Raw genomic sequence first — 72,089 nt, 5'->3', positions numbered from 1 at the left:
CAGGAACATGCAGTAGTAGCTAGTGGGTTACATATCAATGGGGCAGGTGATCTGGTGTGATATTAATCTAAAAATTATCACAATGTTGATTAAAATCAATGTCCCATAGACATGTAAAGGCACCTGTCTCACAATAGGAAGTTTCAGGTAAGGATATATATTCTCCAATTTTTGTCACTTGTGTTATTTCTCTCTGCAAACCCCTTCCAAGTATGAGTCCTACATAATATACATGGGCCTTTATAGAATCTTGTTGAATCTGAGCAGTGAAGTCCCATAAAGTCCCACTTCCCTTGGATAAAATCATTGGGTGATGAGTTTTATCAACCCCCCCCCCCCCCCCCAGGCCCATATCTATCTTCTCTTTTATGATACATCAGGTTAGCTAATTTCTGGAAACGGCACTCATCAGAATGAAGTCTGTCATGGTGGAAAGCCTGCCAATGTTCATAAATTACATGTATGTGATATATCCTAAAAAGGATAATTTCCTCACGTCCTAGAGAAATTCTGAAATTCCACTTCTGTGGTGTATCCTAAAAAGGATAATTTCCTCACTCGCTAGAGTTATTTACTCCCCTTGAAAGGATGATTCCCTAGCTTTTGATTGTCATTTGAGGCTCAAGTTAGTCTTGTTACTTTTGACCAGATTTATCTGGTTCATTAGCTCTGACCATTCTTAGGAAGAGATAGCCTGGTCACAGAATTTGCCTCCAAGTTGGTTTACAGTGAAGGATTTCATATTGAGTTGAAAGTGAACATGGTCCAGGAGATTTAGATAATGTGAAGACTAACATTGTAATTGATAGATGGAGATAAATGTTCAATCATTATTTCAAGGTATCAAGGCTTACAATGTTTAAACCAATCCAATACCATACCAATACCAATAGCATTCCTTTCAAACCTTAGAGGTGCAAATGCTGATTTTTTTTTAGAGAAATGTTAAAATATTTTTCTAAGACTATTCCTTTGCTATAACCCATTGTTTTTCCTCTAGTTTTCCTTGCTTTTGATTCCTTTTTTTTTGGGGGGGGGGGGATTGTTATTTCAATACTATGTTGTGATTTAAATAGTAGTGTTATACCAGTAATGTTTAACGAGAAGATGCAATTTTCTAATATAATAATTCTTTCCTTATCTCTATTCCCGAAGATCACGTATGGCTCTGCTCCACTAATGGATAACAAAAAGGAAGCTGCTTTCTTTCACCACATGTTCCCAAATGAGAACCATCAATACACTGGGATTCTCGACTTAATGTTGCATTTCCAGTGGACGTGGATTGGAGTGATTTATCTAGATAATGAAATAGGACAAAGATTTGTATATGTAGTAATCCCCATGTTCGTGCAAAAAGGTATCTGCTTTGACTTCATAAAAGCCGCATCCCACCTATATTTTATCAATGAAATGGAAACTATTTCGGAGAAGCTTATTGAAACATCATACCTCATTGGGAGAAGTACTGCCAATATAGTGATCCTAAATGGAGAAGTTCATACAATTCTAGTTTTGAGAATATGGTTAGAAATTCCATTTTTCAATGATTTACCAAGAATAAATAAAGTCTGGATTTTGACAGCTGAAATAGATTTTTCATTGCTCCCAATTCAAAGAGACTGGAGCTTGAACTTCATCCATGGGGCTTTATCTGTTTCACTTCTCCCAAAAAAGGTTTCAGGATTCCATGAATTTCTGCAGAACAGAAAACTAGACACAGATGGAGAAGATGGCTTTATTGGGGACTTCTGGCAACAAGCATTTGTGTGTTCATTTCCTGGGCACAATTTAGACGAGTCCCTTGGAAATATCTGCACGGAGGAGGACAAGCTGGAGACTCTTCCTATGTCTGTTTTTGAAATGAGCATGAACAGTCACAGCTATAGCATCTACAACGCTGTCTATGCTGTTGCACATGCTCTGCATGACATGGATTCGTCAAAGTTCAAACACTGGACAACTGGGATCAGAGATCTTCAAAAAATGCAGTCATGGCAGGTAATGGTTGGAGCACAATATAACAGAAGAATCCAGCTTATTTGCATGTGCAGTCCCCAAATTTTCTGGCAAAGGTTGATGTCTGTTGTCTAGTTACTAGGACTGAGTCACCCTCCTTTTACTGTGACTTCATAGCTGATTCTGTGCATATGAAACCGGCAATATATTTAATTCATTTTGTAACTTTGTATGATAGAATCATAAAATAATAGAGTTGGAAGAGACCACATGGGCCATCATGTCCAACCCCCTGCCATGCAGAAAAAGTGCAATCAAACTATCCCTGGCAGATTGCCATGCCGTTCTTTAAGACGCTCCTCATAGGGACACTATACTGCTTTTGATGCTCAAAATCCCATTACTGTGTACAAACCCACACAATCTCTTCGATCATCTGGAGAGGCCCTGCTCACGCTCCCACCTCCTTCGCAGGCGCGATTGGTGGGAACGAGGGAGAGGGCCTTCTCGGTGGTAGCCCTCGACTCTGGAATTTACTCCCTAAGGACATCAGACATGCCCCAATGCTGGCAGTCTTTAGGAGGAGCCTGAAAACGTGGTTGTTCCAGTGTGCCTTCCCAGACTAAGGAAAACTCTTAGCAGTATGTCCTCAAATGCACTTTAATATTGATTTAGCATTGTCTGTGCGCCCTCATCTTTCTCTGAAAACCCTATCCTAGTTTATCGCCTTGTTCATGTCCAGCATTTTAAATTTGAATTATTACATTTGGCTCGGCCATAGGTTTTTAAATGCTGTATGTTATTATTGTTATTGTTTATTGCTTATTGTGTTCTTTTTTGTTTTTGAGTTTTATTTTATTTTATTCTAACTGTTTGTCTTGATTATTTGTTATCGCCTTTGTTTATTGATGTGCTGTGGGCTTGGCCTCATGTAAGCCGCACCAAGTCCCTTGGGGAGATGGTAGCGGGGTACAAATAATGTATTATTATTATTATTATTATTATTATTATTATTATTATTGGCTTTTTTAGCTGCTGCATCACACTGTACGCTCATGTTCAACTTGTTCACAAGGACTCCAAGATCTTTCTCACATGGACTGTTGTCAAGCCAAGCATCACCCATTCTGTATCTTTGCATTTCATTTTTTCTGCCTAAGTGTAGTATTTTGTATTTGTCCTTGTTGAAATTCATTTTGTTAGTTTTGGTTCAGCTCCCCAATCCGTTAAGGTCATTTTGAATTCTGATCCTGTGCTCTGGAGTATTAGCTATCCCTCCTAATTTGGTGTCGCCCGTCTTGTTTTTGAGAAATACATGCTGACTTTTAATCATCACAGCAGTCCTTTCTAAGTTATTATTGTACTTTGGTATTATACTTTGTGTAAATTTAGTCTATGCATACATAATTTCAGTAAAAGTATGTGATATGATATGATAACCTCCTTTTCATTTTTATTTCATTTTATCTATTTTTACCGAGTTACTAGAGCAAGTAGACAATGCATCTGTCTGTCTTTGCATTCTGTACTGATAACAAACTGCCTCTGAACAAAACCTCTCAGGCTTGCCTTAATTTTGCCATAGTTAGTAGACACAACACACAGTAAAAAAAAGGCATGATACCTTTTCTGAGTACTGGAGATCACACTGTAAATATTGCTTTGTATTCCCTATGACCCATGTTTCTTATTTCAGTGTATGTGCCTATCACATGGCCTGTTAACTAATGGGGAACCCATGAGTTTCATAAGGTTTTTATTAGGCAAGGTACAAGGATTGAATGAAAAGTAATGCCTCCACCTTCGTTACTTGGGTTTGGATGGAAATATTTTAATAAATAAAGCACAGAAATAATCCTTAGAATGTGCTCTTGAATTACCACTATTCACTTTTCCACATAATCACCAGACAATTGCATACATTTCTGCTAATGATGAACAAGTTATTTGAAGCCGTCACAGAAGAAGACGACAGTCTGTTTCCGCAACTCATTGTCCACAGATTTTTCGATAGCCAAGCAAAGCAATAATGTGACCCACACGTTCTTGTGAAATGTCCATTATGCTTGAAATTTCTCTCTGAGTGATACAACGATCACCCTGAATCAATCTGTCAAACTTTTGCTTGTGAAACTCGGTGGTTGCTGTCACAGGACATCCAACTCTTTGTTTGTCATGCAAGTCAGATGTTTCCACCTCAACATCTTTAAACTTACTCGCCCAATGATGCACAGTACTCACATCAACACAATCACCATAAACCGCTTGCATTCTCTGATGAATCTCCTTTGTGGTGACACCTTTTGCTGTCAAGAATTCAATGACTGCACGTTGCTTAAGTCGCATTGACTGCACAGGGTTCCATACTTCTCACTTTAACAGCACAACCATTCAATGCTAAGGCTTCCTGCCAAAATGGAACTGTAGAGGAGAGTCTACTGAACAAGCCAGTACCTGGTGTATACCAGTACTGCTATCTGTTAAGGAGTTACAAAGGTGGAGGCATTACTTTTCATTTAACCCTCGTAGAGTCTGATATGGTTCTACCATTTCCTTCTTCTGAAGTATAGCCAGGTATAGCGCCAGATATTCATTGGCATTTTTCCATCCAAGCACTATCCAGGACTGACCCTGCTGAGTATCCAAGATCAGGTGAGATCTCTTTCCTGGTTAATGTCATTCATATTCCTGGAACATGTGTGCACTGCTCTGTGTACCAGCTTTATATAAAATAGCTCATTAGTATCACCAAAAAAACCCGTATTCCTTCTATAAGGATGCATAAGCTCTGTTAAGCATCGATGTCAAGTGTGAGCTGTTACTATCTTGCTTGTTTATTTGGATCGTGAGCATCATTTGTAACTGTATTTTCTCCTCTCTATTTAGCTTCATCACTTCCTAAGAAGTGTTATCTTTAACAACACAGTTGGAGAAAAGATTTCCTTTAATACAAATGGGGAATTAGCAGCTGGGTTTGATATCATCAATTGGGTCACGTTCCCCAATGAGATGTTTAATAGAGTGAAAGTGGGAAGGATAGATCCACAGTCTCTACCAACCATTGAGTTCACTGTTCATGAGGATGCCATTGTATGGCCCAGCTGGTTCAATCAGGTAGGATGTGAATACATTCCATCATGTGATTTCCACCCTCCCCAAAAAGTATGTACAGTATCTCAGTGTCAGAGACCCATATCATGAGCACGTCACCTTGATAGGAAAACTATCAGGCAACATGCAAACAAGAGAGTATTCTTCATGAGCTGCAAATACTGCTTTCATTCTTTCTCCTCCACTGAAAAGGTACTCTCTCCTGTTTCCATCAAGCATTTTTGTGAAGGAGGTGGGACCAAAACTAGTGACGTTTTTTTGCAAATATCAGGATCCAGGCAGTCTCAGTCAATTTGTCCAATAATCTAGATGTATACTGTGTAGACCTCTCTATATCACAACCAACACTTTGAATTGGAGAAGTTACTCTTTGTCCCAGTTGAGATTTCGGAACACACCTTAAAGGCAGTTCTTCATGGAGTGTGATATAATCATCCAAATGAGATGTCACCAAGACATGCGTAACTGACTGTAGATGGATCAGGTTTCTTCGGCATTGGGTGGAGTTGACCTCATAGCCTTTAAGTGTACCAAAGTACACCTGGAAACTGCAGAAGCTTGGGTAATATTGCCCTGCAATATTCAAGGCCAAAGCCACACAAGTTGTGTATCTGTGAACCTCCAGTGTAACCTCAACTACCACTGAGTGTACCCTGAATGTTTATCTGCCTTTCAACTAACGATGAGTCTTGCCAGACTGATCTTCACTTTCTTTGCCCTCATCCCTATATTGCAGATGCTAGACAAAAGTTTAGACACAAAACGATTCCATGGAATTATATTGGGGGAAGCCAGAGTTGAGGGTCATCACCATGAAATATTTCCCTTTATTTGTTGATAGGCACAACCTCTTTCTCTGTGTAATGACCATTGTTATCCAGGTTACAGTAAAAGAAGGAAGGAAGGGGAGCCATTTTGCTGCTATGATTGTATTCCATGTCCAGAAGGGAAGATTTCCACCCAGAAGGGTAAGAGTGGTCCTCCCTCCCTCCCTATCTTCTTATTTCACACGGAATGTGTTTTCTATAACTTTCCTTCACGCTCTATGTGTATAAAATAAAAGGTTGTTATTTTAGTCTATGGGATTAATGTGGACTTTTTTATTTTCAATTTACATATTCATAAAAACAATGAAACAAATCCATATACATGTATATCTGCATGAACCAATATTTTTTTCTAATTTCTATATTTGTATTTGGTTATACTCCCCCTCCTCCCACCTCTCCCAATTTGGTGACTGGAGACATTAATATATTCCTTCCTATTACATTATTTTTCTATTCTTCCTTCTGGGAGGTCCCCCTTCTTCTGAAACTGTGCCTATAATATTCTTGCTACTATTATCATGTAAGGCAATATTTTGTAGTTTAATGATTTTGTTTGTTTGTTTGACATTCCCAATAAAAATGATTCAGGCTCCAATTGTATCTTTGATTGAAATTCTTTGCAATGTTTTTTGTATCTTACCCCTTTTATACAAGATCATCATGTGTGGAAAAATGTTCCTTCCTATTCTTTATATTTCCAGCACTTTTTGTTTCTTCCCTTGTACGTTTTAGCTAATTTTGCTGGAGTCAGGTTTTTTGTGCCTTGCCCCAGAATCTCTTGTTTTTTTTACAGGTCCACCACATGTGGAAGAAAGTTCCTTCCTGTTATTTACATTTCCAGCACTTGTCGTTTCTTCCCTAATACATTTTAGCTAATTTTACTAGGAACAGCTGGGAACAGTTCCCTTTCAAATTCTGATTGGTCTCTTTCAAATCACATATTTTTACTGTCTAGTGTAAATCTTTCTTTCAGTTGCCTATGTCTGTACACTATAGGTTATTTTAGTTTTCAGTGAGAATAATGTGGAGGAATGGACAATACCTAGCCTCTTTTCCTAGAACAGCACATTAAAACACTCGTTGTGGTAGTAGCTCAATGTGGAGCTGTTGTCTCACTCCAACCCAGCCCAGAAACAACTGAGAGTTAGGGTTCATGGGAATTTATGGGTTGAATGAATAGAAGTAGAAATTGCATAATTTGAATGAGAAGTACCTCATCCTGGCCTGAAGCAGTGGGTGAGATTGATTACTGCCTTGAATTTCTCCTAGTCTCTTTCTAGTCAATATTCCTTCCAACGGACATAGGATGTGGAAATGTTGACTCCATAGGCTTTACTACAGTCTTTCAAAATGATGTTTTGCCTATATCAATTGATTTAAGTGAGGTTGCCTTATATATATGTCAATGTTTACTTTTCCCCAGATATGGATGACTGCTTTCAGTGTCCAAAAGATCATTATCCAAACAAGAACAGGGATTTCTGCATCCCCAAATTGTTAACTTTCCTCACTTTCGAAGAAGCTCTGGGAACAAGCTTGGCCAGCTCTGCTCTTTTCCTGTTTTGTGTGACTGCTGGAGTGCTTGGGATCTTCATCAAACACCGGGACACTCCCATTGTCAAAGCCAATAATCGGACCCTCACCTACACCCTCCTCCTCTCCCTCCTGCTCTCCTTCCTTTGTGCTCTGCTGTTCATTGGACAGCCACGGAAGGTGACCTGTCTCTTTCGTCAGACATCTTTTGGCATCATCTTCTCTGTGGCTGTTTCTTCTGTGTTGGCAAAAACTGTCACTGTGATTCTTGCTTTCCAAGCCACCAAGCCTGAATCCAAGTTGAGGAAATGGTTGGGGAAAAGAATGGCCACCTCCATTGTTCTTTCCAGCCTGCTCATTCAAGCCACAATTTGTACAGTGTGGCTGTCTACCTTTCCCCCATTTCCTGATCTTGATGTGAACTCAATGGCTGAAGAAGTCATTCTGGAATGTAATGAAGGGTCAATCACCATGTTTTATTGCCTCCTGGGTTTTATGGGTTTCCTGTCTATTTGCAGTTTCACTGCAGCTTTCTTTGCCAGGAAGTTGCCTGACAGTTTCAATGAAGCCAAATTTATCACCTTCAGCATGTTGGTTTTCTGCAGTGTATGGATTTCTTTTGTTCCAACATACTTGAGCACCAAGGGGAAATACATGGTGGCAGTGGAGATCTTCTCAATCTTAGCTTCCAGTGCCGGATTACTATGCTTTATATTTTTCCCCAAATGCTATATCATTCTTCTGAGGCCTGATTTGAATACAAGGGAGCAAGTAATGAAAAGAAGGCATTAAAGAAAGTTTCTGTTTATACATTTATCATCTTTTTTTTCTTTTGTTTGGAATTTGGTTCCAACAAGAAATCATCCTTCCGCTCCCTTGCTTCTTTTCAATTTTATTAACCTCCTAAGGATAATAAAATTGAAAAGAAGCAAGGGAGCGGAGGGATGATTTATTGTTGCCACCAATTTGAAAGGAACTAGTATTCAGGAGATTTTACCCCAGTTCCCAATTTTAAAAAGAACTGGCCGATTTGCAATGGAAGTTGCCAATTAGGAACCAAATTTACCATCAAGTTGGAAGGGAGGCTGTTCAATTGCACCTCCTCCTTTATTACGAAAGTAATAACTTAGTAGTAATTACACTGTATATACTGTAGCGTGACTGGAGAGAAGAATGTAGATTTATTTGGTTACTTTTCCCTGCGTTTCTGCCACCATGTGAGGTAAGTTGTAATATTGTGAGAAATGGCACTTTGGACACAGAATAGATGGAGCTGAGGCAATCTTCAAATAAAAGTTAACAATTTTATTAAGTACACAGCGTGTGGTTGCAAGACGTAACTTTTCCTTGTTGCACTTGGAATAATACTTGTAACTTTAACAGTTCATTCTTTCAAGTAACACAGTATCTTTCTGACGTAGAGCCCTTGTTTCACACAAAGTTTCAATACAGGGATGTTTCCCTTGTTTGTTCCTCCCTAGATCAAATACTAAGTAAACTATTCTTTAGCCTCTCCTTAGACTAAAAGAATACCAGCTCTGTTTCACCATTCGGCTGCACTAGCCTGAGAAACTTTCAATAGCCAAACCCAGCTTTTTAAAGCCTCAAAGCTTTGCTTCACAAGTCACTCCGCCACCTTTCCTTTCCTTCTCTCCCAACTCCTAACTCCTCACTCCTCTGAATCTAACTCCTGACTCCCCTGAACCTAAACCCAGACTGTTCACACCTCTAAACCTAAACCCTAACTGATTTTTAACTGTCGTTTTTTCAAATTCTCCCCTCTAAGCTCCTCCCACTTCCCTCTCTCCTGCATCGGTCTCCATGGCAACGCACATGGAGGACTCCTCTGACTTAGGCTGCTCCAGCATTACTGCAGCCAATCTAAACACAAATACAGTTAAAGTCATACAATTTATAATCAACTCTTGTACAAAAATGTCTTGATGATCAATGACATTCTGGAACAGAAGAATGATATATATGGAATCCTCATTATTTCATCAGAAGGATGGGTCTTTGTTTTTATTGAAGAATCAGAATATGAAAAACCAATATTAGGTTCAGAATTATGCTAATATATAATATATTACACTATCTGAAATATATCATGCTAATTTTATGCTTAAGATGACGCTTTAGGTCATTTGTACTCTGGCTTTGGTATGGGCCATTACAAGTCCATGCATCACTATGGAATAGACAACTTGTACACTCATCATGATCATAAAAGACAATCAGGAACACCTGTATCATCTCTATGTGGGGCTGCCTTTGAAGGTAGTTCGGAAGCTTCAACCGGTTCAGAGATTGACGGCCAGATTGTTAACAGGAGCTCCGTACAGAGAGAGATCCATTCCCATGTTGCGGCAGATCCACTGGTTGCTGGTCTGCTTCTGTGCTAAATACAAAGTGTATACATTACCTTTAAAGCCCTAAATGACTTGGGTCCAGGCTATTTAACGGTTCACATCTCCTCTCACAAACCAGCCTGGGCACTGCGGTCATCAGCGGAGGCCCTGCTCTCGGTCCCATACCCATCCCAAGCACTGCTGGTGGAAACGTGAGAGCGGGCCTTCTCCGTGATCCCACTCCAGCTCTGGAATACCCTCCCTAAAGAATTAAAGCTCTGGAACTCCCCTCCCTCTTCTCATTCAGAAAAAAACTGAAGGCTACTTTTGCTCACTTGTATATGGAGAGGAGGAGAATTAGATTGTTGAGAGATCATTGCCGGGCCTCTGGTTGCCGGGCCTCTGGTTGAGAAGTATTTGTATTTGGACTTCCTGGTCCACACCAGCCCAATGACTTCATTTGACTACATAACCAACCCACACCGTTTTGTGAACCCTTGCTGGCTGTTGTACACTAATATGGATGTTTTGTTTAGATTTATGTTATTATAGAATTTTGTCTGACTAAATCTAGCTGAATTGATTGATGTCAGTTTTAATTTACTGTTGTTAGGTTTTAAATTGAATGTTAGGTTTTAATGCTACTTTTATATGTGGGGTTTTCCTGGGATTTCAAGTTAGTATCATGTATTTTACGTAGGCATTGAAAGTTATATTGGAATCGGCCTTGATTCCTTCAAAGCCAGTCATTTGAGATATATTTTGGAAGAGCTAAAGATTTAATGTATTGTCAAAGGTTTTCATGGCTAGAATCACTGGGCTGTTGTAGGTTTTTTGGGCTATATGGCCATGTTCTGAAAGCATTCTGTCCTGACGTTTTGCCTGCATCTAGGGCAGGCATCCACATAGGTTATGAAGTCTTACAATCGCACAACTTTTGAGGGTGCCTGCCATAGATGCAGGCAAAAGTCAGGAGAGAATGCTTCTGGAACATGGCCATATAGACCAAAAAAAGTCACAACAACCCAGCTAAAGCTTTTCTCCTTGGATGGTGACAAAGAAGATTGTCTATCCAACCCCCACCCTCTGCACCCCATCCCATGTTGCCTCTATTGCAATGTAAATAATAAAAAAGCACATCAGAACTCCTTCTCTTGAGTATTCCTTGCATAAGAAAAGCCTATGAAATTCATGGGGGTCATCATAAGTTGACAGGTGACACACCACACACTTCAGTTGCTCCCACTAAAGATTTTTGTTCCTCATCAGACGTAAGAGCCTTCCTCCTGTCAATAGGTGAGGAATGAATAGATATGAAGATCTACTGCAATCCACTGCAACCCAGTTATAAGAAGATCAAAAGATTAGTGGCAGGAATAGAGCATTTAGAAAAATGCAGTCTTTAAGGCAATGTTTCTCAACCTGGGGGCCAGGACCCTTGGGAGGTGTGTGAGGAGGGGTCAGAGGGGTCAGAGGGGTCACCAAACACCATCTGAAAACACAGTATTTTATGTTGGTCATAGTGCTGCTGCTAATCATTTTTTATTTTCGGTCCACAATTTCCTTGCATTACAGTTGAGAAGCTTGGTTATTGGGTATTCCACAGCTTGGTTATTGGGTATTCCACTTCTGGGCTTTCCACAGAAGTTGAGGAAGCAGGAACCCATTTTGTTTCCTTCTGCTTCAGGGTAAGCTTTGTTTAAATTTAACAGCTTTCAGCGCTGCTTTCTTTGAGAGGCGGGGCTTCCTGAGTTTAAAAATTAACTGCTCTGGTTGAGGGGAGAGGCTTCCTGAGTTTAAAAATTAACTGCTCTGTCTGAGAGGCGGGGCTTCCTGGTTATCCTATATAAACCAGTGTCTGAACCCAAGGGGCAGCTGGGCTTTCCACAGAAGTTGAGGAAGCAGGAACCCATTTTGTTTCCTTCTGCTTCAGGGTAAGCTTTGTTTAAATTTAACAGCTTTCAGCGCTGCTTTCTTTGAGAGGCGGGGCTTCCTGAGGTTAAAAATTAACTGCTCTGTTTGAGGGGAGGGGCTTCCTGAGTTTAAAAATTAACTGCTCTGTCTGAGAGGCGGGGCTTCCTGGTTATCCTATATAAACCAGTGTCGCACGCGCCTCACGGCGCGCGTGAACTCGTACACTCAGTAACCTATACTTTCACCCCTGCATACAGACAACAACATCAAACACACACCAAGAGGAGGTCATTAGCAACCTCCAGATGGAACAAACACGAAAACTTCCCATCTCATGCACAAGCTGTGGCATGTTCAACTTTTTCACACTACAATTACTCAATTACATCTGCCCCAAGTGTACACAGATCACTCGCATGGAACACAGGATACGACAACTCGAGGACCGTATTAAGACCCTTAAGGACATTCAGGAACTTGAGCTGTTCTTAGACACCACACACCACACTGGCCTAGACACGCGGCCCATATCACACCAACATTACGGGGAGGCTCAACAGAACAGCACCTCAGATGTGGACAACCCTCAGGCTTGGAGAAATGTCACCCTTAGAAGGACACATAGGACCCAGAAGCCTCCTCAGAATACTTCCGCTCAGCTGCAGTTACACAATAGATTCCAAATTCTCACACAACTAGCACCTGACCAAGAAACACAACATATTGGGGAAGACCAGAATGGCTTAGATACTGATCAGTGGCTCATCCTTGATCAGTGTGCAGGGGATAGCCCTGACTGGGACAACACTTCACAACATTCACACTTGCACAATCGTGCAGGTGTACCATCCCCAACCATAGACCAGGAGCAACAGGAACACATACAGGAGAACCATAGGCTCTTGGACGAATCTCAATGGATTGTCCTTGACGAATGCACCGGGGATGTCGAGGAGGAGGACAACACTTTTCACCTACACAATTCACACCAACAGGATCACTTTTCTGGAGACCTACACACTACATTGCACAAAAGGGGCCCTGTCATTCCTGAAAGTAAACAGGTCTTGGTAGTAGGCGACTCCCTCCTTAGAGGAACGGAAGCTGTCATTTCCAGACCAGATGGGATGGCTCGAGAAATATGCTGCCTACCGGGGGCAAAAATACACCATATCACTCAGAGGCTCACCAGGCTCCTCAAGCCCTATCACCGTCCTCTCCTCATGTTGATTCATGTAGGAACCAATGATACTGCAAGGCATACGTTTCAAAAGATCACAAATGATTTTCGAGCTCTAGGAGCAATGCTAAAAGAATGTAATGTACAGGTGGTCTTTTCATCCCTCCTCCCTGTTGTAAGACACGGACCCACAAGAGCCAGAAAAATAGTACAGATCAATGACTGGCTTAGAAAATGGTGTCAGGAGGAACGCTTTGGCTTCCTCAACCATGGCCTGCTATTCCAGGAGGATGGCCTACTGGCAAGGGATGGGGTGCATCTCACACAAGTAGGAAAACACCTTTTTGCTCACAGACTTGCAAACCTCATTAGACGCACTTTAAACTAGGTCCACCGGGGGAGGGGGACAACAGCCTTGTGAACACTACTTTACCCATAATGTCTGGGAATCGCCAGAAGGCTAAACGGAGGGCTGCACAAACACAACAAGGACCAAGTACCAAAAGCACAATAATCCCAATTAAACAGCTCAAGGGAAGATCCCAGGGGCTCACATGTCTTTACACTAATGCACAGAGCATGGGAAATAAACAAGACGAACTCCAACTTCTAGCACTACACCACAAATATGATATCATAGCCATCACTGAAACCTGGTGGGATGACTCCTATCGCTGGAATGTAGATATCGAGGGGTATAACCTCTTTCACAGAAACCGAACAAAGGGGAGAGGAGGCGGAGTAGCCTTATATGTCAAAAACTCTTATGCTGCAGAAGAAATTCAAGACAGCAATCTGGGAAACCAGCTTGAAATCATCTGGATAAGAATCAAGGGAACTGGGACTCAAAAAGATGTCATTGTAGGCGTCTACTACAGACCCCCAAGCCAGGAGGAAGATCTTGATGAAGTCTTCTGCCAACAGTTGACCAAACAGGCACAGAAAAGAGATGTAGTAGTCATGGGCGATTTCAACTATCCCGATATTTGCTGGAAAACAAACTCGGCCAAGAGTACAAGGTCCAACAAATTCCTCGCTTGCCTTGCAGACAATTTCATGGTCCAGAAGGTAGAAGAGGCAACAAGGGGATTGGCTACTCTTCATCTCATCCTAACAAATGCGGAGGACCTGATCGATGCGGTCGAAGTGGTAGGATCCTTAGGGGCAAGTGACCATGTGCTCCTGCAATTTGAGGTACAAAGGAAGGCCGAAACTAAGACAAGTCAAACCTGCATTTTGGACTTTAGGAGAGCTGATTTCCAAAAAATGAAGGAAACGCTGAGCAGCATTCCGTGGACACAGATACTAAAAGACAAGGGAGCTACGGATGGATGGGAATTTCTCAAGAGTGAAATACTCAAGGCACAATTGCAAACCGTGCCAACAAAGAGAAAAAATAGGACAAGTGCAAAGAAGCCAGAATGGATGTCCAAAGAACTTCTAACTGTGCTAAGACACAAAAGAGACATGCACAAGAAGTGGAAAAAGGGAGAAATCACCAAAGAAGAATTCAAACAAATAGCCAACACCTGTAGAGAAAAGGTCCGCAAAGCTAAAGCAAAAAACGAGCTCAGACTTGCCAGGGACATTAAAAACAATAAAAAGGGCTTCTATTCTTATGTCAGTAGAAAAAGGAAAAACAAGGAGGCGATAGGACCTCTTCGAGGAGAAGATGGGGCAATGCTGACAGGGGACAGGGAAAAGGCAGAACTACTTAATGCCTTCTTTGCCTCGGTCTTCTCACAAAAAGAGAGTCTTCAACCTCAGCAAGATGGAGTGGATGAGGGATTGGAGGACATCCAACCCCAAATTGGGAAAGAAGTCGTCCAGGAATACCTGGCCGCTCTTAATGAGTTCAAGTCCCCAGGGCCAGATCAACTACACCCAAAGGTACTGAAGGAACTAGCGGAAGTCATTTCGGAACCATTGGCAACCATCTTTGAGAGTTCTTGGAGAACGGGAGAAGTTCCAGCAGATTGGAGGAGGGCCAATGTGGTCCCAATCTTCAAGAAGGGAAAAAAGGACGACCCAAACAACTACCGTCCGGTCAGCCTCACGTCGATACCGGGCAAGATTCTGGAAAAGATTGTTAAGGAAGCGGTCTGCAAACACTTAGAAACAAATGCAATCATCGCTAATAGTCAACATGGATTTATCAAAAACAAGTCATGCCAGACTAATCTGATCTCTTTCTTCGATAGAGCTACAAGCTGGGTAGATGCGGGGAATGCCGTGGATGTAGCGTACCTGAATTTCAGTAAGGCCTTCGACAAGGTCCCCCATGACCTTCTGGCAAGGAAACTAGTCCAATGTGGGCTAGGCAAAACTACGGTGAGGTGGATCTGTAATTGGTTAAGTGGACGAACACAGAGAGTGCTCACTAATGCTTCCTCTTCATCTTGGAAAGAAGTGACGAGTGGAGTGCCGCAGGGTTCCGTCCTGGGCCCGGTCCTGTTCAACATCTTTATTAATGACTTAGATGAAGGGCTAGAAGGCATGATCATCAAGTTTGCAGATGACACCAAATTGGGAGGGATAGCCAATAGTCCAGAGGACAGGAGCAGAATTCAAAACGATCTTGACAGATTAGAGAGATGGGCCAAAACTAACAAAATGAAGTTCAACAGTGACAAATGCAAGATACTCCACTTTGGCAGAAAAAATGAAATGCAAAGATACAGAATGGGGGACGCCTGGCTCGAGAGCAGTACGTGTGAAAAAGATCTTGGAGTCCTCGTGGACAGCAAGTTAAACATGAGCCAACAATGTGATGTGGCGGCAAAAAAAGCCAATGGGATTTTGGCCTGCATCAATAGGAGCATAGTGTCTAGATCTAAGGAAGTAATGCTACCCCTCTATTCTGCTTTGGTTAGACCACATCTGGAATACTGTGTCCAATTCTGGGCACCACAATTCAAGAGAGATATTGACAAGCTGGAATGTGTCCAGAGGAGGGCGACTAAAATGATCAAGGGTCTGGAGAACAAGCCCTATGAGGAGCGGCTTAGGGAACTGGGCATGTTTAGCCTGAAGAAGAGAAGGCTGAGAGGAGATATGATAGCCATGTATAAATATGTGAGAGGAAGCCACAGGGAGGAGGGAGCAAGCTTGTTTTCTGCTTCCTTGGAGACTAGGACGCGGAACAATGGCTTCAAACTACAAGAGAGGAGATTCCATCTGAACATTAGGAAGAACTTCCTGACTGTGAGAGCTGTTCAGCAGTGGAACTCTCTGCCCCGGAGTGTGGTGGAGGCTCCTTCTTTGGAAGCTTTTAAACAAAGGCTGGATGGCCATCTGTCAGGGGTGATTTGAATGCAATATTCCTGCTTCTTGGCAGGGGGTTGGACTGGATGGCCCATGAGGTCTCTTCCAACTCTTTGATTCTATGATTCTATGATTCTATGATTAAAAATTTGCTCTTTTTTTTTTAAAAAAAAAGCAAAGTTAAATAAAAAGAAATACACAAATGAATGAAACTCAGAAAAACACTTCTTCTGCATCTGATCTCTTATCATAACCCCGTGATGGCGAACCCATGACACGCGTGTCAGTACTGACACACGTAGCCATTCCTACTTGAGGCCTTCATGAAGGGCAGTGGCGCCCTCACTATGGGAGTGTGGGAGGCCTTGTGGTGGACAGGATGGCCCAACACATGGACAGCCTACTGCAACAGCCATCTTAGGAGACTGCCGTGTGTACAGCAATGGGGGCAGACTGTAGCAATGGTGACAATTTTTAAGACATAGTATCCCTATAAGCAGGCATGTAGCCGGGGGGGGGGGGGGCTTGAGGGGCTTCAGCCCCCCCCCCCCCCCAAATTCTCATGGTGGTTTGTGAAAAGGCCTTACTGGTGCATTATTTAAACTGTTATGTTTATTCATATCATGATCTGACCACCATACTCAATATATCCCACATGCTTGGGTGTATTGGGGTAACGATACAAAAGGTTTGCTAGGGTAGACCCTCTTTCACTCAGACTCACCCTCCCCCCCCCCCCCCCCGAATCGAATTCCTGTCTACGGGCCTGCCTATAAGCATTGTAGGCGCCATATAGCAAGCATGAGGTCAAGAGGGGTGGTGATGATGATGATAATGATGATACAACTTTAGCAATGTGTAAAAAATGTGGGGTGGAATAACAATGGCAGAGCATTCTTGGGAATTTCATCTGTGTCTCCGGCCCATCGATTGCCGGTAGCCAAGCAAACCCTATCATTGCCAACTACATACAAAGGAAAAACAATACCACATTGTGGTTTCAAAGCTACCTTTTGGAAGCAGTGTGGTGCAATAGTCTAAGCAAGGGTCCAAGTCAGGGTGGGGACATGGCAGTCATCACTAAACAATTACGGGAAGGGCATTTAGCTGGGACTGCTAAGGCCACAATCTGGGCTTAGCAGTCCCAGCTAAATTTTATTTATTTATCGTATTAGGAGCAAACCAAACAGTTGTATTGCATTCAAAAGGGCACAAAGTTTAAAAACTTGGCAATTATATTAAATGTCCTTTGACCAGTAGCTGGCCACTTGGAGTGCCTCTGGTGTTGCTATAAGAAGGTCCTCCATTGTGCATGCGGCAGAGCTCAGGGTGCATTGCAGTAGGTGGTCGGTGGTTTGCTCTTCTCCACACTTGTGTGTCGTGAATTCCACTTTGTAGCCCCATTTCTTAGTTTGGCTCTGCATCTCGTGGTGCCAGAGCATGATCTGTTCAGCACCTTCCAAGTCGCTCAGTTTTGTGTGTGGCAAGGAGGGAGGCTCTCATTTGGTATCAGCCATAGATTGAGGTTCTGGGTTTTAGCCTGCCACTTTTGGACACTTGCTTGCTGAGGTGTTCCAGCGAGAGTCTCTGTAGATCTTCGACAACTATTTCTTGATTTAAGTCATCCAGACAGGGGATGGGCCAGAGATGTCACTGCCTTGGTCCTTTCACTATTGGTTGCTACTTCCCGGCGGATGTCAGAGGCGCAGACACCCCATGATAATGCGGCCTGTCTGATTAAGAGCCACATCCACTGTTTTAGCATGGTGAGATGTGTTCCACACTGGGCATGCAAAGCACAAAGCGCAAGGGCAGATGTCTTCACTGTATCTGGTTGTGCTCCCCAGGTTGTGCCATTCAGCTTTCGTATGATAATGTTTCTCCAGAAGTGACCAGAAGACTAATCATGGATGCAAAGAGAGGCTGTGACCATGATTTCAAGGCTGTGATTTGGTACATTACACATGTAATGATTTTCTTTCCTTTTCCTAAAGCAGAATAAGGGAGTGGGGGGCCTAAAGGAAGGGACCCAACCAAGAAGACTCCATCCAAACGATCTCATCATCGGACAACGACAACAACTAGGGAGAGGAGGCATTGAGTGTTGTCACAGCGTGCGTGAGGGCTTTGGGAGGCAAAAGGGAGGGGGGCATGGCAGTGCTCCTGTTAAATTTGTTATTACCTGAGGAGACACCTGTCGAGTCGTGATAAACATATTTTTGCAATGCCCCAGAGCATTCCCATTTAGTGATTATCCTATTTGCACTTTCTTCTTCTATGTTCCTGGAGGCTCCAGGGAATACTAGTGAAGTAAATGCTCAGCCTGTGCTCTTTTATACTCAGGACTACATCTCCGTAAGTTCAGTGGGATTGATCTATAACTGAACCTGCACAGGAGTGCATTGCCTTAAATTATACGTATATTGCTAATGTCATTGTAGGTGGAGGAAAAGACGGTTCCATTGCTTTGACTGTGCAAATTTCATAGTATACCGAACTGATTTCAAACCAGCAAACCAAAGGAATTTCGAATAGGCTGTAATGCCAGAGGAAACTTGGATCACAATTTGGGAAGCAATGAATAGTTGTCAAAGTGGAATCTTTCTATGCAAAATCAAGCTATCCATCCAACTCGTTTTCATTCTGCTGGTGTTCAGTCTGTTTCCAGTGGCATGCACAGCTGGTTCATGTGACATGCGTCGATCTCTTCGTATTCATCACAAGTATCACATGCCTGGAGACCTGCACATTGGTGCCATTCTGTCTCAGATTTTTATGTCTTCAGAAGAAATATCCTTTAGACAAGATCCTGTTGGGAAATCTCAAGGAGATACAGTGTATGAATTTGGCTTTTCCCCCCATATTATTTCATAAGAGAGGTCGGGATCTGTTAAAAATTCAGTTGTTGTAAAGTTGGAGCTGGTTTAAATTGAGGATAGAAAAAAAGATTAGAAATTGTACCTAAATTGTAAAAACATATTTGCTTGTGGGACTTATTCTATGTAAAAATTTGCAAATATGGTCATTGTTTTGTACAAAAAATATTATATGCAGCATTTTCTGTGCAGACAATCAAAATGTAGTTTCCTGCACAGAAAATGTAGTTGTCTGCACAAAAATGCCACGTGAGCATGATTTATAAAATTAGTAATATCCCGTGAAAGTCTTTCATAGTTATTCATAACTTTGTTGCTTCCTTTGACAAAGAAAATTAGTAATAAATATCATCCCATGTTTGCAACTTTCTATTGTTTTTATTGCTTTGGGGTCTCTTTTGGGAGAGATTGAGCAGGATAGAGTAATAATTATAATAAGAACAAGAATAATTACAACACATGAATTCTAATGCACACCTTCTACATCAGTATTGGACTGTATATTTGTAGAAGGCTCAAGCCCATTTTTCTGTATCTGTAGTCAGACATTCTTTAGATAGAAAATGTGCATTAATCTGAAATCTAAGCCTGCTTTTACTGTTGTTTCAGAGTGTTTACTCACAACTACCAACACATCCTGGCCTTGATTTTCGCCATTAAGGAGATCAATGAAAATCCCCTTATCTTACCCAACATCACATTGGGATTCTACATTTACAACAGTCATTTTGTTGCTGGCTTTACTTATCTTGCTTCACTGGAACTCCTTTCTACCTGGGGCAAATTTGTCCCTAACTACAAATGCGACAACCAAGACAACCCAGCAGCAGTCATTGGGGGGCCTATTTCTGATGTCTGTCTTTTCATGGCAGACATCCTGTTAGCCTATAAATTTACACAGGTAAGCTTACCCACAAAACTAAGAGTTTGAAACAACAGGATGTCAATGAGAATTCAATATCTACAGACTCTGAATTTACTTTTTGTTAATTTTCCCCTAAGCAATTTAAGAAAAATATTGCCTCAATGTGAGTTGAGACCTTCACTTGTCTTTCATTCTACCATTCTTTCTCTCCTTGGATAAAATAACAGTTAGCTATGGGTTTTCTGGTATGAACAAAACAACTTGATTCTGAAGTTATTAAAGCAGGAACGTGCAGTAGTAGCTAGTGGGTTACATATCAATGGGGCAGGTGATCTGGTGTGATATTAATCTAAAAATTATCACAATGTTGATTAAAATCAATGTCCCATACACATGGAAGGCACCTCTCTCACAATAGGAAGTTTCAGGTAAGGAGATATATATATATATATATATATATATATATATATATATTCCAATTTTTGTCACTTGTGTTATTTCTCTCTGCAAACCCCTTCCAAGTATGAGTCCTTACATAATATACGTGGGCCTTTATAGAATCTTGTTGAATCTGAGCAGTGAAGTCCCATTGTCTCACAATAGGAAGTTTCAGGTATATATATATATATATATATATATATATATATACTCCAATTTTTGTCACTTGTGTTATTTCTCTCTGCTTTGGTCATCTGCAGACCAGAAATGGAAAAAGCATAGTGCTGGGAGGCCTAAAAGATATTGATGTGTCCTTACAGTAGCCAATATGTTTGGGCAACAATAACAAACTCATAACTCACCGTTCCACCATATTTTTCAACACATCACCATCTAGCTTCTATTTGACTGGAAATGATACAAGTTGAAATCAGTTTCTTTGTCACTTAGATTACATCTATGACCTGTACCATGTAAATTAGGGATGGGCAAGCTACAGCATCAGCATTTATAATTTTTGGATCTCATAGCTTAAGTTTCCACTGGATCCTATAAGTAATACAGCAAACCCCTTCCAAGTACGAGTCCTTACATAATATACATGGGCCTTTGTAGAATGTTGTTAAATCCGAGCAGTGAAGTCCCATAAAGTCCCACTTCCCTTGGATAAAATCATTGGGTGATTTTAGGATTTTATCAACCCCCCCCCCCCCCCCGCCCCATATCTTTCTTCTCTTTTATGATACATCAGGTTAGCTAAATTCTGGAAACGGCACTCATCAGAATGAAGTCTGTCATGGTGGAAAGCCTGTCAATGTTCATAAATTACATCTTTGTGATATATCCTAAAATTGATAATTACCATACCAATACCAATAGCATTCCTTTCAAACCTTAGAGGTGCAAATGCTGAATTTTTTTAGAGAAATGTTAAAATATTTTTCTAAGACTATTCCTTTGCTATAACCCATTGTTTTTCCTCTAGTTTTCCTTGCTTTTGATTCCTTTTTTTTTGGGGGGGGGGGGGGATTGTTATTTCAATACTATGTTGTGATTTAAATAGTACTGTTATACCAGTAATGTTTAACGAGAAGATGCAATTTTCTAATATAATAATTCTAATATAATAATTCTTTCCTTATCTCTAATCCCCAAGATCACGTATGGCTCTTCTCCACTATTAGATAACAAAAAGGAAGCTGCTTTCTTTCACCACATGTTCCCAAATGAGAACCATCAATACACTGGGATTCTCGACTTAATGTTGCATTTCCAGTGGACGTGGATTGGCGTGATTTATCTGGATAATGAAATAGGACAAAGATTTGTACATGAAGTAATTCCCATGTTCGTGAAAAAAGGTATCTGCTTTGACTTCATAAAAGCCGCAACCAACATTAACTTTTTCAGTGAAATGGAAGCAATGGCAAACAAGTTTATTGAAACATCATACCTTGTTGGGAAAAGTACTGCCAATATAGTGATCCTAAATGGAGAAGTTCACTCAATTCTAGCTTTGAGAATATGGTTAGAAATTCCATTTTTCTGTGATTTACCAAAAATAAATAAAGTTTGGATTTTGACAGCTGCAATAGATTTTTCATCGCTCCCAATTCAAAGAGACTGGAACCCGAACTTCATCAATGGGGCCTTATCTGTTTCACTTCTCCCAAAAAAGGTTTCAGGATTCCATGAATTTCTGCAGAACAGAAAACCAGGCACAGATGGAGAAGATGGCTTTATTGGGGACTTCTGGCAACAAGCATTCGTGTGTTCATTTCCTGGGCCCAATTTAGACGAGTCCCTTGGAAATATCTGCACGGAGGAGGACAAGCTGGAGACTCTTCCTATGTCTGTTTTTGAAATGAGCATGAGCAGCCACAGCTACAGCATCTACAACGCTGTCTATGCTGTCGCACATGCTCTGCATGACATGGATTCATCCAAGTTCAAACACGGAACTACTGGGATCAGAGATCTTCAAAAAATGCAGTCATGGCAGGTAATGGTTGGAGCACAATATAACAGAAGTATCCAGCTTATTTGCATGTGCAGCCCCCAAATTTTCTGGCAAAGGTTGAAGTCTGGTGTCTAGGCACTAGGACTGACTCACCCTCCTTTTACGGTGACTTCATAGCTGCTTCTGTGCATATGAAAACTGCAATATATTTAATTCATTTTGCAACTTTGTATGATAGAATCATAAAATAATAGAGTTGGAAGAGACCACATGGGCCATCATGTCCAACCCCCTGCCATGCAGAAAAAGCGCAATCAAACTATCCCTGGCAGATTGCCATGCCGTTCTTTAAGACGCTCCTCATAGGGACACTATACTGCTTTTGATGCAGCCCAAAATCCGATTACAAACCCACATGATCTCTTCGATCATCTGGAGAGGACCTGCTCACACTCCCACCTCCTTTGCAGGCGCAATTGGTGGGACTGAGGGAGAGGGCCTTCTCGGTGGTAGCCCTTGACTCTGGAATTTACTCCCTAAGGACATCAGACATGCCCCGACGCTGGCAGCCTTTAGGGGGAGCCTGAAAACGTGGTTGTTCCAGTGTGCCTTCCCAGACTAAGGAAAACTCTTAGCAATATGTCCTCAAATGCACTTTAATATTCATTTAGGATTGTCTGTGCGCCCTCATCTTTCTCTAAAAACCCTATCCTAGTTGTCCATGTGTTCTTCCTCAACACACATATAAGCAAGAGATGATTCTTGTCAAGACTTACAAAATCATATACTGTAACACTCCTCCTTGTGTGTAGAGGAAAACACAATACATAATGCAATTACATGGTACACTCAAAAATTCCCAAATCATACAAAACATCCTGATGTTTTTGTACACTCAGTGGCTTAGTTAGTACATCAGCTAGATTTAGATTTGTATTACAATATACTATATCAATTTCACCATTTTTCACTGCATCCCTTACACAACTGTGCTTAATATCTACATGCTTGCTTCTTTGTTTTACTCTGGCCTGTGTTGCCATTGTGATGCATGTCTGATTATCCTCATATATTGTTGTTGGATCTTCAACAGGTATTTGCAAGTCTTTAAGCAGTTGTTTGATTACACAAATCTCTGTATATGCTAAGCTAAGTGCACCAAACTCAGCCTCACTGGAACTTAAAGCTACATAACTCTGTTTCTTTGACTTCCAGTCAATTACAGCATTAGAAAACTTAACTAAAACCCCTGTTGTCGATTTCCTATCAGTACAGTTGCCGAAAACTAGTTTATCTCCTTGTTCATGTCCAGCATTTTAAATTTGAATTATTACATTTGGCTTGGCCATAGGTTTTTAAATGTGTATGTTATTATTGTTATTGTTTATTGCTTATTGTGTATTTTTTTTTAGTTTTATTTTATTTTATTTTATTTGTTTGTCTTGATTATTTGTTATTGCCTTTGTTTATTGATGTGCTGTGGGCTTGGCCTCATGTAAGCCGCACCAAGTCCCTTGGGGAGATGGTAGCGGGGTACAAATAATGTATTATTATTATTATTATTGTTATTATTATTATTATTGGCTTTTTTAGCTGCTGCATCACACTGTACGCTCATGTTCAACTTGTTCACAAGGACTCCAAGATCTTTCTCACATGGACTGTTGTCAAGCCAAGCATCACCCATTCTGTATCTTTGCATTTCATTTTTTCTGCCTAAGTGTAGTATCTTGTATTTGTCCTTGTTGAAATTCATTTTGTTAGTTTTGGTTCAGCTCCCCAATCCGTTAAGGTCATTTTGAATTCTGATCCTGTGCTCTGGAGTATTAGCTATCCCTCCTAATTTGGTGTCGCCCATCTTGTTTTTGAGAAATACATGCTGACTTTTAATCATCACAGCAGTCCTTTCTAAGTTATTATTGTACTTTGGTATTATACTTTGTGTAAATTTAGTCTATGCATACATAATTTCAGTAAAAGTATGTGATATGATATGATAACCTCCTTTTCATTTTTATTTCATTTTATCTATTTTTACCGAGTTACTAGAGCAAGTGGACAATGCATCTGTCTGTCTTTGCATTGTGTATTGATAACAAACTGCCTCTGAACAAAACTTCTCAGGCTTGCCTTAATTTTGCCATAGGTAGTAGACACAACACACAGCAAAAAAAGACATGATGCCTTTTCTGAGTACCGGAGATCACACTGTAAATATTGCTTTGCATTCCCTATGACCCATGTTTCTTATTTCAGTGTATATGCCTATCACATGGCCTGTTAACTAATGGGGAACCCATGAGTTTCATAAGGTTTTTATTAGGCAAGGTACAAAGATTGAATGAAAAGTAATGCCTCCACCTTCGTTTACTTGGGTTTGGATGATTTCAGCATTTTCCACTTCGTTTTGAAAACCTAAAATCATGGGTGATTTAACTTCTTTACAATCTTTCATGTTTAGTTTTTCCAAAACCTGCATTATCTTCCCTTTTTGGCTTAACACAAAACCTTGTTCAGTTTTCATAATTTGTACACCAAGAAAATATTGAATTGGACCAAGGTTTCTTAACTTAAAATGTTTTCCTAACTCTTCTGCAAATTTGTCAATTTCTGCTTGAGTTTCAGCCAAAAATGATACATCATCAACATACACAAACAATACTTGATAATCATGTTGTACATTTCTTACATACACGCATGGATCTGCTCTGCTTCTCTGGAAACCCATTTTGGTCAAAACATCATTTAAACAATCATTCCAGACAAGTCCGGCCTGTTTCAATCCGTATAAGGCGCAATTCAACGTAAAATACGTATTGGTATTTCTGTACTTTGAACCTGGTGGAGGTACAATATATATATTCTCCTTTAGAGTAGCATTCAGATATGCTGTACTTATGTCAAAATGATATACCTTTAAATTCAAACATGCTGCAAGAGTTAAAATCAATCTTACAGAATTAGGACTAACAGTGGGCGAATACACCTCTGTGTAATCAATGTCCTTAATCTGTGTAAACCCTCTAGCAACAAGACGCGCTTTGTACCTTACTTGACCATTAGCATCAATCTTTTGCTTAAAAATCCATTTTGTGTCAATAGGATTACTCCCTCTTGGTAAATTTGCAGGTTCATACACATTTAACCTTTCCATGCTTTTCATCTCTTCATCTATAGCCTCTAACCATTTTTCTTTCTCTTCTTGTGGCAAACTTTCTATTTCCTCAAAACTTTGAGGCTCATAATTAACTAAACATACTCTTACATTTTGTATTGTGAACCTGTCAGGTTTCTTTCTGGTTCTTTCACTTCTTCTGAGTAAAATTTCCTGACTAGTTCCCTCTTCAGGATCTTCATTCACCTCATCATCCTCATCTGAGGGCCTAGGCCTCTTAAATTTTCTAATTATAGGCTTACTTATGAGTTGAGGTGTAGCAGCACTTTCTTGCTTTGTGTTTTGTCTACCTTGCTCATGAGTTTCCTCTTTTGAAATAGGAAAGAAAACTTCCTGATTAGCATGAATCTTATCCCAATTCTGGCTACAGGCAAAGTTAGCAGATCTTGATATAACAATGTTTCCTTCATTATCTAAAAACCGCCAAGCTTTGGCTCCCTGTGCATAGCCAACCATTGTTAATCTTCTGGCTTTATCTTGGCCTTTCCTTCTCAATGGTTTGGGTATGAACACCCATGCCTGTGTCCCAAAATTCCTTAAATGCCCTAATGGAGGCTTCTTGCCATATAACATAAAATAAGGAGTGTTCTGAATAGGCTCACACCAGAGTCTATTAATTAAATAACATGCAGTCATTACTGCTTCTCCCCATAGATTTTGAGATAATCCAGAATCTTCTAACAAAGAATCTTTCACTGTTTGAACTTTTCTTACTAGTCTTTCTATCTTTCCATTTTCTGCACTTTGATAAGCACATGTGAGTCTATGCTTTATCCCCTTTCTTCAGAAAATTTTCTAAACTATGTGAGGTAAACTCTCCTCCTCTGTCAGTTTGGAGAGCCTTTACTCCTACTCCAAATTGTCTCTTCACATATGCCACCCAATTCTTAATAATCTCAAAAACTTCACTCTTTTGTTTCAACAAAAAACACCAAGAAAAACAAGAATAGTAATCTAATATACACAGTATATAACAGGCTCCACCCTTACTTGGTTGAAACGGTCCAATTAAATCAGCATGTACTAACTGAAACTTTTCTTTTGAGTTTCTTAAACTTTTCTTACTAATTGGAGCTGACTGTGCTTTAGTTTTCTTGCATACATTGCAATCTAGAAACTTCGTGCAATTTTTTAATTTTATACCTTCACTAAACTCTGGCATTTTATACAACACTTTGAAACTTGGGTGACCTAATGTTCTATGTAAATCATGAATGCATCCCTGGTGTAATGGAGCATTCTTACTTACTACATTTACATCACTTGTGTTACCTCCTGAGGTCAACACATACAAATCCCCTTGTAATACACCAGTTCCACATAACTTATTCCCTTTCAAAATTCTGACTTTTCCTCCAGAAAAATTAACTTCATAACCTTCTTTATCCAGTTTTCCGAATGATAATAAATAGTACTCAATCTCTGGAACTAAAAATACATTCCTTAATGTTTTACCCAAATGCTTAACATAAACTTCCCCTTGCCCCTGCACTTTGTACTGTTTTCCATCTGCAAGGGTAACATTTGAATATTTAGGATTTACAGGATTACAAATCAAACTTTTGTTGTTCACTATATGCTGTGAACATCCAGAGTCCACGTAAAATATGTCTTCATCTGTTGAACTCCCTTGGGACTTCACAATGCTGACATGCGAGGAACTCCTCCTCTGGTTCACCTTCTTCCATCCTTGCTTCTTCTGCTGCTGCTTTGGACAATTCCTCTTTAAATGTTTTGGAGACCCACAATTGTAGCACCTTCTCACCACACAAACTTTCTCCATCTCCTCCTCGAGTGCAACTCCAGCTGACTGCTTTCCTTGAGAACGCCCTGCTGTGTTTGCAGTCTCCAGGCAACGATCTCTTCGCCTTTCGCAATCAGCAAGAAGTCTAGCACAAATATATTGGAGGTTTAATTGTGCTTGTGGGAGTGATTCCAAGGAATTTACTATCCCGTCAAACGAATCATCCAAGGATGACAGGACAATAAAACATTTGTTTGGCTCTGTGAGATGGAAATCTCTCTCCTCCAATTGCAAAAACAAACTCTGCAATATCTGCAAATGGTCTTTCAGACTTTCATTCTTCTCCAGTCTCTTCCTGTAAAGTCGTCTTGCCAGTACAGCCACTGTTGCTGCCGAACTAGAAGCATGTACTTCTCTGAGTCTCACCCAAATTGCGTTGGGAGTTGGCAGGCTGCTTATATGAACTAATTGGTCATCATCAACTCCTAACATCAGAGTAGACCTTGCTCTTTCCAGAGCTCTCAGCTGCTCTGCTGTAGCTGGCTGCTGCACTGGGTTCTCTGTGCATTCCCACAAGGATTCTCTCCTCAAATAACTTTCCATCCTGACTTTCCAAATAGAATAGTTATTGCCATTTAACCTGGCCATAGGGAAAGCAAAATTCATTCCAGTATCCATCTTCTTGTTTGCCAATAAAACACACAATGCAAAACCAAAAATGTCTTCAAAACTGGAACTGGAGAGAGAGAAAAAATATCCAACTGGGCAATCTAGTCAGACTGGGCAAGCTGGGCCCATAACCTGTTGCGGTTTGTTAGTTTATATGGAAGCTACCCAGCAGCCTTCCCAGCTCCAGATCCCAAATTGAATTACACAGAGTATAAAGGAAAAATGTCTTTACTCTGGAGTAGTTAATACATGTAGCTTTATAAAGAAAAATACAGCAGCATTGAAAAACACATTGTCCATCGCAGGAGAAAAGAAACTTACAACGCAATGTATTAATCTGCTTCTTTCCAGCAATCTTTGTGGAGTAGTCCCATCTCTGATCACTCCATCTCACCTACTACTTGCATCAAGAAAACTTTCACCTGATATACATTCACCTTAACTTGATTGCTACATTGTCCATGTGTTCTTCCTCAACACACATATAAGCAAGAGATGATTCTTGTCAAGACTTACACAATCATATACTGTAACAGATTATGCTTGAAATATCTCTCTGGGTGATACAACGATCACCCTGAATCAATCTGTCAAACTTTTGCTTGTGAAACTCGGTGGTTGCTGTCACAGGACATCCAACTCTTTGTTTGTCATGCAAGTCAGATGTTTCCACTTCAACATCTTTAAACTTACTCGCCCAACGATGCACAGTACTCACATCAACACAATCACCATAAGCAGCTTGCATTCTCTGACGAATCTCCTTTGTGGTGACACCTTCTGCTGTCAAGAATTCAATGACTGCACGCTGCTTAAGTCGCATTGACTGCACAGGGTTCCATACTTCTCACTTTAACAGCACAACCATTCAATGCTAAGGCTTCCTGCCAAAATGGAACTGTAGAGGAGAGTCTACTGAACAAGCCAGTACCTGGTGCATACCAGTACTGCTATCTGTTAAGGAGTTACAAAGGTGGAGGCATTACTTTTCATTTAACCCTCGTAGAGTCTGATATGGTTCTACCATTTCCTTCTTCTGAAGTATAGCCAGTAGGGCTGTGCAATTCGTTTCGTTAATTCGTAATTCGTTAAAAAATTCGTTAATTTTTGAATTATGAAACGATTACAAAACATTTTTTTTAACCCGGAAGTGTTTTTAAATATCGAAACGGCAGGCGCCAAAAAAATTTGTATTTCCATCCATTTCGGAAATACTAAGATGGCCGCCTGCCGATGCTTGCTGAGAGGGGCGAGCGAGCGGCGAGCGAGAGGGGCGAGCGAGCTTCCTGTTTTGGGTCAAGGCGAGGGAGGCGAGCAGCTGCCCTGCGCTGGAGCAGGGCGCCCGAAGCAGTAGCAGCTGCTGCTGGGCTCCTCCAATGCCATTAACCAACCAACCTGCCCGAGCGGCTTGCTCTCCTACCCCGTGTTCGCTGCCTCTGCTGGATGGATTGGCTATCTCCCTCTGATGGCTTCTCTCCAAAGTCTCTCTCTCTCCTGAGGAGAGAGAACCTGTGTGCGCGCGCGTGTGTGTTCCTGTGCTACCAGCCCAAGCGGCTCGCTCTCTTCCCCCTCGCTCGCTCGCTCGCTGCATCTGCTGGATTGATGATGGCTATTCCCCCCTGCCTGCCCTTCTCCCAATGCCAGGCGCGATGCTGACGTCGCTCTCTCACTCTCTATGCCTCCTGAGGAGAGGGAACTCCAGCAGAGACAGCAAGTGCAAGGGAAGAGAGGAAAAAACACAGGAACACACATACGTGCACTCTATCTCTCATTTCTCTCTGAAGCCCTGCCCCGCCAGGCTCAACATCACTCAACACCCCCAGCATAATTTATGCCACTATCCTGTCCCTTTTCAAAAACAAAAGGGAGGGGGGGAAAGGAGGAGGGAGTTCTAGCGTTCTCTCTACCCACTCCCCCACTGCTCCAGTTTCCCGGGCTTTGAGGCTTCATGGATTCCGTAAAGCAGCAAAGAGAAGAGAGAAAATTCTCTGCTGACACCTACAGGCGCATAGCTGCAACTGCAACTCAGGAAAACTTAAATTTAAAAAATATTTAAAAAATATTGAAAAAAAAAAGGGCGCCATCTTTACAAAATGTTTTGTAAATATTTACGAAATTTCGCAAATACTGAAACATTTTTTGGGAAAGTTTTGTAAATATTTTAAATATCGAAACAAAAAAACAGCCCAATTACAAATCGATTTTAGAAACAAATTTTTTCTTGATCAAACAGGCCTAATAGCCAGGTATAGCGCCAGATATTCATTGGCATTTTTCCATCCAAGCACTATCCAGGATTGACCCTGTTGAGTATCCAAGATCAGGTGACATCTCTTTCCTGGTTAATGTCATTCATATTCCTGGAACATGTGTGCACTGCTCTATGTACCAGCTTTATATAAAATAGCTCATTAGTATCCCCAAAAAATATCTTATTCCTTCTATAAGGATGCATAAGCTCTGTTAAGCATCGATGTCAAGTGTGAGCTATTACTATCTTGCTTGTTTATTTGGATCGTGAGCATCGTTTGTAACTGTATTTTCTCCTCTCTATTTAGCTTCATCACTTCCTAAGAAGTGTTATCTTTAACAACACAGTTGGTGCACAGATTTCCTTTACAAATGGGGAATTAGTAGCTGGGTTTGATATCATCAATTGGGTCACATTTCCCAATGAGACGTTTAATAGAGTGAAAGTGGGAAGGATAGATCCACAGTCTCTACCAACCATTGAGTTCACTGTTCACGAGGATGCCATTGTATGGCCCAGCTGGTTCAATCAGGTAGGATGTGAATACATTCCATCATGTGATTTCCACCCTCCCCAAAAAGTATGTACAGTATCTCAGTGTCAGAGACCCATATCATGAGCACATCACCTTGATAGGAAAACTATCAGGCAACATGCAAACAAGAGAGTATTCTTCATGAGCTGCAAATACTGCTTTCATTCTTTCTCCTCCACTGAAAAGGTACTCTCTCCTGTTTCCATCAAGCATTTTTGTGAAGGAGGTGGGACCAAAACTAGTGACTTTTTTGCAAAGTCTGACTTGGCCATGGTAGTCCACGCTCTGGTTACATCCCGCCTAGATTACTGCAACACTCTCTACGTGGGGTTGCCTTTGAAGACAGCTCGGAAGCTTCAACTAGTCCAATGCTCGGCAGCCATGATTCTAACAGGCGCAGAACGCAGGGAGCATACAACCCCCCTGTTGCGCCAACTCCACTGGCTACCGATTTGCTACCGGGCTCAATTCAAAGTGCTGATGTTGACCTTTAAAGCCCTAAATGGTTCCGGCCCAAGCTACCTATCTGACCGCATCTCGGCCTATGAACCCACCAGGACTTTGAGATCTTCCGGGGAGGCCCTGCTCTCGGTCCCACCAGCGTCACAAGCACGGCTGGCGGGGACGAGAGATAGGGCCTTCTCGGTGGTGGCTCCCCGGCTGTGGAACGCCCTCCCCACAGACATTAGATTAGCACCATCTCTAATGATATTCCGCAAAAAAGTAAAGACCTGGTTATTTGTGCAAGCGTTCGAATAATTAGTGCAATGACTGGCAATGACATAGGAATGGAACAATGGATGACGAATCTGGATCATGTTTTTTTAGTGAAGAGACGCTAGTGAATGGTTATTATAGTAATTGTATACTAACTGTGTATTAGATTGGTTTTTAACTGTTTTATATTGGTGTATTAAATTTTGCTGTGTCTTGTGTCCTGTGAACCGCTGTGAGTCGCCTCTGGGCTGAGAACAGCGGTATAGAAGTAAAGTAAAGTAAAGTAAAGTAAATAAATAAATATCAGGATCCAGTCAATTTGTCCAATAATCTAGATGTATACTGTGTAGACCTCTCTATATCACAACCAACACTTTGAATTGGAGAAGTTACTCTTTGTCCCAGTTGAAATTTCAGAACACACCTTAAAGGCAGTTCTTCATGGAGTGTGATATAATTATCCAAATGAGATATCACCAAGACATGCATAACTGATTGTAGATGGATCAGGTTTCTTCAGCATTGGGTGGAGTTGACCTCATAGCCTTTAAGTGTACCAAAGTACACCTGGAAACCGCAGAAGCTGAGGTAATTTTGAGACTAGTAACCTTCTGTCTTGCCTTGCAATATTCAAGGCCGAAGCCACACAAGTTGTGTATCTGTGAACCTCCAGTGTAACCTCAACTACCACTGAGTGTACCCTGAATGTTTATCTGGCTTTCAACTAACGATGAGTCTTGCCAGACTGATCTTCACTTTCTTTGCCCTCATCCCTATATTGCAGATGCTAGACAAAAGTTTAGACACAAAAAGATTCCATGGAATTATATTGGGGGAAGCCAGAGTTGAGGGTCATCACCATGAAATATTTCCCTTTATTTGTTGATAGGCACAACCTCTTTCTCTGTGTAATGACCATTGTTATCCAGGTTACAGTAAAAGAAAGAAGGAAGGGGAGCCATTTTGCTGCTATGATTGTATTCCATGTCCAGAAGGGAAGATTTCCACCCAGAAGGGTAAGAGTGGTCCTCCCTCCCTCCCTATCTTCTTATTTCACACGGAATGTGTTTTCTATAACTTTCCTTCACGCTCTATGTGTATAAAATAAAAGGTTGTTATTTTAGTCTATGGGATTAATGTGGGCTTTTTTATTTTCAATTTACATATTCATAAAAGCAATGAAACAAATCCATATACATGTATATCTGCATGAACCAATAATTTTTTCTAATTTCTATATTTGTATTTGGTTATACTCTCCCTCCTCCCACCCTCTGAATTTAGTGACTGGAGTCATTAATATATTCCTTCCTATTACATTATTTTTCTATTCTTCCTTCTGGCCTAATATTTATCATTTATAAATTTGCTACACAGATTCTAAAAGGTTAAATTATGAAGCCTTCTATAAAAACTTTCCCTTCTTCCTTTTTTTTTTACAAAGTTTAGAAATGCTTCCCAATCTTTGATCAATTTTATGTGTTATTTCTTTGTTCATCATTGCTGATTTTCCTATTTATGCTGTGTTTGAAGACGTTAAATCTAGTCTATGGTTGGGAGGTCTCCCTTCTTCCGAAACTGTGTATATAATATTCTTGTTGCTATTATCATGTAGGGCAATATTTTGTAGTTTAATTATTTTGTTTGTTTGTTTGTTTGACATTCCCAATAAAAATTATTCAGGCTCCAATTGTATCTTTGATTGAATTTTTTTTGCAATTTTTTTTGTATCTTTCCATCATGTGTGGAAAAATGTTCCTTCCTGTTCTTTATATTTTCTCTAAGGTCATAGCATTGAATTTTCTTGAAGGCAATAATCCACATTTTCCCCATTTATCAAGTTCTATGTTGTGTCCGACATTTTGTGCCCATTTAATCATACAATCCTTTATCAGTTCTGTTTCATTTCCATTTTCAGTAATACTTTATATATTTTCCCAATAAAGTCTTCTTCACAGTTCTCTTTCAGATTCTGATTGGTCTCTTTCAAATCCCATATTTTTTACTGTCTACTGTAAATCTTTCTTTCAGTTGCCTATATCTGTACACTATAGGTTATTTTAGTTTTCTGTGAGAATAATGTGGAGGAATGGACAAAACCTAGCCTCTTTTCCTAGAACAGCACATTAAAACACTCGTTGTAGTAGTAGTTCAATGTGGAGCTGTTGTCTCACTCCAACCCAGCCCAGAAACAACTTAGAGTTAGCGTTCATGGTAATTTATGGGTTGAATGAGTAGAAGTAGAAATTGCATAATTTGAATGAGAAGTACCTCATCCTGGCCTGAAGCAGTGGGTGAGATTGATTACTGCCTTGAATTTCTCCTAGTCTCTTTCTAGTCAATATTCCTTCCAACTGACATAGGATGTGGAAATGTTGACTCCATAGGCTTTACTACAGTCTTTCAACATGATGTTTTGCCTATATCAATTGATTTAAGTGAGGTTGCCATATATATTTCAATGTTTACTTTTCCCCAGATGTGGGTTGAATGAGTAGAAGTAGAAATGGCATAATTTGAATGAGGAGTACTTCATCCTGGCCTGAAGCAGTGGGTGAGATTCATTACTGCCTTGAATTTCTCCTAGTCTCTTTCTAGTCAATATTACTTCCAACTGACATAGGATGTGAAAATGTTGACTCCAAAGGCTTTACTACAGTCTTTCAAAATGATGTTTTGACTATATCATTCGATTTAAGTGAGGTTGCCATATATATTTCAATGTTTACTTTTCCCCAGATGTGGGTGACTGCTTTCAGTGTCCAAAAGATCATTATCCAAACAAGAACAGGGATTTCTGCGTCCCCAAATTGTTAACTTTCCTCACATTTGAAGAAGCTCTGGGACCAAGCTTGGCCATCTCTGCTCTTCTCCTGTTTTGTGTGACTGCGGGAGTGCTTGGGATCTTCATCAAATATCGGGACACTCCCATTGTCAAAGCCAATAATCGGACCCTCACCTACACCCTCCTCCTCTCCCTCCTGCTCTCCTTCCTTTGTGCTCTGCTCTTCATTGGACAGCCACAGAAGATGACCTGTCTCTTTCGTCAGACAGCTTTTGGCATCATCTTCTCTGTGGCTGTTTCTTCCGTGTTGGCAAAAACTATCACTGTGATTCTCGCTTTCCAAGCCACAAAGCCTGAATCCAAGTTGAGGAAATGGTTGGGGAAGAGAATGGCCACCTCCATTGTTCTTTCCAGCCTGCTCATTCAAGCCACAATTTGTACAGTGTGGCTGTCTACTTTCCCCCCATTTCCTGATCTTGATGTGAACTCAATGGCTGAAGAAGTCATTCTGGAATGTAATGAAGGGTCAATCACCATGTTTTATTGCCTCCTGGGTTTTATGGGTTTCCTGTCTATTTGCAGTTTCACTGTAGCTTTCTTTGCCAGGAAGTTACCCAACAGTTTCAATGAAGCCAAATTTATCACCTTCAGCATGTTGGTCTTCTGCAGTGTTTGGATCTCCTTTGTTCCAACATACTTGAGCACCAAGGGAAAATACATGGTGGCAGTGGAGATCTTCTCAATCTTAGCTTCCAGTGCTGGATTACTAGGTTGTATATTTTTCCCCAAATGCTATATCATTCTCCTGAGGCCTGATTTGAATACAAGGGAGCAAGTAATGAAAAGAAAGCATTAAAGAAAGTTTCTGTTTATACATTTATCATCTTTTTTCTTTTATTTGGAATTTGGTTCCTAAGGCTAATAACATGTCTTGATTATCAATGACATTCTGGTACAGAAGTATGATATATATGGAATCCTTATTATTTCATCAGAAGGATCGGTCTTTGTTTTTATTGAAGAATCAGAATATGAAAGACCAATATTAGGTTCAGAATTATGCTAATATATAATATATTCCACTATCTGAAATATATCATGCTAATTTTATGCTTAAGATGATGCTTTATGTCATTTGTACTCTGGCTTTGGTATCAGGACTATCAAGACTATCAGGAACACTTGTATCATCTCTATGTGGGGCTGCCTTTGAAGGTAGTTCGGAAGCTTCAACCAGTTCAGAGATTGACGGCCAGATTGCTAACAGGAGCTCCGTACAGGGAGAGATCCATCCCCATGTTGCGGCAGATCCACTGGCTGCTGGTCTGCTACTGTGCTAAATACAAAGTGTGGTCATTACCTTTAAAGCCCTAAATGACTTGGGTCCAGGCTATTTAATGGTTCACATCTCCTCTCACAAACCAGCCCTGGCACTGCGGTCATCAGCGGAGGCCCTGCTCTCGGTCCCACCCCAAGCACGACTGGTGGAAACGTGAGAGAGGGCCTTCTCCGTGGTCCCACTCCAGCTCTGGAATACCCTCCCTAAAGAAATAAAGCTCTGGAACTCCCCTCCCTCTTCTCATTCAGAAAACAACTGAAGACTACTTTTGCTCACTAGCATATGGAGAGGAGCAGAATTAGATTGTTGATAGATCATTGCCGGGCCTCTGGTTGAGAACTATTTGTATTTGGGCTTCCTGGTCCACACATAGAATCATAGAATCATAGAATCAAAGAGTTGGAAGAGACCTCATGGGTCATCCAGTCCAACCCCCTGCCAAGAAGCAGGAATATTACATTCAAATCACCCCTGACAGATGGCCATCCAGCCTCTGCTTAAAAGCTTCCAAAGAAGGAGCCTCCACCACACTCCAGGGCAGAGAGTTCCACTGCCGAATGGCTCTCACAGTCAGGAAGTTCTTCCTAATGTTCAGATGGAAACCAGCCCAATGACTTCATTTGACTACATAACCAACCCACATCGGATGTTTTGTTTAGATTTATGTTATTATAGAATTTTGTCTGACTACATCTAGCTTAACTTATTGATGTCAGTTTTAATTTACTGACATCAATAAGTTAAGGATTTTAATTTAATGTTAGGTTTTAATGCTACTTTTATATGTGGGATTTCAAGTTAGTATCATGTATGTTATGTAGGCATTGAAAGTTATATTGGAATCGGCCTTGATTCCTTCAAAGCCAGTCATTTGAGATATATTTCAGAAGAGCTAAAGATTTAATGTATTGTCAAAGGCTAGAATCACTGGGCTGTTGGTTTTTCGGGCTATATGGCCATGTTCTGAAAGCTTTCTGTCCTGACGTTTTGCCTGCATCTAGGGCAGGCATCCACATAGGTTATGAAGTCTCACAATTGCACAACCTCTGAGGGTGCCTGCCATAGATGCAGGCAAAATGTCAGGAGAGAATGCTTCTAGAACATAGACCGAAAAATCACAACAACCCAGCTAAAGCTTTTCTCCTTGGATGGTGACAAAGAAGATTGTCTATCCCACCCCCACCCTCTGCACCCCATCCCATGCTGCCTCTATTGCAATGTAAATAATAAAAAATCACATCAGATCTCCTTCTCTTGAGTATTCCTTGCATAAGAAAAGCCTATGAAATTCATTGGGGTCATCATAAGTTGACAGGTGACACACCACACACTTCAGTTGCTCCCACTAAAGATTTTTGTTCCTCATCAGACGTAAGAGCCTTCCTCCTGTCAATAGGTGAGGAATGAATAGATATGAAGATCTACTGCAATCTCCTGCAACCCAGTTATAAGAAGATCAAAAGATTAGTGGCAGGAATGGAGCATTTAGAAAAATGCAGTCTTTAAGGCAATGTTTCTCAACCTGGGGGCCAGGACCCTTGGGAGGTGTGTGAGGAGGGGTCAGAGGGGTCAGAGGGGTCACCAAACACCATCTGAAAACACAGTATTTTATGTTGGTCATAGTGCTGCTGCTAATCATTTTTTATTTTCGGTCCACAATTTCCTTGCACTACAGTTGAGAAGCTTGGTTATTGGGTATTTAAAAGTTTGCTCATTTTTTTTTAAAAAAAGAGCAAAGTTAAATAAAAAGAAATACACAAATGAATGAAACTCAGAAAAACACTCCTTTAGCATATGATATCTTATCATAACCCCGTGATGGCGAACCTATGACATGCGTGTCAGTACTGACACGCATAGCCATTCCTCCTTGAGGCCTTCATGAAGGGCAGTGGTGCCCTCACTATGGGAGTGTGGGAGGCCTTCTGGTGGACAGGATGGCCCAACACATGGACAGCCTACTGCAACAGCCATCTTAGGAGACTGCCATGTGTACAGCAATGGGGGCAGACTGTAGCAATGGTGACAATTTTTAAGACATAGTATCCCTATAAGCAGGCATGTAGCCCGGGGGGGGGGGGGACTTGAGGGGGTTGGGTGTATTGGGGTAACGATACAAAAGGTTTGCTAGGGTAGACCCTCTTTCACTCAGATTCAGCCCCCCCCCCCGAAACAAACTCAGCCCCCTCCCCCCAATCGAATTCCTGGCTACAGGCCTGCCTATAAGCATTGTAGGCGCCATAGAGCAAGCATGAGGTCAATAGGGATGGTGGTGATGATGATGATAATGATGATACAACTTTAGCAATGTGTATCACATTGTGGAATAATAATGGAATAATAATGGCAATAATGGAATAATAATAGTGGAATAATAATGGCAGAGCATTCTTGGGAATTTCATCTGTGTCTCCGGCCCATCGATTGCCGGTAGCCAAGCAAACCCTATCATCGCCAACTACATACAAAGGAAAAACAACACCACATTGTGGCTTCAAAGCTACCTTTTGGAAGAAGTGTGGTACAATAGTCTAAGCAAGGGTCCAAGTCAGGGTTGGGACATGGAAGTCATCACTAAACAATTAAGGGAAGGGCATTTAGCTGGGATTGCTAAGACCACAATCTGGTTAAGACTAATCATTTTATTTATTTATCGTATCAAGAGCAAACCAAACAGTTGTATTGCATTCAAAAGAACACAAAGTTTAAAAACTTGGCAATTATATTAAATGTCCTTTGACTAGTAGCTGGTCACTTGGAGTGCCTCTGGTGTTGCTATAAGAAGGTCCTCCATTGTGCATATGGCAGTGCTCAGGTTGCATTGCAGTAGGTGGTCGGTGGTTTGCTCTTCTCTACACTTGCGTGTCGTGAATTACACTTTGTAGCCCCATTTCTTAGTTTGGCTCTGCATCTCGTGGTGCCAGAGCACAATCTGTTCAGTGCCTTCCAAGTCGCTCAGTTTTGTGTGTGGCAAGGAGGGAGTCTCTCATTTGGTATCAGCCATAGATTGAGGTTCTGGGTTTTAGCCTGCAACTTTTGGACTCTTGCTTGCTGAGGTGTTCCAGCGAGAGTCTCTGTAGATCAACTATTTCTTGATTTAAGTCACTGGAGTGCTGGCTGTTATCCAGACAGGGGATGGGCCAGAGATGTCACTGCCTTGGTGCTTTCGATATTGGTTGCTACTTCCCGGCGGATGTCAGAGGCGCAGACACCCCGTGATAATGCGGCCTGTCTGATTAAGAGCCACATTCACTGTTTTAGCATGGTGAGATGTGTTCCACACTGGGCATGCAAAGCACAAAGCGCAAGGGCAGATGTCTTCACTGTATCTGGTTGTGCTCCCCAGGTTGTGCCATTCAGCTTTCATATGATAATGTTTCTCCAGAGGTGACCAGAAGACTAATCATGGATGCAAAGAGAGGCTGTGACCATGATTTCAAGGCTGTGATTTGGTACATTGCACATGTTATGATTTTCTTTCCCTTTTCCTAAAGCAGAATAAGGGAGTGGGGGGGCCTAAAGGAAGGGACCCAACCAAGAAAACTCCATCCAAATGATCTCATCATCGGACAACGACAACAACTAGGGAGAGGAGGCATTGAGTGTTGTCACAGCGTGCGTGAGGGCTTTGGGAGGCAAAAGGGAGGGGGGCATGGCAGTGCTCCTGTTAAATTTGTTATTACCTGAGGAGACACCTGTCGAGTTGTGATAAACATATTTTTGCAATGCCCCAGAGCATTCCCATTTAGTGATTATCCTATTTGCACTTTCTTCTTCTATGTTCCTGGAGGCTCCAGGGAATACTAGTGAAGTAAATGCTCAGCCTGTGCTCTTTTATACTCAGGACTACATCTCCGTAAGTTCAGTGGGATTGATCTATAACTGAACCTGCACAGGAGTGCATTACCTTAAATTATACGTATATTGCTAATGTCTTTGTAGATGGAGGAAAAGATGGTTCCATTCCTTTGACTGTGTATATTTCATAGTATACCCAACTGATTTCAAACCAACAAACCAAAGGAATTTCGAATAGGCTGTAATACCAGAGGAGACCTGGATCACAATTTGGGAAGCAATGAATTGTTGTCAAAGTGGAATCTTTCTATGCAAAATCAAGCTATCCATCCAACTCGTTTTCATTCTGCTGGTGTTCAGTCTGTTTCAGGTGGCCTGCACAGCTGGTTCATGTGACATGGGTCGATCTCTTCGTATTCATCACAAGTATCGCATGTCTGGAGACCTGCACATTGGTGCCATTCTGTCTCAGATTTTTATGTCTTCGGAAGAAATATCCTTTAGACAAGATCCTGTTGGGAAGTCTCAAGGAGATACAGTGTATGAATTTGGTTTTTTCCCTCATATTATTTCATAAGAGAGGTTGGGATCTGTTAAAAATTCAGTTGTTATAAGGTTGGAGCTGGTTTAAATTGAGGATAGAAAAAAAGATTAGAAATTGTACCTAAAATGTAAAAACATATTTGCTTGTGGGACTTATTCTATGTAAAATTTGCAAATATGGTCTTTGTTTTGTGCAAAAAATATTATATGCAGCATTTTCTGTACAGACAATCAAAACTTTGTTGCTTCCTTTGACAAAGAAAATTAGTAATAAATACCATCCCATGTTTGCAACTTTCTATTGTTTTTATTGCTTTGGGGTCTCTTTTGGGAGAGATTAAGCAGGATAGAGTAATAATTATAATAAGAACAAGAATAATTAGAACACATGAATTCTAATGCACACCTTCTACATCAGTATTGGACTGTATATTTGCAGAAGGCTCAAGCCCATTTTTCTGTATCTGTAGTCAGACATTCTTTAGATAGAAAATGTGCATTAATCTGAAATCTAAGCCTGCTGTTACTGTTGTTTCAGAGTGTTTACTCACAACTACCAACACATCCTGGCCTTGATTTTTGCCATTAAGGAGATCAATGAAAATCCCCTTATCTTACCCAACATCACATTGGGATTCTACATTTACAACAGTCATTTTGTTGCTGGCTTTACTTATCTTGCTTCACTGGAACTCCTTTCTACCTGGGGCAAATTTGTCCCTAACTACAAATGCGACAACCAAGACAACCCAGCAGCAGTCATTGGGGGGCCTATTTCTGATGTCTGTCTTTTCATGGCAGACATCCTGTTAGCCTATAAATTTACACAGGTAAGCTTACCCACAAAACTAAGAGTTTGAAACAACAGGATGTCAATGAGAATTCAATATCTACAGACTCTGAATTTACTTTTTGTTAATTTTCCCCTAAGCAATTTAAGAAAAATATTGCCTCAATGTGAGTTGAGACCTTCACTTGTCTTTCATTCTACCATTCTTTCTCTCCTTGGATAAAATAACGGTTAGCTATGGGTTTTCTGGTATGAACAAAACAAGTTGATTCTGAAGTTATTAAAGCAGGAACATGCAGTAGTAGCTAGTGGGTTACATATCAATGGGGCAGGTGATCTGGTGTAATTTTAATCTAAAAATTATCACAATGTTGATTAAAATCAATGTCCCATACACATGGAAGGCACCTCTCTCACAATAGGAAGTTTCAGGTAAGGAGATATATATATATATATATTCCAATTTTTGTCACTTGTGTTATTTCTCTCTGCAAACCCCTTCCAAGTATGAGTCCTTACATAATATACATGGGCCTTTATAGAATCTTGTTGAATCTGAGCAATGAAGTCCCATTGTCTCACAATAGGAAGTTTCAGGTATATATGTGACAAATATATATATATATATATATATATATATATATATATATATACTCCAATTTTTGTCACTTGTGTTATTTCTCTCTGCTTTGGTCATCTGCAGACCAGAAATGGAAAAAGCATAGTGCTGGGAGGCCTAAAAGATATTGATGTGTCCTTACAGTAGCCAATATGTTTGGGCAACAATAACAAACTCATAACTCACCGTTCCACCATATTTTTCAACACATCACCATCTAGCTTCTATTTGACTGGAAATGATACAAGTTGAAATCAGTTTCTTTGTCACTTAGATTACATCTATGACCTGTACCATGTAAATTAGGGATGGGCAAGCTACAGCATCAGCATTTATAATTTTTGGATCTCATAGCTTAAGTTTCCACTGGATCCTATAAGTAATACAGCAAACTCCTTCCAAGTATGAGTCCTTACATAATATACATGGGCCTTTGTAGAATGTTGTTAAATCCGAGCAGTGAAGTCCCATAAAGTCCCACTTCCCTTGGATAAAATCATCGGGTGATTTTAGGATTTTATCAACCCCCCGCCCCATATCTATCATCTCTTTTATGATACATCAGGTTAGCTAAATTCTGGAAACGGCACTCATCAGAATGAAGTCTGTCATGGTGGAAAGCCTGTCAATGTTCATAAATTACATGTATGTGATATATCCTAAAATGGATAATTTCCTCACATCCTAGAGAAATTCTGAAATTCCATTTCTGTGGTGTATCCTAAAAAGGATAATTTCCTCACTCGCTAGAGTTATTTACTCCCCTTGAAAGGGTGATTCCTTAGCTTTTGATTGTCATTTGAGGCTCAAGTTAGTCTTGTTACTTTTGACCAGATTTATCTGGTTCATTAGCTCTGACCATTCTTAGGAAGAGATAGCCTGGTCACAGAATTTGCCTCCAAGTTGGTTTACAGTGAAGGATTTCATATTGAGTTGACATTGAACATGGTCCAGGAGATTTAGATAATGTGAAGACTAACTTTTTAATTGATATATGGAGATGAATGTTCAATCATTATTTCAAGGCATCAAGGCTTACAATGTTTAAACCAGTCCAATACCATACCAATACCAATAGCATTCCTTTCAAACCTTAGAGGTGTAAATGCTGAATTTTTTTAGAGAAATGTTAAAATATTTTTCTAAGACTATTCCTTTGCTATAACCCATTGTTTTTCCTCTAGTTTTCCTTGCTTTTGATTCCTTTTTTTTTGGGGGGGGGGGAGGGATTGTTATTTCAATACTATGTTGTGATTTAAATAGTAGTGTTATACCAGTAATGTTTAACGAGAAGATGCAATTTTCTAATATAATAATTCTTTCCTTATCTCTAATCCCGAAGATCACGTATGGTTCTTCTCCACTATTAGATAACAAAAAGGAAGCTGCTTTCTTTCACCACATGTTCCCAAATGAGAACCATCAATACACTGGGATTCTCGACTTAATGTTGCATTTCCAGTGGGCGTGGATTGGAGTCATTTATCTGGATAATGAAATAGGACAAAGATTTGTACATGAAGTAATTCCCATGTTCGTGAAAAAAGGTATCTGCTTTGACTTCATAAAAGCCGCAACCAACATTAACTTTTTCAGTGAAATGGAAGCAATGGCAAACAAGTTTATTGAAACATCATACCTCGTTGGGAAAAGTACTGCCAATGTAGTGATCCTAAATGGAGAAGTTCACTCAATTCTAGCTTTGAGAATATGGTTAGAAATTCCATTTTTCTATGATTTACCAAGAATAAATAAAGTCTGGATTTTGACAGCTGCAATAGATTTTTCATCGCTCCCAATTCAAAGAGACTGGAACCCGAACTTCATCCATGGGGCCTTATCTGTTTCACTTCTCCCAAAAAAGGTTTCAGGATTCCAGGAATTTCTTCAGAACAGAAAACCAGGCACAGATGGAGAAGATGGCTTTATTGGGGACTTCTGGCAACAAGCATTCGTGTGTTCATTTCCTGGGCCCAATTTAGACGAGTCCCTTGGAAATATCTGCACGGAGGAGGACAAGCTGGAGACTCTTCCTATGTCTGTTTTTGAAATGAGCATGAGCAGCCTTAGCTACAGCATCTACAACGCTGTCTATGCTGTTGCACATGCTCTGCATGACATGGATTCATCCAAGTTCAAACACGGAACTACTGGGATCAGAGATCTTCAAAAAATGCAGTCATGGCAGGTAATGGTTGGAGCACAATATAACAGAAGTATCCAGCTTATTTGCATGTGCAGCCCCCAAATTTTCTGGCAAAGGTTGAAGTCTGGTGTCTAGGCACTAGGACTGAGTCACCCTCCTTTTACTGTGACTTCGTAGCTGCTTCTGTGCATATGAAAACTGCAATAGAATCATAGAATCAAAGAGTTGGAAGAGACCTCATGGTCCATCCAGTCCAACCCCCTGCCAAGAAGCAGGAATATTGCATTCAAATCACCCCGGACAGATGGCCATCCAGCCTCTGTTTAAAAGCTTCCAAAGAAGGAGCCTCCACCACACTCCGGGGCAGAGAGTTCCACTGCTGAACAGCTCTCACAGTCAGGAAGTTCTTCCTCATGTTCAGATGGAATCTCCTCTCTTGTAGTTTGAAGCCATTGTTCCACGTCCTAGTCTCCAGGGAAGCAGAAAACAAGCTTGCTCCCACCTCCCAATATATTTAATTCATTTTGTAACTTTGTATGATAGAATCATAAAATAATAGAGTTGGAAGAGACCACATGGGCCATCATGTCCAACCCCATGCCATGCAGAAAAAGCGCAATCAAACTATCCCTGGCAGATTGCCATGCCGTTCTTTAAGACGCTCCTCATAGGGACACTATACTGCTTTTGATGCAGCCCAAAATCCGATTACAAACCCACATGATCTCTTCGATCATCTGGAGAGGACCTGCTCACACTCCCACCTCCTTTGCAGGCGCAATTGGTGGGGCTGAGGGAGAGGGCCTTCTCGGTGGTAGCCCTCGACTCTGGAATTTACTCCCTAAGGACATCAGACATGCCCCGACGCTGACAGCCTTTAGGGGGAGCCTGAAAACGTGGTTGTTCCAGTGTGCCTTCCCAGACTAAGGAAAACTCTTAGCAGTATGTCCTCAAATGCACTTTAATATTGATTTAGGATTGTCTGCGCGCCCTCATCTTTCTCTGAAAACCCTATCCTAGTTTATCTCCTTGTTCATGTCCAGCATTTCAAATTTGAATTATTACATTTGGCTCGGCCATAGGTTTTTAAATGCTGTATGTTATTATTGTTATTGTTTATTGCTTATTGTGTATTTTTTTGTTTTTGAGTTTTATTTTATTTTATTTGTTTGTCTTGATTATTTGTTATTGCCTTTGTTTATTGATGTGCTGTGGGCTTGGCCTCATGTAAGCCGCACCAAGTCCCTTGGGGAGATGGTAGCGGGGTACAAATAATGTATTATTATTATTATTATTATTATTATTATTATTATTATTGGCTTTTTTAGCTGCTGCATCATCTCATAATTTTGAGGCTGTAAGGTGCTCCATCCTTAATAACTTAATAACGTTCCCACCATTAGTGGCCATCCCTCACGCTGGGAAGTAGGCCCATGACTGCAAATCCAACATTCAGTAACTTCTGTATCCTTTGCTCTATCCTGACTCATCTGATGGAATATGTTTTTGTTCCCATCCCTCCTTGTACTACCTTCGGGATGAGTACACTCAACTTAATAAGGTAACAGATATACCACATGCCTACGTGAATACGCTTTCCCCCAAAAACATGCCTATAATTGTAACACAACCATACCAATCCCAAGATAATAAGGAATCCCACAATAACACACTCCCAACCCTGAAAGGTCCATCCAATCTTCTTTCTTCTTTCTTCTTACAGCTTTCAGATGTTGGCTCTCTCTCTTATTCAGAGCAACTTTTATCCTCTTATTGATGTACGATGCAATTAGTTCTTTATACCGTCGATCAACTCCTAATTTGTAAGTCAGGGTCCGTCACTGTATGATCTCCTTTTTAAGCAGGCTTAATTCATCTGCAAATTGGCATTTTCTCGTAGCATTAGGACATTCATCAAGCAGTAGACCCTGTCCACTTTTTCTCAGGGATCACACTTCCAAAATTTTCCAAAATTTTTCCAGCCACTCTGGGTCTTCTAACACAACAAAGGATTCTATAACAGGCCAATGTAGTTATACAATTAATACCATTTCCAAAATCTATACTTCTTTTCTTAATGCTTAATTCCCCTTTACTTCCACATCATATTACCCTCATCTCTCTTCATTCACTTATCAATTCAGTTGCCGACATTTTGGATTTTTTAAGAGGGGGTGTACATGTCGATTAATAAAATATATTAAACAAATATCTTCATAACATCCCATTTTTTCCTCGCTCTTCCCACAAAATCTTCTAAATGTAAATGTATCTCAAATTGTCACCACTTTTCTCCTGTATGGTACAGTTTCAATTTTTCTTTTTCAAAAAGTTTCCAATTTTTTCTTTCCTAGTGAGGGCATTCAAGTTGGCCATTCTTGAATACTCTCAACACATAATAATTAATTTCTCTTTTTAACCCATCAAATGTTTAAACATATAATGATTAAACATAATCAACCTCACATACCCTTGATGCATCTAAATCTGATTTCATACATGCATTTTCTTATTCCGAACTGCAATATTGCCACACATTTATCTAAACTTTCACAAAGGGAATCTATTCATTCACATCTCAATATTTCAGGTTTCTATTATTAAGCAAATGCTAGATCTTTGCATTTTCTCTTCCTATCGTTTCATCACCACTATATCACTTTCTCTACATTCTCTGGCTACATTTCTCATTTCAATTCTACCTTGTCTTATTTTGACTTGCTTTTTCTTGCTTTCCCTACACATACCTTCTTCACATACCTTTTCTTCTTGGTTTTGCTTACCCACATGAAAACATATAAACTTGGCATTTCCCATATCATGTGTATTTTTCCAGGTTTTTTCTGAATTATCCTCTTTTTCCTTTTTATTTGAAACCTGTAAAGATTATTTCTTTTTCCCAACACAAACAGTTTCCACACATTCCTTTTTGGCTAGCCATCCACATACATTCAAGTTTCCAGAAAATGTAAACGAACATTTTCTCCTTGTCCCAAAAGACAGGCACCATTTCTCCATATTGCACGTAGCGTTTCCTTTTTTCTTCTTCTCATTTTTCTCATTTTTCATTTTTCTTTATCTTTTCCATCTTGGCTTTTTCCCGGAAGCCTGAAACCATTTGTCTCTTTTCATTATACACATCTCCACAACAAAAACAGGCATTGATACACAAATGTGTGCATAGGGTTGCAAAGCAGCAGGAAGGGGTAAAGCATATGGACACAAACATCATTAACCAAGACAACCACAAAACATAAAACAGACTTATCACTTTCCCCCTGAAAGGGTATTTCTCCAACCTGTGAGTGTGATTTCTGTAGCAAAAACAATCACTCGGGGGGTTTTCACTTGATTTCTGCAGTAATCTCACAGTGAAATATTCCCCCGGTACTTCTTATGTACCTCTTCTCTTTTTAAGGCCTTTTTCCTTACCTGTGCCATGGAATCAAAGCTCTCAATGTACCCCAGTCTGGAGGCAGGGAAGACGAGGACCAGCCAGGCCATTTCTTTCAATGGGTACCCGTATTGCCCCTTCTGATCATCGTCTTACCCGACCCGCTGAGTGGGGGCCATCAAGCCCTCAAATGAAGCTTCATCTCTATTCCTCTCCTTGTTGGCTCAAATCCCGGAACGAGTCCCCCATTTGTTGCGGCAAATACTTTACCCGAGATCATTTTAGAGCACAATCAGGCAGGAAAAAGACGGAGACAGCAATTTTGATTCCAGGCATATTTACTATCAAGTTGATAGGACGCTCAGAAACAAGATTCTGAAGCGTGCTTGAAAGTCAGTCAGGTTTCAATATTTATAGCAGAATCCACTGGTCTAGACATGCGTACAACTGTCTTGACATTTACACAGATCTAATCATTAACAGAGGCATTACGCATGACCTTTTCCCATACATCACGATGACGCGTTACAATGACGTACTCCCAATTGTTTCAAATCTTAATTATTCCCATATTCGTAATAAATCTGAAGTTGCCTGCTATTTACCTCACTGAATCACCAGAGGCCGCTAACTGACCTTTTAAGGTGTTCCACTTTACGCAAGTGTTCTTGTCTGGCTGCCAACAACATTCCCTTGATGGCAGACACCATTGTTTCCCAAATGTCATGTTCCATTAATATTTAACTTCCTTGAGCCTAACCCATGAAGCTTGTTAAGTCAATCATTTACTTTCCGTCTTTTGAACCCTTCGCTTCTCCCTGCCGCAAAAACTCTTTCGCTAGTATTTCAAGGTAAGTTTTCCTATATTCATTTTTAAATACATTTTTAAATCATACTCTTCCGCTGACCGCTACAGTTGAAATTCATTTCGTTATTTATTTATTTATTTACTTTGCTTATATACCGCTGTATCTCAAGCCCGAAGGCGACTCACAGCGGTTTACAGCAGTAAAAAACAGTAAAACAGCAGTAGTTCATACACATATAACAAATTAACTTAACGTATTATCCACAAGTTACTAATAAACAATTACAATACAGAATTATTACAAAAACCGCACTGAAACGTCTCATCATCCAAGCGTAGTCCAAGTTCCTCGTCCATTGTTCTATTCCTATGTTCCATTACCAGATTGCACTAGATTACTCGAACGCCTGCACAAACATCCAGGTCTTCAACTTTCTCCGGAATGTCATGAGAGATGGCGCCAGCCTAATGTCCGCAGGAAGGGTGTTCCACAGCCGAGGAGCCACCACTGAGAAGGCCCTATCTCTCGTCCCTGCCAACCGAGCTTGAGAAGCCAGCAGGATCAAGAGCAGGGCCTCCCCGGAAGATCTCAAAGTCCTGGTGGGTTCATAGGCCGAGATGCGGTCAGAAAGGTATCTTGGGCCAGAACCGTTTAGTTTAGTTTTAGTTCAGCTCCCTAATCTGTTAAGGTTATTTTGAATTCTGATCCTGTGCTCTGGAGTATTAGCTATCCCTCCTAATTTGGTGTCACCCGTATTGTTTTTGAGAAATACATGCTGACTTTTAATCATCACAGCAGTCCTTTCTAAGTTATTATTCTACTTTGGTATTATACTTTGTGTAAATTTAGTCTATGCATACATAATTTCAGTAAAAGTATGTGATATGATATGATAACCTCCTTTTCATTTTTATTTCATTTTATCTATTTTTACCGAGTTACTAGAGCAAGTGGACAATGCATCTGTCTGTCTTTGCATTGTGTATTGATAACAAACTGCCTCTGAACAAAACTTCTCAGGCTTGCCTTAATTTTGCCATAGGTAGTAGACACAACACACAGCAAAAAAAGACATGATACCTTTTCTGAGTACTGGAGATCACACTGTAAATATTGCTTTGCATTCCCTATGACCCATGTTTCTTATTTCAGTGTATGTGCCTATCACATGGCCTGTTAACTAATGGGGAACCCATGAGTTTCATAAGGTTTTTATTAGGCAAGGTACAAGGATTGAATGAAAAGTAATGCCTCCACCTTCGTTACTTGGGTTTGGATGGGAATATTTTAATAAATCAAGCACATAAATAATCCTTAGAATGTGCTCTTTAATTACCACTATTCACTTTTCCACATAATCACCAGACAATTGCATACATTTCTGCTAATGATGAACAAGTTATTTGAAGCCGTCACAGAAGAAGACGACAGTCTGTTTCCGCAACTCATAGTGCACAGATCTTCCGATAGCCAAGCAAAGCAATAATGTGACCCACACGTTCTTGTGAAATGTCGATTATGCTTGAAATATCTCTCTGGGTGATAGAACGATCACCCTGAATCAATCTGTCAAACTTTTGCTTGTGAAACTCGGTGGTTGCTGTCACAGGACATCCAACTCTTTGTTTGTCATGCAAGTCAGATGTTTCCACCTCAACATCTTTAAACTTACTTGCCCAACGATGCACAGTACTCATATCAACAGAATCACCATAAGCAGCTTGCATTCTCTGACGAATCTCCTTTGTGGTGACACCTTCTGCTGTCAAGAATTCAATGACTGCACGCTGCTTAAGTCGCATTGACTGCACAGGGTTCCATACTTCTCACTTTAACAGCACAACCATTCAATGCTAAGGCTTCCTGCCAAAATGAAACTGTAGAGGAGAGTCTACTGAACAAGCCAGTACCTGGTGCATACCAGTACTGCTATCTGTCAAGGAGTTACAAAGGTGGAGGCATTACTTTTCATTCAACCCTCGTAGAGTCTGATATGGTTCTACCATTTCCTTCTTCTGAAGTATAGCCAGGTATAGCGCCAGATATTCATTGGCATTTTTCCATCCAAGCACTATCCAGGACTGACCCTGCTGAGTATCCAAGATCAGGTGAGATCTCTTTCCTGGTTAATGTCATTCATATTCCTGGAACATGTGTGCACTGCTCTGTGTACCAGCTTTATATAAAATAGCTCATTAGTATCACCAAAAAATACCTTATTCCTTCTATAAGGATGCATAAGCTCTGTTAAGCATCGATGTCAAGTGTGAGCTATTACTATCTTGCTTGTTTATTTGGATCGTGAGCATCGTTTGTAACTGTATTTTCTCCTCTCTATTTAGCTTCATCACTTCCTAAGAAGTGTTATCTTTAACAACACAGTTGGTGCACAGATTTCCGTTAATAAAAATGGGGAATTAGTAGCTGGGTTTGATATCATCAATTGGGTCACATTTCCCAATGAGACGTTTAATAGAGTGAAAGTGGGAAGGATAGATCCACAGTCTCTACCAACCATTGAGTTCACTGTTCATGAGGATGCCATTGTATGGCCCAGCTGGTTCAATCAGGTAGGATGTGAATACATTCCATCATGTGATTTCCACCCTCCCCAAAAGTATGTACAGTATCTCAGTGTCAGAGACTCATATCATGAGCACATCAACGTGATAGGAAAACTATCAGGCAACATGCAAACAAGAGAGTATTCTTCATGAGCTGCAAATCCTTCTTTCATTCTTTCTCCTCCACTGAAAAGGTACTCTCTCCTGTTTCCATCAAGCATTTTTGTGAAGGAGGTGGGACCAAAACTAGTGACTTTTTTGCAAAGTCTGACTTGGCCATGGTAGTCCACACTCTGGTTACATCCCGCCTAGATTACTGCAACGCTCTCTACGTGGGGTTGCCTTTGAAGACAGCTCAGTAGCTTCAACTAGTCCAATGCTCGGCAGCCATGATTCTAACAGGCGCAGAACGCAGGGAGCATACAACCCCCCTGTTGCGCCAACTCCACTGGCTACCGATTTGCTACCGGGCTCAATTCAAAGTGCTGATGTTGACCTTTAAAGCCCTAAATGGTTCCGGCCCAAGCTACCTATCTGACCGCATCTCGGCCTATGAACCCACCAGGACTTTGAGATCTTCCGGGGAGGCCCTGCTCTCGGTCCCACCAGCGTCACAAGCACGGCTGGCGGGGACGAGAGATAGGGCCTTCTCGGTGGTGGCTCCCCGGCTGTGGAACGCCCTTCCCACAGACATTAGATTAGCACCATCTCTAATGATATTCCGCAAAAAAGTAAAGACCTGGTTATTTGTGCAAGCGTTCGAATAATTAGTGCAATGACTGGCAATGACATAGGAATGGAACAATGGATGACGAATCTGGATCATGTTTTTTTAGTGAAGAGACGCTAGTGAATGGTTATTATAGTAATTGTATACTAACTGTGTATTAGATTGGTTATTAACTGTTTTATATTGGTGTATTAAATTTTGCTGTGTCTTGTGTCCTGTGAACCGCTGTGAATCGCCTCTGGGCTGAGAACAGCGGTATAGAAGTAAAGTAAAGTAAAGTAAAGTAAAGTAAAGTAAAGTAAAGTAAAGTAAATATCAGGATCCAGTCAATTTGTCCAATAATCTAGATGTATACTGTGTAGACCTCTCTATATCACAACCAACACTTTGAATTGGAGAAGTTACTCTTTGTCCCAGTTGAAATTTCGGAACACACCTTAAAGGCAGTTCTTCATGGAGTGTGATATAATTATCCAAATGAGATATCACCAAGACATGCATAACTGACTGTAGATGGATCAGGTTTCTTCAGCATTGGGTGCAGTTGACCTCATAGCCTTTATGTGTACCAAAGTACACCTGGAAACCGTAGAAGCTGGGGTAATTTTGAGACTAGTAACCTTCTGTCTTGCCTTGCAATATTCAAGGCCGAAGCCACACAAGTTGTGTATCTGTGAACCTCCAGTGTAACCTCAACTACCACTGAGTGTACCCTGAATGGTTATCTGGCTTTCAACTAACGATGAGTCTTGCCAGACTGATCTTCACTTTCTTTGCCCTCATCCCTATATTGCAGATGCTAGACAAAAGTTTAGACACAAAAAGATTCCATGGAATTATATTGGGGGAAGCCAGAGTTGAGGGTCATCACCATGAAATATTTCCCTTTATTTGTTGATAGGCACAACCTCTTTCTCTGTGTAATGACCATTGTTATCCAGGTTACAGTAAAAGAAAGAAGGAAGGGGAGCCATTTTGCTGCTATGATTGTATTCCCTGTCCGGAAGGGAAGATTTCCACCCAGAAGGGTAAGAGTGGTCCTCCCTCCCTCCCTATCTTCTTATTTCATATGGAATGTGTTTTATATAACCTTCCTTCACACTCTTCATGCCATTGTTGTTATTTTAGTCTATGGGATTAATGTGGGCTTTTTTATTTTCAATTTACATATTCATAAAAGCAATGAAACAAATCCATATACATGTATATCTGCATGAACCAATAATTTTTTCTAATTTCTATATTTGTATTTGGTTATACTCTCCCTCCTCCCACCCTCCCAATTTAGTGACTGGAGACATTAATATATTCCTTCCTATTACATTATTTTTCTATTCTTCCTTCTGGCCTAATATTTATCATTTATAAATTTGCTACACACATTCTAAAAGGTTAAATTATGAAACCTTCTATAAAAACTTTCCCTTCTTCCTTTTTTTTTTACAAAGTTTAGAAATGCTTCCCAATCTTTGATCAATTTTATGTGTTATTTCTTTGTTCATCATTGCTGATTTTCCTATTTATGCTGTGTTTGAAGACGTTAAATCTAGTCTATGGTTGGGAGGTCTCCCTTCTTCCGAAACTGTGTATATAATATTCTTGTTGCTATTATCATGTAGGGCAATATTTTGTAGTTTAATTATTTTGTTTGTTTGTTTGTTTGACATTCCCAATAAAAATTATTCAGGCTCCAATTGTATCTTTGATTGAATTTTTTTGCAATTTTTTTTTTTTGTATCTTACCCCTGTTATACAAGACCATAATGTGTGGAAAAATGTTCCTTCCTGTTCTTTATATTTCCAGCACTTTTTGTTTCTTCCCTTGTACGTAATTTTGCTGGAGTCAGGTTTTTTGTGCCTTGCCCCAGAATTCTCTTGTTTTTTTACAGGTCCACCACATGTGGAAGAAAGTTCCTTCCTGTTATTTACATTTCCAGCACTTGTCGTTTCTTCCCTAATATATTTTAGCTAATTTTACTGGGAACAGCTACTACCCATTCATCATTTTAATAAACATTTTCTCTAAGGTCATAGCATTGAATTTTCTTGAAGGCAATAATCCACATTTTCCCATTTATCAAGTTCTATGTTGTGTCCGACATTTTGTGCCCATTTAATCATACAATCCTTTATCAGTTCTGTTTCATTTCCATTTTCAGTAATACTTTATATATTTTCCCAATAAAGTCTTCTTCATTACTACACAGTTCTCTTTCAAATTCTGATTGGTCTCTTTCTTTTTTTTATAATCTTTATTAAGTTTCAAATTTACATTTAAAAAAGGGAAAGTAGGGAAAGGAAAAGTGAATTTGTGAATTAACATTTTAAGAGAATACCCGAAATATTGTGAGGTGTAAAGAAAAAGAGAGATGAAGAGAAAGAAAAGAAAAAAAAGAAGAAGAGGAAAAAAAAGAAGAGGGGAAAGTAAAGTAAAAGCCCACCACCTCATTAAAAACTAGAGTAATAGATGTTGTTGACTTCCCAGGGGTCTTCTTAAGGTTTATTCAATCTTCTTCCTTTCCTTTATTTCAAACTCTTTTCTCCTCAACTTCTTTCTCCTACTCTTCTTTCTCTTCTTCCCTTTCTCTCCTTCTAGATCAGAATCTTCTTGTTTTTTTGTCTGAAGTAGTCCATCACTTCTTCCCAATGTGTTTCTTTCATATTCATCCCTTTACTTCTTGATATTAAAAAGGTGAGCCTATCCATATTTTTTATTTCTAAAATTTTTGTTAATCTCTCATTCTCGTCCGGTATCTCTTTTTGTTTCCACCTTCTAGTGTAACAAATTCTTGCAGCAGTTGTTATCAAAAATAAGATTTTGTCTGTATTTTTCTCTATTTTTAAATCATGTATACCCAATAAAAAAAGTTCCGCCTTCCATGGTATGTTGATTTTTAGAATATCTTGCAATTATTTTTGTACCTTTCTCCAATATTCTTTTGCCCTCTTGCACGTCCACCAAATATGGAAATACGACCCTTCTTCTTCCTTACATTTCCAGCAATCTGTACTGAAGTTTTTATTTCCTTTACCAATTTTCTTAGGGGTCATATACCAGCGGTGTGCTGTTTTTAACCAATTTTCTTTCAAGTCGGTGGCGTAACAATACTTTAGTTTTTCTCTCCAGACTCTTTCCCATTCCTCCTGCCTGATGTTCCTTCTGATATTTCCGTTCCACCTTCTTTTATAATTCTTTTCTCCTTTGGCTTCTAGTTTCCATTCCAACAATTTTTTGTATATCTTTGTTACTAATTTATTTTTTGAATCCAGTATCTTATCCCAGAAGTTCTTTTCCTGATTGAAACCAATCTTTTTGTCGTTTTTATACTTTTCCTTGATAGTCCAGTATTCCAGCCATGATACTCTTTGTTCCACAGTATTTAATTCTTCCTGTGATTTTAGAATCAGATCTCCTCCCTCTTTTTTTAGTAGATCTTTATACTTTGCCCATTCATGCCATCCTGTGCACCTTCTTTGCCCTGCTTCCAAAGGAGAAACCCACATTGGGGTTTTGTTACACAACCTATCTTTATATTTCTCCCATATCTTCAAAACCGTAGATCTTATAAAATGATTTCCGAAGTTCTTCTCGTTCTTCTTCCCCTTATACCATATATAGGTATGCCAACCTTCTCTTAGGTCTGATCCCTCCAGTATCAATAGCTTCTTCTTTTCTAATTTTGCCCAATCCTTAGCCCAAATTAGCGCATTTGCTTCCATGTATAATTCGAGGTCTGGTACTGCAAGTCCTCCATTTTCTTTCCTTTCCGTCAGATTATCAAAGTTGATTCTCGGTTTTTTATTTTTCCAAATAAATTTTTTAATATCTTTGTTCCATTCCTTTATTATTTTTTGATTTCAGACAATCGGTAAATTTTGAAATAAAAATAACAATTTTGGCAGTATCATCATCTTAACCGTGGCAATCCTCCCTAACAGTGATAAATTTAGATTCTTCCATCTTTCCATCTCTTTCTTTATCTCCTTCCAATATTCTGTATAATTATTTTGTAGTAATTGTAAATTTTTCGACGTTAGTGTTATCCCTAGGTACTTCAGCTTTTTAACTATTTGAATATTCCATTTATTTTTTATTTCTTCTTGATCATTTTTTTCTATATTCTTAATTATTGCCTTTGTTTTTTCCATGTTGATTTTGAAGCCCGAGACTTTCCCGAAATCTTTTATTGTTTTTATCCATTCCTCTAAGTTGTTTATGGGGTCCTCAATTACACAAATCACGTCATCCGCATAGGCCCGAATTTTATATTCTTGCCCTTGAATCTTTGCGCCTGCCAATTTTTTTCCTCCCTTATTTTGTTTAACAACACTTCTAGGGTGAGGATGAAGATTAATGGTGACAGGGGGCAACCCTGCCTCGTTCCCTTTTTTATCTCAATACTGTTTGTTTCCTTCCCGTTTACCAATACTTTAGCTTCTTGTTTTTCGTAAATCGCTTCGATTGCGTTCTGAAAATAAAATCCTAAGTCCATCTCTTTCATTATAATTTTAAAAAACTTCCAGTTCACATTATCGAACGCTTTCTCAGCGTCTAGCGCTAATAAAAGTACTTTGTTTTGATGTTTGTTTTCATAGTATTCTATTAGATCTACAATTGTTCTTACGTTTTCGCTTTGATATCTATTAGGCAAAAAGCCCGTCTGCTCTTCTTTTATATATTCATCCAATAAACCTTTTAATCTTTCTGCCATAATTAAACTGAATATTTTATAGTCTACGTTCAGTAACGAAATTGGTCTGTAGTTCTTAACTTGTTCTTCATCTGAATTTTCTTTGTGTATTAGACAGATATTTGCTTTCGTCCATGATTCTGGAATTTCCTTGTAGATTCGAATCCTATTCATCATTTCTTTTAAGTATGGTAACAACTCTTCTTGAAAGGTCTTATAATAAATTGCCGTGAACCCGTCTGGGCCCGGAGCTTTGTTTGGTTTCAATTTATTTATCGCTTCTTTTATTTCCTTCTCTGTAATTTCTTTATTCAGTTTTTCCCTTTGTCCATCTGATATCCTTTGTATCTTATGATTTGTTAAGTATTGGTAAATTTCATCCTCCCCTATGTTTTCGTCTTGATATAATTTCTTGTAAAAATCATAGAATTGTTCCCTGATCTTCTCTTCCTCCTTTATAATCTTACCATTGGCTTTCAGTTTGGTGATGAATGTTGCTTCCTTTCTGCTCCTAATTTTGTTCGCCAGCTAACGTCCCGGTTTGTTCGCATTCATAAAATAGTTCTGCTTTATGAACTTAAGTTCTTTCTCCCTCTCCTCCATTTCCAAAAATTCTCTCTGTTTGTGTAGATGTTCCAAGCTCTGTTTTGCTTCTTTGTCTTGCGGATTTGCTTTTACCTTTCCTTCCTCTTCTTCAATAGCCTCCAATACCTCTTTCATTTTATTCCTTTTCCCCCTATTTTTCCTACTCTTTTGTTGTATAAAATTTCCTCTCATAACGGCCTTACTTGCCTCCCATAATGTAAAAATTGGAATCTCTGGCCCATCATTTATTTCAAAGTAGTCTTTTATCAATTTTCTGTTTTGTTCTATATCTTCTTCCTTTTTTAATAGATTGTCATCCAATCGCCATCTTCTTGTTTTCTCCATTATTTTTATTTCCATTTCCAGAGCACAGTGTTCCGAGTGGATCCTAGGTAAGATTAACACTTTTGACACATTTATCTGTAGAGAGGATGTTATCCAAATCATGTCAATTCTTGACCAATTGCGATATCTTGATGAGTAATAAGTATAATCTCTTATCCCTTCATTTCTATTTCTCCAAATATCCACCAAACAAAGCTTTCATCATCTTTATCATTGATTTTGGCAGGTCCCCCCTTTCCTCCTTGTTCTTCTTTCCATCATTCTTTATTGCACTTCTATCCATCCCCCTATTTAAAACACCATTAAAATCACCTAGCATTATCATCTGGTCAAATTCCTGATCCTCTATATTTTTCCTCAACCTTTCCACAAACCTTGTCTTGGCACTGTTCGGCGCATAAATATTACAGATTAGTATTTTTTTGTTATTTAGCCAAATGTTCACCCCTAGGAACCTTCCTTCCTCATCTTTAAAGGCCAGTTCAGCTGTTATATTTTTGTCTATATATGTTACTAAACCTCTTTTTTTTCTTGTATTGCTGCATAGAATGTCTGCCCCAGTTTTTTATTTTCTAAGTGTTTCGTATGTCTGCTCATGATATGAGTTTCTTGTAACGCAATAATATGATACCTCTTTTTCTTTAATCCATTAAATATTTTATTTCTTTTATTTGGAGAATTCAGCCCGTTGACGTTGTTCGTGTAGATTTTCAGTTCATTCAGCATGCTTCCTTTTCCTCCTCTTCTTCTCTTATTATCTGTTCTTCCTCTTCCGGTTCTTCTTGTCTTTCTTCTTGTCTCTCTTCTTCTTCTTCCTCACTTTCCTCCTCCTCTGGATCACTTAACTCCAGTACTCCCGCTCCTTCTTCCGAGTATCTTCTCATTTCCTCCTTTTCGAGCTCCTCTTCCTCTGGCGAGTCTGTACGTTTTTTTTTCTTTGTTCTCCCCTTTGCATGTTCGCCATTCTCTCTTTCCCTTTCTGCTATTATTTTATTTAGGAACTCCTTCGCCCTTTCCTCAGTCTTAATCCAATAGTCTTAATCCAATACCGTTGTTCTTTATAAGTCAACATTAGTCCTTCATCTCTTTCCCATCTAAATCGAATCCTCTGTTTCTTTAATTCTTCCGTCAGCGGTGCATATTTTCTCCTTCTTTTCAGCACAATTCCTGGAAACTCTTTTAAAATAACAACTTTCTTTCCTTTATAGTATATTTTTCTTCGATTGTTCCGTCCCAGAACGTCATCCCTTGTCGTCTTCTTTACAAAGTTCACTATTACGTCTCGTGGTGTCTTGTTTCTTTTTACAAAGTTTGTATTGATTCTATAAATTCTGTCTGTCCGCTCCTGCATTTCTTGTACAGTACATTCCACTAGTTCTGCCAGTATCTCTATTACTTTTTCTTTTATGTTCTCATTAGTATCTTCCTGAATATTCCTTATTCTTAATTGAAATTCCATTTCTTTTGCTTCCAATTCTTCCTGTTTTGCCTCCAGCCTGCCATTTCTTACTTCCATATTCCTCAGTTTTGTTTGCATTTCCTCTTGTCCTTTCTTTATGCATTTTTCCTCCTTCTTTAACTCATTCATTTCCTGCTGCATTGTTGTCACTTCCGTTCTCAATTTCCCTATTTCCTCTCTTATGTCTTTTTTCAGGTCCGACATCTGGACTTGAGGAATTTTTTGGTATATGTCTTGTCTTTCTTTAATAGTCTGAATCTCCGTTTTCATTGTCTGTATTTCCGTCAAAACTTCTGTCATCATCTCTTTCATCATTTCCTTTAGATTTACCTCCTCTGTTGCTGACATTCTCCTTGGGTTCCCTTTAGTTTCCTTAGCCTCTTTCTCTGCTTTCAGCTTGCCTGCTGCCATTCTGTAGTTCTGTATTTTCTTCCACCCCTTTGTACCCAACCACTCTCTCATATAAATTCTTTTTTCTGCAGTCAGATTCCTTTCTCTTTTTTACCTTGTGATCTTCCTCCTTCTATTTTTTCCTCCTTCAACTTCTTTATTTCTGTTTTTTGGAAGATATAGATGCAGTCCCCCTTCTTGGTAATCTTTAAGATCCCTGTGGGTTAGGTATTTAGGGTGTTTACAGATATAGTCTTAAGTATTCCCTGTTGTTTTGCTTCAACTCTTCCAGATGGCTATCTGCTTCGTTTTGAGGTCTTTTCCCTCTCCTTCTAATTATTTGTTTAATTCAGTTTTTTTCCAATAGTTTCTGTTATTGGTTTAATATTATATTATATTTCTTGATTGGTCTCTTTCAAATCCCATATTTTTTACTGTCTAGTGTAAATCTTTCTTTCAGTTGCCTATATCTGTACACTATAGGTTATTTTAGTTTTCTGTGATAATAATGTGGAAGAATGGACAAAACCTAGCCTCTTTTCCTAGAACAGCACATTAAAACACTCGTTGTAGTAGTAGTTCAATGTGAAGCTGTTGTCTCACTCCAACCCAGCCCAGAAACAACTTAGAGTTAGCGTTCATGGTAATTTATGGGTTGAATGAGTAGAAGTAGAAATTGCATAATTTGAATGAGAAGTACCTCATCCTGGCCTGAAGCAGTGGGTGAGATTGATTACTGCCCTGAATTTCTCCTAGTCTCTTTCTAGTCAATATTCCTTCCAACTGACATAGGATGTGGAAATGTTGACTCCATAGGCTTTACTACAGTCTTTCAAAATGATGTTTTGCCTATATCAATTGATTTAAGTGAGGTTGCCATATATATGTCAATGTTTACTTTTCCCCAGATTATGGGTTGAATGAGTAGAAGTAGAAATGGCATAATTTGAATGAGGAGTACTTCATCCTGGCCTGAAGCAGTGGGTGAGATTCATTACTGCCTTGAATTTCTCCTAGTCTCTTTCTAGTCAATATTACTTCCAACTGACATAGGATGTGAAAATGTTGACTCCAAAGGCTTTACTACAGTCTTTCAAAATGATGTTTTGACTATATCATTTGATTTAAGTGAGGTTGCCATATATATGTCAATGTTTACTTTTCCCCAGATGTGGGTGACTGCTTTCAGTGTCCAAAAGATCATTATCCAAACAAGAACAGGGATTTCTGCATCCCCAAATTGTTAACTTTCCTCACATTTGAAGAAGCTCTGGGACCAAGCTTGGCCATCTCTGCTCTTCTCCTGTTTTGTGTGACTGCTGGAGTGCTTGGGATCTTCATCAAATATCGGGACACTTCCATTGTCAAAGCCAATAATCGGACCCTCACCTACACCCTCCTCCTCTCCCTCCTGCTCTCCTTCCTTTGTGCTCTGCTCTTCATTGGACAGCCACAGAAGATGACCTGTCTCTTTCGTCAGACAGCTTTTGGCATCATCTTCTCTGTGGCTGTTTCTTCTGTGTTGGCAAAAACTATCACTGTGATTCTCGCTTTCCAAGCCACCAAGCCTGAATCCAAGTTGAGGAAATGGTTGAGGAAAAGAATGGCCATCTCCATTGTTCTTTCCAGCTTGCTCATTCAAGCCACAATTTGTACAGTGTGGCTGTCTACCTTTCCCCCATTTCCTGATCTTGATGTGAACTCAATGGCTGAAGAAGTCATTCTGGAATGTAATGAAGGGTCAATCACCATGTTTTATTGCCTCCTGGGTTTTATGGGTTTCTTTTCTATTTGCAGTTTCACTGTAGCTTTCTTTGCCAGGAAGTTACCCAACAGTTTCAATGAAGCCAAATTTATCACCTTCAGCATGTTGGTCTTCTGCAGTGTGTGGATTTCTTTTGTTCCAACATACTTGAGCACCAAGGGGAAATACATGGTGGCAGTGGAGATCTTCTCAATCTTAGCTTCCAGTGCCGGATTACTAGGTTGTATATTTTTCCCCAAATGCTATATCATTCTCCTGAGGCCTGATTTGAATACAAGGGAGCAAGTAATGAAAAGAAAGCGTTAAAGAAAGTTTCTGTTTATACATTTATCATCTTTTTTCTTTTATTTGGAATTTGGTTCCTACGGTTAATAAAATGTCTTGATGATCAATGACATTCTGGAACAGAAGAATGATATATATGGAATCCTCATTATTTCATCAGAAGGATGGGTCTTTGTTTTTATTGAAGAATCAGAATATGAAAGACCAATATTAGGTTCAGAATTATGCTAATATATAATATATTACACTATCTGAAATATATCATGCTAATTTTATGCTTAAGATGATGCTTTATGTCATTTGTACTCTGGCTGGGGTATGGGCCATTACAAGTCCATGCATCACTATGGAATAGACTTGTACACTCATCATGATCATAAAAGACTATCAGGAACACTTGTATCATCTCTATGTGGGGCTGCCTTTGAAGGTAGTTCGGAAGCTTCAACCAGTTCAGAGATTGGCGGCCAGATTGCTAACAGGAGCTCCATACAGGGAGAGATCCATTCCCATGTTGCGGCAGATCCACTGGCTGCTGGTCTGCTTCTGTGCTAAATACAAAGTGTGGTCATTACCTTTAAAGCCCTAAATGACTTGGGTCCAGGCTATTTAACGGTTCACATCTCCTCTCACAAACCAGCCCTGGCACTGCGGTCATCAGTGGAGGCCCTGCTCTCGGTCCCACCCCAAGCACGACTGGTGGAAACGTGAGAGAGGGCCTTCTCCGTGGTCCCACTCCAGCTCTGGAATACCCTCCCTAAAGAATCAAAGCTCTGGAACTCCCCTCCCTCTTCTCATTCAGAAAAAAACTGAAGACTACTTTTGCTCACTAGCATATGGAGAGGAGGAGAATTAGATTGTTGAGAGATCATTGCCGGGCCTCTGGTTGCCGGGCCTCTGGTTGAGAACTATTTGTATTTGGGCTTCCTGGTCCACACCAGCCCAATGACTTCATTTGACTACATAACCAACCCACATCGGATGTTTTGTTTAGATTTATGTTATTATAGAATTTTGTCTGACTACATCTAGCTTAACTTATTGATGTCAGTTTTAATTTACTGTTGTTAGGCTTTTAATTTAATGTTAGGTTTTAATGCTACTTTTATATGTGGGGTTTTCCTGGGATTTCAAGTTAGTATCATGTATGTTATGTAGGCATTGAAAGTTATATTGGAATCCTTAAAAGCCAGTCATTTGAGATATATTTCAGAAGAGCTAAAGATTTAATGTATTGTCAAAGGTTTCCATGGCTAGAATCACTGGGCTGTTGGTTTTTTGGGCTATATGGACATGTTCTGAAAGCATTCTGTCCTGACGTTTTGCCTGCATCTATGGCAGGCATCCACATAGGTTATGAAGTCTCACAATCGCACAACTTCTGAGGGTGCCTGCCATAGATGCAGGCAAAATGTCAGGAGAGAATGCTTCTAGAACATGGCCATATAGACCAAAAAAAGTCACAACAACCCAGCTAAAGCTTTTCTCCTTGGATGGTGACAAAGAAGATTGTCTATCCCACCCCCACCCTCTGCACCCCATCCCATGTTGCCTCTATTGCAATGTAAATAATAAAAAAGCACATCAGAACTCCTTCTCTTGAGTATTCCTTGCATAAGAAAAGCCTATGAAATTCATGGAGGTCATCATAAGTTGACAGGTGACACACCACACACTTCAGTTGCTCCCACTAAAGATGTTTGTTCCTCATCAGACGTAAGAGCCTTCCTCCTGTCAATAGGTGAGGAATGAATAGATATGAAGATCTACTGCAATCCACTGCAACCCAGTTATAAGAAGATCAAAATATTAGTGGCAGGAATAGAGCATTTAGAAAAATGCAGTCTTTAAGGCAATGTTTCTCAACCTGGGGGCCAGGACCCTTGGGAGGTGTGTGAGGAGGGGTCAGAGGGGTCAGAGGGGTCACCAAACACCACCTGAAAACACAGTATTTTATGTTGGTCATAGTGCTGCTGCTATTCATTTTTTATTTTCGGTACACAATTTCCTTGCACTACAGTTGAGAAGCTTGTTTATTGGGTATTAAAAAGTTTGCTCTTTAAAAAAAAAAGCAAAGTTAAATAAAAAGAAATACACAAATGATTGAAACTCAGAAAAACACTCCTTTTGCATCTGATCTCTTATCATGACCCCGTGATGGCGAACCTATGACATGCGTGTCAGTACTGACACGCGTAGCCATTCCTACTTGAGGCCTTCATGAAGGGCAGTGGTGCCCTCACTATGGGAATGTGGGAGACCCTGTGGTGGACAGGATGGCCCAACACATGGCCAGCCTACTGCAACAGCCATCTTAGGAGACTGCCATGTGTACAGCAATGGGGGCAGACTGTAGCAATGGTGACAATTTTTAAGACATAGTATCCCTATAAGCAGGCATGTAGCCGGGGGGGGGGGGGGGGGACTTGAGGGGCTTCAGCCCCCCTCCCCCCCAAAAAAAATTCTCATGGTGGTTCGTGAAAAGGCCTTACTGGTGCATTATTTAAACTTATGTTTATTCATATCATGATCTAACCACCATACTCAATATATCCCATATGCATGGGGGTATTGGGGTAACGACACAACAGGTTTGCTAAGGTAGACCCTCTTTCACTCAGACTCAGCCCCCCCCCCCGAAACAAACTCAGCCCCCCCCCCCCAATCGAATTCCTGGCTACGGGCCTGCCTATAAGCATTGTAGGAGCCATATAGCAAACATGAGGTCAATAGGGGTGGTGGTGATGATGATGATAATGATGATACAACTTTAGCAATGTGTAAAAAAATGTGGGGTGGAATAATAATGGCAGAGCATTCTTGGGAATTTCATCTGTGTCTCCGGCCCATCGATTGCCGGTAGCCAAGCAAGCCCTATCATTGCCAACTACATACAAAGGAAAAACAATACCACATTGTGGCTTCAAAGCTACCTTTTGGAAGAAGTGTGGTGCAATAGTCTAAGCAAGGGTCCAAGTCAGGGTGGGGACATGGCAGTCATCACTAAACAATTACGGGAAGGGCATTTAGCTGGGACTGCTAAGCCCACAATCTGGGCTTAGCAGTCCCAGCTAAATTTTATTCATTTATCGTATCAAGAGCAAACCAAACAGTTGTATTGCATTCAAAAGGACACAAAGTTTTAAAACTTGGCAATTATATTAAATGTCCCTTGACCAGTAGCTGGTCACTTGGAGTGCCTCTGGTGTTGCTATAAGAAGGTCCCCCATTGTGCATGTGGCAGTGCTCAGGTTGCATTGCAGTAGGTGGTTGGTGGTTTGCTCTTCTCTACACTCGCGTGTCGTGAATTCCACTTTGTAGCCCCATTTCTTAGTTTGGCTCTGCATCTCGTGGTGCCAGAGCACAATCTGTTCAGCACCTTCCAAGTCGCTCAGTTTTGTGTGTGGCAAGGAGGGAGGCTCTCATTTGATATCAGCCATAGATTGAGGTTCTGGGTTTTAGCCTGCCACTTTTGGACTCTTGCTTGCTGAGGTGTTCCAGAAAGAGTCTCTGAAGATCTTCGACAACTATTTCTTGATTTAAGTCATTGGAGTGCTGGCTGTTATCCAGACAGGGGATGGGTTAGAGATGTCATTGCCTTGGTCCTTTCACTATTGGTGAAATGCGTGATAATGCGGCCTGTCTGATTAAGAGCCACATCCACTGTTTTAGCATGGTGAGATGTGTTCCACACTGGGCAGGCAAAGCACAAAGCGCAAGGGCAGATGTCTTCACTGTATCTGGTTGTGCTCCCGAGGTTGTGCCATTCAGCTTTCGTATGATAATGTTTCTCCAGAAGTGACCAGAAGACTAATCATGGATGCAAAGAGAGGTTGTGACCATGATTTCAAGGCTGTGATTTGGTACATTGCACATGTTATGATTTTCTTTCCCTTTTCCTAAAGCAGAATAAGGGAGTGGGGGCCTAAAGGAAGGGACCCAACCAAGAAGACTCCATCCAAATGATCTCATCATCGGACAACGACAACAACTAGGGAGAGGAGGCATTGAGTGTTGTCACAGCGTGCGTGAGGGCTTTGGGAGGCAAAAGGGAGGGGGGCATGGCAGTGCTCCTGTTAAGTTTGTTATTACCTGAGAAGACACCTGTCGAGTTGTGATAAACATATTTTTGCAATGCCCCAGAGCATTCCCATTTAGTGATTATCCTATTTGCACTTTCTTCTTCTATGTTCCTGGAGACTCCAGGGAATACTAGTGAAGCAAAGGTTCAGCGTGTGCTCTTTTATACTCAGGACTACATCTTCGTAAGTACAGTGGGATTGATCTATAACTGAAGCTGCACAGGAGTGCATTGCCTTAAATTATACGTATATTGCTAATGTCATTGTAGGTGGAGGAAAAGATGGTTCCATTGCTTTGACTGTGTATATTTCATAGTATACCAAACTGATTTCAAACCAGCAAACCAAAGCAATTTCGAATATGCTGTAATACCAGAGGAGACCTGGAACACAATTTGGGAAGCAATGAATTGTTGTCAAAGTGGAATCTTTCTATGCAAAATCAAGCTAACCATCCAACTTGTTTTCATTCTGCTGGTGTTCAGTCTGCTTCAGGTGGCATGCACAGCTGGTTCATGTGACATGGGTCGATCTCTTCGTATTCATCACAAGTATCACATGTCTGGAGACCTGCACATTGGTGCCATTCTGTCTCAGATTTTTATGTCTTCGGAAGAAATATCCTTTAGACAAGATCCTGTTGGGAAGTCTCAAGGAGATACAGTGTATGAATTTGGTTTTTTCCCTCATATTATTTCATAAGAGAGGTTGGGATCTGTTAAAAATTCAGTTGTTGTAAGGTTGGAGCTGGTTTAAATTGAGGATAGAAAAAGGATTAGAAATTGTACCTAAAATGTAAAAAACGTATTTGCTTGTGGGACTTATTCTATGTAAAATTTGCAAATATGGTCATTGTTTTGTGCAAAAAATATTATATGCAGCATTTTCTATATAGACAATCAAAATGTAGTTTCCTGCACAGAAAATGTAGTTGTCTGCACAAAAATGCCACGTGAGCATGATTTATAAAATTAGTAATAACCCCTGAAAGTCTTCCATAGTTATTCATAACTTTGTTGCTTCCTTTGACAAAGAAAATTAGTAATAAATACCATCCCATGTTTGCAACTTTCTATTGTTTTTATTGCTTTGGGGTCTCTTTTGGGAGAGATTAAGCAGGACAGAGTAATAATTATAATAAGAACAAGAATAATTAGAACACATGAATTCTAATGCACACCTTCTACATCAGTATTGGACTGTATATTTGTAGAAGGCTCAAGCCCATTTTTCTGTATCTGTAGTCAGACATTCTTTAGATAGAAAATGTGCATTAATCTGAAATCTAAGCCTGCTGTTACTGTTGTTTCAGAGTGTTTACTCACAACTACCAACACATCCTGGCCTTGATTTTTGCCATTAAGGAGATCAATGAAAATCCCCTTATCTTACCCAACATCACATTGGGATTCTACATTTACAACAGTCATTTTGTTGCTGGCTTTACTTATCTTGCTTCACTGGAACTCCTTTCTACCTGGGGCAAATTTGTCCCTAACTACAAATGCGACAACCAAGACAACCCAGCAGCAGTCATTGGGGGGCCTATTTCTGATGTCTGTCTTTTCATGGCAGACATCCTGTTAGCCTATAAATTTACACAGGTAAGCTTACCCACAAAACTAAGAGTTTGAAACAACAGGATGTCAATGAGAATTCAATATCTACAGACTCTGAATTTTCTTTTTGTTAATTTTCCCCTAAGCAATTTAAGAAAAATATTGCCTCAGTGTGAGTTGAGACCTTCACTTGTCTTTCATTCTACCATTCTTTCTCTCCTTGGATAAAATAACGGTTAGCTATGGGTTTTCTGGTATGAACAAAACAAGTCACCATCTAGCTTCTATTTGACTGGAAATGATACAAGTTGAAATCAGTTTCTTTGTCACTTAGATTACATCTATGACCTGTACCATGTAAATTAGGGATGGGCAAGCTACAGCATCAGCATTCATAATTTTTGGATCTCATAGCTTAAGTTTCCACTGGATCCTATAAGTAATACAGCAAACCCCTTCCAAGTATGAGTCCTTACATAATATACATGGGCCTTTGTAGAATGTTGTTAAATCCGAGCAGTGAAGTCCCATAAAGTCCCACTTCCCTTGGATAAAATCATTGGGTGATTTTAGGATTTTATCAACCCCCCCCCCCCCCCGCCCCATATCTATCTTCTCTTTTATGATACATCAGGTTAGCTAAATTCTGGAAACGGCACTCATCAGAATGAAGTCTGTCATGGTGGAAAGCCTGTCAATGTTGATAAATTACATGTATGTGATATATCCTAAAATGGATAATTTCCTCACATCCTAGAGAAATTCTGAAATTCCATTTCTGTGGTGTATCCTAAAAAGGATAATTTCCTCACTCGCTAGTTATTTACTCCCCTTGAAAGGATGATTCCTTAGCTTTTGATTGTCATTTGAGGCTCAAGTTAGTCTTGTTACTTTTGACCAGATTTATCTGGTTCATTAGCTCTGACCATTCTTAGGAAGAGATAGCCTGGTCACAGAATTTGCCTCCAAGTTGGTTTACAGTGAAGGATTTCATATTGAGTTGACAATGAACATGGTCCAGGAGATTTAGATAATGTGAAGACTAACATTTTAATTGATATATGGAGATGAATGTTCAATCATTATTTCAAGGTATCAAGGCTTACAATGTTTAAACCAGTCCAATACCATACCAATACCAATAGCATTTCTTTCAAACCTTAGAGGTGCAAATGCTGAATTTTTTTAGAGAAATGTTAAAATATTTTTCTAAGACTATTCCTTTGCTATAACCCATTGTTTTTCCTCTAGTTTTCCTTGCTTTTGATTCCTTTTTTTTTTGGGGGAGGGGGGGGGGAGGGATTGTTATTTCAATACTATGTTGTGACTTAAATAGTAGTGTTATACCAGTAATGTTTAACGAGAAGATGCAATTTTCTAATATAATAATTCTTTCCTTATCTCTAATCCCGAAGATCACGTATGGCTCTTCTCCACTATTGGATAACAAAAAGGAAGCTGCTTTCTTTCACCACATGTTCCCAAATGAGAACCATCAATACACTGGGATTCTCGACTTAATGTTGCATTTCCAGTGGGTGTGGATTGGAGTGATTTATCTGGATAATGAAATAGGACAAAGATTTGTACATGAAGTAATTCCCATGTTCGTGAAAAAAGGTATCTGCTTTGACTTCATAAAAGCCGCAACCAACATTAACTTTTTCAGTGAAATGGAAGCAATGGCAAACAAGTTTATTGAAACATCATACCTCGTTGGGAAAAGTACTGCCAATATAGTGATCCTAAATGGAGAAGTTCACTCAATTCTAGCTTTGAGAATATGGTTAGAAATTCCATTTTTCTATGATTTACCAAGAATAAATAAAGTCTGGATTTTGACAGCTGAAATAGATTTTTCATCGCTCCCAATTCAAAGAGACTGGAACCCGAACTTCATCAATGGGGCTTTATCTGTTTCACTTCTCCCAAAAAAGGTTTCAGGATTCCATGAATTTCTGCAGAACAGAAATCTAGACACAGATGGAGAAGATGGCTTTATTGGGGACTTCTGGCAACAAGCATTCGTGTGTTCATTTCCTGGGCACAATTTAGACGAGTCCCTTGGAAATATCTGCACGGAGGAGGACAAGCTGGAGACTCTTCCTATGTCTGTTTTTGAAATGAGCATGAGCAGCCTTAGCTACAGCATCTACAACGCTGTCTATGCTGTCACACATGCTCTGCATGACATGGATTCATCCAAGTTCAAACACTGGACAACTGGGATCAGAGATCTTCAAAAAATGCAGTCATGGCAGGTAATGGTTGGAGCACAATATAACAGAAGTATCCAGCTTATTTGCATGTGCAGCCCCCAAATTTTCTGGCAAAGGTTGAAGTCTGGTGTCTAGGCACTAGGACTGACTCACCCTCCTTTTACGGTGACTTCATAGCTGATTCTGTGCATATGAAACCTGCAATATATTTAATTCATTTTGTAACTTTGTATGATAGAATCATAAAATTCTGTATCTTTGCATTTCATTTTTTCTGCCTAAGTGTAGTATTTTGTATTTGTCCTTGTTGAAATTCATTTTGTTAGTTTTGGTTCAGCTCCCCAATCTGTTAAGGTCATTTTGAATTCTGATCCTGTGCTCTGGAGTATTAGCTATCCCTCCTAATTTGGTGTCGCCCATCTTGTTTTTGAGAAACACATGCTGGCTTTTAATCATCGCAGCAGTCCTTTCTATCACATGGCCTGTTAACTAATGGGGAACCCATGAGTTTCATAAGGTTTTTATTAGGCAAGGTACAAGGATTGAATGAAAAGTAATGCCTCCACCTTCGTTACTTGGGTTTGGATGGGAATATTTTAATAAATCAAGCACAGAAATAATCCTTAGAATGTGCTCTTTAATTACCACTATTCACTTTTCCACATAATCACCAGACAATTGCATACATTTCTTCTAATGATGAACAAGTTATTTGAAGCTGTCACAGAAGAAGACGACAGTCTGTTTCCGCAACTCATAGTGCACGGATCTTCCGATAGCCAAACAAAGCAATAATGTGACCCACACGTTCTTGTGAAATGTCAATTATGTTTGAAATATCTCTCTGAGTGATACAACGATCACCCTGAATCAATCTGTCAAACTTTTGCTTGTGAAACTCGGTGGTTGCTGTCACAGGACATCCAACTCTTTGTTTGTCATGCAAGTCAGATGTTTCCACCTCAACATCTTTAAACTTACTCGCCCAAAGATGCACAGTACTCACATCAACACAATCACCATAAACTGCTTGCATTCTCTGATGAATCTCCTTTGTGGTGACACCTTCTGCTGTCAAGAATTCAATGACTGCACGTTGCTTAAGTTGCATTGACTGCACAGGGTCGATGTCAAGTGTGAGCTATTACTATCTTGCTTGTTTATTTGGATCGTGAGCATCATTTGTAACTGCATTTTCTCCTCTCTATTTAGCTTCATCACTTCCTAAGAAGTGTTATCTTTAACAACACAGTTGGTGCACAGATTTCCTTTAATAAAAATGGGGAATTAGTAGCTGGGTTTGATATCATCAATTGGGTCACGTTCCCCAACGATACGTTTAATAGAGTGAAAGTGGGAAGGATAGATCCACAGTCTCTACCAACCATTGAGTTCACTGTTCACGAGGATGCCATTGTATGGCCCAGCTGGTTCAATCAGGTAGGGTGTGAATACATTCCATCATGTGATTTCCACCCTCCCCAAAAAGTATGTACAGTATCTCAGTGTCAGAGACCCATATCATGAGCACATCACCTTGATAGGAAAACTATCAGGCAACATGCAAACAAGAGAGTATTCTTCATGAGCTGCAAATACTGCTTTCATTCTTTCTCCTCCACTGAAAAGGTACTCTCTCCTGTTTCCATCAAGCATTTTTGTGAAGGAGGTGGGACCAAAACTAGTGATTTTTTTTTGCAAATATCAGGATCCAGGCAGTCTCAGTCAATTTGTCCAATAATCTAGATGTATACTGTGTAGACCTCTCTATATCACAACCAACACTTTGAATTGGAGAAGTTTTTGTCCCAGTTGAAATTTCGGAACACACCTTAAAGGCAGTTCTTCATGGAGTGTGATCTAATTATCCAAATGAGATGTCACCAAGACATGTGTAACTGACTGTAGATGGATCAGGTTTCTTCAGCATTGGGTGGAGTTGACCTCATAGCCTTTAAGTGTACCAAAGTACACCTGAAAACTGCAGAAGCTTGGGTAATTTTGAGACTAGTAACCATCTGTCTTTCCCTGTAATATTCAAGGCCGAAGCCACACAAGTTGTGTATCTGTGAACCTCCAGTGTGTAACCTCAACTACCACTGAGTGTATCCTGAATGTTTATCTGCCTTTCAACTAACGATGAGTCTTGCCAGACTGATCTTCACTTTCTTTGTCCTCATTCCTATATTGCAGATGCTAGACAAAAGTTTAGACACACAAAGATTCCATGGAATTATATTAGGGGAAGCCAGAGTTGAGGGTCATCACCATGAAATATTTCCCTTTATTTGTTGATAGGCACAACCTCTTTCTCTGTGTAATGACCATTGTTATCCAGGTTACAGTAAAAGAAGGAAGGAAGGGGAGCCATTTTGCTGCTATGATTGTATTCCATGTCCAGAAGGGAAGATTTCCACCCAGAAGGGTAAGAGTGGTCCTCCCTCCCTCCCTCCCTCCCTCCCTATCTTCATATTTCACATGGAATGTGTTTTCTATAACTTTCCTTCACACTCTTCATGTATAAAGAAAAAGGTTGTTATTTTAGTCTATGGGATTAATGTGGACTTTTTTATTTTCAATTTACATATTCATAAAAGCAATGAAACAAATCCATATACATATCTGCATGAACCAATAATTTTTTCTAATTTCTATATTTGTATTTGGTTATACTCTCCCTCCTCCCACCCTCCCAATTTGGTGACTGGAGACATTAATATATTCCTTCCTATTACATTATTTTTCTATTCTTCCTTCTGGCCTAATATTTATCATTTATAAATTTGCTACACAGATTCTAAAAGGTTAAATTATGAAGCCTTCTATAAAAACTTTCCCTTCTTCCTTTTTTTTTTACAAAGTTTAGAAATGCTTCCCAATCTTTGATCAATTTTATATGTTATTTCTTTGTTCATCATTGCTGATTTTCCTATTTATGCTGTGTTTGAAGATGTTAAATCTAGTCTATTGTTGGGAGGTCTCCCTTCTTCCGAAACTGTGTATATAATATTCTTGTTGCTATTATCATGTAGGGCAATATTTTGTAGTTTAATTATTTTGTTTGTTTGTTTGTTTGACATTCCCAATAAAAATTATTCAGGCTCCAATTGTATCTTTGATTGAATTTTTTTGCAATTTTTTTTGTATCTTACCCCTGTTATACAAGACCATCATGTGTGGAAAAATGTTCCTTCCTGTTCTTTATATTTCCAGCACTTTTTGTTTCTTCCCTTGTATGTTTTAGCTAATTTTGCTGGAGTCAGGTTTTGTGTACCTTGCCCCAGAATTCTCTTGTTTTTTTACAGGTCCACCACATGTGGAAGCAAGTTCCTTCCTGTTATTTACATTTCCAGCACTTGTCGTTTCTTCCCTAATATATTTTAGCTAATTTTACTGGGAACAGCTACTACCCATTCATCATTTTAATAAACATTTTCTCTAAGGTCATAGCATTGAATTTTCTTGAAGGCAATAATCCACATTTTCCCCATTTATCAAGTGCTATGTTGTGTCCGACATTTTGTGCCCATTTAATCATACAATCCTTTATCAGTTCTGTTTCATTTCCATTTTCAGTAATACTTTATATATTTTCCCAATAAAGTCTTCTTCATTACTACACAGTTCCCTTTCAAATTCTGATTGGTCTCTTTCAAATCCCATATTTTTTACTGTCTAGTGTAAATCTTTCTTTCAATTGCCTATATCTGTACACTATAGGTTATTTTAGTTTTCAGTGAGAATAATGTGGAGGAATGGACAAAACCTAGCCTCTTTTCCTAGAACAGCACATTAAAACACTCGTTGTAGTAGTAGTTCAATG

General features: G+C 39.9%; 4 protein-coding genes across 4 annotated transcripts in view; all 4 read left to right on the top strand.

Annotated features, from left to right (window-relative positions):
* Positions 1-8,225, top strand: part of LOC137097232 (vomeronasal type-2 receptor 26-like) — a 9,553-nt gene extending 1,328 nt beyond the window's left edge. Inside the window, exons 3-6 of the mRNA XM_067469460.1 lie at positions 1,156-2,001; positions 4,846-5,073; positions 5,912-6,038; positions 7,324-8,225. Coding sequence (XP_067325561.1) covers positions 1,156-2,001; positions 4,846-5,073; positions 5,912-6,038; positions 7,324-8,225 — 2,103 coding nt within the window. The remainder of the gene's footprint in view (positions 1-1,155; positions 2,002-4,845; positions 5,074-5,911; positions 6,039-7,323) is intronic.
* Positions 8,226-18,863: 10,638 nt separating this feature from the next.
* On the top strand, positions 18,864-35,010 carry LOC132779231 (vomeronasal type-2 receptor 26-like). Its single transcript, XM_067469785.1, has 6 exons — positions 18,864-18,976; positions 19,739-19,916; positions 21,475-22,320; positions 30,425-30,649; positions 32,259-32,385; positions 34,109-35,010. Exons 1-6 carry the CDS (start codon positions 18,870-18,872, stop codon positions 35,008-35,010), a joined length of 2,385 nt encoding a protein of 794 aa, XP_067325886.1. The 5' UTR covers positions 18,864-18,869.
* A 4,678-nt stretch (positions 35,011-39,688) lies between these two features.
* Positions 39,689-60,427, top strand: LOC137097319 (vomeronasal type-2 receptor 26-like). The gene is made up of 6 exons (XM_067469574.1): positions 39,689-39,831; positions 40,487-40,664; positions 42,586-43,431; positions 49,935-50,162; positions 51,788-51,914; positions 59,526-60,427. The coding sequence occupies exons 1-6, from the start codon at positions 39,689-39,691 to the stop codon at positions 60,425-60,427; spliced, it is 2,424 nt and encodes an 807-aa protein (XP_067325675.1).
* Positions 60,428-65,010: 4,583 nt separating this feature from the next.
* The window catches only part of LOC137097231 (vomeronasal type-2 receptor 26-like), an 8,564-nt gene continuing 1,485 nt past the window's right edge, over positions 65,011-72,089 (top strand). Inside the window, exons 1-5 of the mRNA XM_067469459.1 lie at positions 65,011-65,153; positions 65,915-66,092; positions 67,463-68,308; positions 69,479-69,706; positions 70,565-70,691. Coding sequence (XP_067325560.1) covers positions 65,011-65,153; positions 65,915-66,092; positions 67,463-68,308; positions 69,479-69,706; positions 70,565-70,691 — 1,522 coding nt within the window. The remainder of the gene's footprint in view (positions 65,154-65,914; positions 66,093-67,462; positions 68,309-69,478; positions 69,707-70,564; positions 70,692-72,089) is intronic.

This window comes from Anolis sagrei, chromosome 6 (assembly GCF_037176765.1).
Source record: "Anolis sagrei isolate rAnoSag1 chromosome 6, rAnoSag1.mat, whole genome shotgun sequence".
Taxonomy (NCBI): Eukaryota; Metazoa; Chordata; class Lepidosauria; order Squamata; family Dactyloidae; genus Anolis; species Anolis sagrei.
Note: the sequence above shows the minus strand (reverse complement) of the source record. Positions and strands in the feature narration are given on the sequence as shown.

Coding starts and splice junctions, on each gene's coding strand:
- LOC132779231 (XM_067469785.1), top strand. CDS start 18,870: ATGCCTGGAGACCTGCACATTGGTGCCATTCTGTCTCAGATTTTTATG. Junction 19,917..21,474: donor TAGCCTATAAATTTACACAG/GTAAGCTTACCC, acceptor CTAATCCCCAAG/ATCACGTATGGCTCTTCTCC. Junction 30,650..32,258: donor GGCCCAGCTGGTTCAATCAG/GTAGGATGTGAA, acceptor ATTTGTTGATAG/GCACAACCTCTTTCTCTGTG.
- LOC137097319 (XM_067469574.1), top strand. CDS start 39,689: ATGGGTCGATCTCTTCGTATTCATCACAAGTATCGCATGTCTGGAGAC. Junction 40,665..42,585: donor TAGCCTATAAATTTACACAG/GTAAGCTTACCC, acceptor CTAATCCCGAAG/ATCACGTATGGTTCTTCTCC. Junction 51,915..59,525: donor GAAGATTTCCACCCAGAAGG/GTAAGAGTGGTC, acceptor ACTTTTCCCCAG/ATGTGGGTGACTGCTTTCAG.